This window comes from Xiphophorus maculatus, chromosome 20 (assembly GCF_002775205.1).
Source record: "Xiphophorus maculatus strain JP 163 A chromosome 20, X_maculatus-5.0-male, whole genome shotgun sequence".
Classification (NCBI taxonomy): domain Eukaryota; kingdom Metazoa; phylum Chordata; class Actinopteri; order Cyprinodontiformes; family Poeciliidae; genus Xiphophorus; species Xiphophorus maculatus.
This window is the reverse complement of record NC_036462.1, coordinates 16,164,492-16,229,083: the sequence shown is the minus strand read 5'-3', so window position 1 is coordinate 16,229,083 and position 64,592 is coordinate 16,164,492. Positions and strand designations below refer to the sequence as shown.

At 36.5% G+C, this 64,592-nt stretch overlaps 2 protein-coding genes across 5 annotated transcripts; both read left to right on the top strand.

Annotated features, from left to right (window-relative positions):
• The first annotated feature begins 10,930 nt into the window (after positions 1-10,930).
• LOC102218945 (caM kinase-like vesicle-associated protein) lies at positions 10,931-26,774 on the top strand. 2 transcript variants are annotated; one of them, XM_023325642.1, is made up of 11 exons: positions 10,931-11,162; positions 22,075-22,200; positions 22,305-22,436; positions 22,901-22,975; positions 23,059-23,197; positions 23,352-23,472; positions 23,578-23,653; positions 23,739-23,875; positions 24,011-24,089; positions 24,698-24,785; positions 25,456-26,774. In XM_023325642.1, the coding sequence occupies exons 2-11, from the start codon at positions 22,106-22,108 to the stop codon at positions 25,762-25,764; spliced, it is 1,251 nt and encodes a 416-aa protein (XP_023181410.1). In that variant the 5' UTR covers positions 10,931-11,162; positions 22,075-22,105; the 3' UTR covers positions 25,765-26,774. The 2 variants fall into 2 exon arrangements, with proteins under 2 accessions (XP_023181410.1, XP_005796974.1); XM_005796917.2 differs by having other exon boundaries at positions 10,932-11,162; positions 22,058-22,200.
• A 1,410-nt stretch (positions 26,775-28,184) lies between these two features.
• LOC102221289 (RNA-binding protein 6-like) lies at positions 28,185-44,463 on the top strand. 3 transcript variants are annotated; one of them, XM_023324682.1, is made up of 22 exons: positions 28,185-28,293; positions 28,871-28,924; positions 31,646-33,101; positions 33,193-33,282; positions 33,386-33,455; positions 34,230-34,303; positions 38,860-38,934; positions 39,060-39,333; positions 39,433-39,691; positions 39,854-39,923; positions 40,291-40,372; positions 40,454-40,512; positions 41,073-41,193; positions 41,319-41,416; positions 42,005-42,349; positions 42,440-42,589; positions 42,677-42,742; positions 42,961-43,185; positions 43,273-43,347; positions 43,457-43,554; positions 43,655-43,706; positions 43,791-44,463. In XM_023324682.1, exons 2-22 carry the CDS (start codon positions 28,884-28,886, stop codon positions 43,884-43,886), a joined length of 3,876 nt encoding a protein of 1,291 aa, XP_023180450.1. In that variant the 5' UTR covers positions 28,185-28,293; positions 28,871-28,883; the 3' UTR covers positions 43,887-44,463. The 3 variants fall into 3 exon arrangements, with proteins under 3 accessions (XP_023180450.1, XP_023180451.1, XP_023180449.1); XM_023324683.1 differs by having other exon boundaries at positions 40,288-40,372; positions 43,794-44,463; XM_023324681.1 differs by having other exon boundaries at positions 40,288-40,372.
• Positions 44,464-64,592: the final 20,129 nt, after the last annotated feature.

Below are 64,592 nucleotides of genomic sequence, written 5' to 3'. Positions count from 1 at the left end.
ACAACTCCTCCTTCTACGCACTGATTGGCCAGGTTGAAATTCAACAGGGGAAATCAAGTTCAATGGGGAAATTTCCTGACGGTGCACTGAAGGGAGATGAGAATCGAGCGGAATTGCGTAGGAAGGCAATGAGGCAAAGGTCAGGCTATACATTTACCCCAGTGGCACTAAATTACATTGTTTTAATTATGTTGAGCAGCATGAGCTACTCAATGACAATTGAAAAGATCTTTTTTTTTTTTAACAAAATGTCATCAAAATATGTTATCCAAAACATTGGACTCAAACAATAGTAGCTTGTATAAAGCAAAGTGATAAACAGATATTTCAAAAAAGATTTTTGGACATGATAATATTGGTACAGGAAAATATGCCAGCCAACAATCTAAAGATTCAACAAAAGAATGGCAGTTTTTTCAATGTCGTGATACAGTTTGAGTTTGTTCTCTTTGTTTGTTGCTCTGCCTCACACAGACTACTAAAGATGAGACAGCTGACTCAAAAATGATGTAAGTCTTTCTTACATTTGTGTGTAAAGTCTGTTTCCCGTGTTTAAAGCAGAAGATGAAGAAAAGATGAAGAAAATTAGCACAAAAAGCCTTTACAGTATGTGAAGGCTTTATTTAAGACATAAGTTTTGCACTACAAATTATTATTGGTGTTGAGACTGAATAAATAATATTTGACACATTGCAGATTTATCTGTGTTTGCTTTTTTGTCAGGTTTACTCATATGAAACTGCTGTTTAGCTATGATGTCATGAATAAATTCAAAGAACCTGTCAGAGCCAAAATCAATAGGCTCCTAAACCTAATAACTGGCTGTGCCAATCTTAGCAGTTGTTGCCATCGTGTGGTTGCAAAACATGTCAATTACTTTTTAATATCACTGTGAGGTAATGTTTTATACTTCCTTAATTCATGTGCAATTTTATGCAACCAAGAAATCAGCAGGGTGGTTTATTTAAAAGTGTTTTAGTTATTACAGTGGATCAAAAACTAACACTTTTGGTTAAAGTTAAAAGAAACCCCAACATTTTTGATTTCCCTGGTTGTTGATGATTTATGCCATACATTTTTCATAAAAATAAGATTCAGTGTAATCCAGAACGCTGAGCCAACTTAATATTTTTGCAATTGTGTTAAATCAAACCAGGGCTGGTTGGTCCATATTTCACCATAATAGTAGCAACATAACAATAATTGAGTTACATTTAACACAGCACTTTAGAGAGTAAAAATATGAATAACACTAGGATGATACAGTTTTTGAGTCCTTCCCATATCGGCTCAGCAGGGCCAATAGGCCGGAGTCCACCCTGACGACTCTGATGGCTCAAATTAGCATCCCTTCTTCAATTGTAAATGTGGTCGTTGACCGTCAGGCCAGAAGGTAGGAATGTGAATAGTCCATGTTGGGGGTGGGTATCTATGATACCTGCAGGAGATCAGGTCTCCTGTAGGTAGTGCTCTTCAGTTTAGTTTTGAAGCATACATGAAGTGTTTTTGGAGAGATGTGACCTTTTGCAGCTGATCCATGATGTTGTGCTGCATTATCCAGGTCATTTTGCCAAATGTACATAGAGTTTGCAAAACATAGAATCTGTTTCAAAAAATATGCAAAGGTTTTTCTAAAAGAAATTAGTAATGTTTCTCTTTGAAATAAAGCTAAGAGGGTATAACATGACAGTTTAGAAATAAACTAACCAAATTAATTGTGTTGATCCACCTCAAAAAAATCATGCAAAAAGTGTAAGCAAAAGAAATCTGGGAGACTTTGCACATGCAAATTTGCATGCAGCCTTTTGTGCTGTGGAGGATAAATAGGTGACTGCTTCACCTATTTAGTTCACAAGAACTAATGGCATTTATTTCAGTCATAATCTTGCGGGGGGTGACCAAGGTTCCATCACTATGTGACAGCTGGTCAGCAAACCTGGCAAACATGATTGACATGGCAGCACTGAATGCACATGTGCTTTATCAGGCATGCATTGGGGTGCAGGAGAGACGGGTGGACTTCCTGGTTGAGCTTGCAAAAGAGTTCGGTAACTCTCATGTGAGTGAGAAGAAGGCACACAAGGAGAAACTGCTTCGGCAACAACCTTCCACACCCAGCTCAGGCAAAAGGGCGAAGTGTCAGGTCAACCATCGATGCAGGATGCGTGTCCTGAGGCCGAAACATCATCAGTGACCCCTCACACCCCCACCATGGACTGTTCTCCCTGCTGCCCTCTGGAAAGAGGTTCTGCAGCATCCGGTGCAGGCCCACCTGGTTCCGAAACAGCTTTTTCCTACTTGCCATCAGACTTTTATTTTACTCACAACATTGGAACTTCAAACATTATCCTGAGCCGTATGCAACGAAATTTCGTTCTTTATACACCCTGTGCATTGAAAATGACAACAAAGTCAGTCTAAGTCGAAGTCGAAGTCTATTGTGCAACTGTGAGATGCGTTGAGGCCATTACCAGGGTACTGATAAGGTAATGGCCCTATTTACTGAACAAAAGCACCTGCTAGATAAAATCCTTCAGGCCAGTTGGACTATCGAAGCCGATATAGGTATACGTCAAAGTGGACTAACTCTAGCCATTCTAGTGATAACTTGATAAATGTTTAATCTCCACCAATATGTTTTTAACTTTTTTATGTGAAACTGACCTAACAAAACATGTTCAAAATCTACTTTTCAGTTTAACAACTGATGTAGTGGAATAAACTGCTAGGGGATTTCTTGGGTGTGTAGTTTTAATTAAACTTTGGCTCAGAAACTGTGAGAACAGAGAAGACATGAGAGGGAGTCTTATTATTTTTCACAGACCTAAGCAATAACTAATCAGACATCACTCAAACTTCCAGACAGGGTGAAATAAAAAAAAATATACATATTGCAAAATTCAAAATTAGGCTGGATAGTAATGCTAATTTTAGTTCCTTTAAGCTGTTATTTCAGGCTTGTGCAACCTGCAACAAACTATAGTAACTTTTAGAATACTGAGTGCAGTTCAATATGAGCTGCATCCACTCAATCTGAAAAAAAGACTTTACTACAGGCTGCAGGTACAACAGAAGTCAGAAGATATTTACACAAGACTTATTTTAATTTTACCTACCATTAACACAAATATGTACCGTAAATGCTTGTTTTGAACAGGGTCTGTAACCTGGCTGCTTAAAAAATAAGAAAATACAGTGGCCTAACGGGAGCAATCGTTGATCGGCTCTTCCTCCTGTGTACGAAAGTCATCTTTATTTAAACCATAAGCTATGGTGTTTTGAAAAAGAGAGTTCCTTTTTTTTTTTTCTCTTGGATTTAATCTGTCCAGCCTCATGCAACAAACTGTGTGAAGTGTAATATATCTGCAGCCAGCATGGCCTCCAGCAATTAGGAGGAAGAGTCCTACTGTTTATGAAAGTGGTTTGGAGCTGGTGCAGACCCAAAGGCAGCCCTCATAAACTGTAAATTAGCACAAGGGAACAGAGATAACTTGCCGTTCCACATGAGCAGAGAGACTTCTTTAATTACAAGGGTATGAAACCTTTCTCATGAGTTTATGCATTTATTGCTGTTACTTTGTCCCAAAGGCAGGTCCTAATAATGAATTGCACCAGGCTTAAGTTTGTTACCATCAAGCTTTTCTCTCATTACTGTTCTTAATCTTTGTTTAAAGGTTACAACATTATAATTTACCACTTTGCTTATTCCTCTGCAGCAAGGTCAATGCAGCAGATTGCTGTAGAGTTTTTCTATGACACAGAAATCATCAACGCACCCCAAGATCCAAGCAAGACGACATTTTGGACATCCGGTCTCACTGTGTTGTGGTAGCTATGGTAACCTCAGAGAGCACCAAATGTTCTGCTTCTAGTGTGAGGGTATCATCTGTGACACCACGCCTCCCTTCCTCTAGAAATGCAACAAATACCCCATCTGTCTGCATAATTTTGTCCTAAATTGTTGATTTGGCCAAACTGCAACAACAACAAACACAAGCAAGCATTCTGTGTGTTTTCAGCATATGTAGTGTACGTTTTTCGAAGTTGTTTTATGGGTTTTCTGTGATTTTGATAATTGAAACTATTTTTAAATCATCAATCTACAAACTGTAACACTGTCAACCATGTCCATGTTGTTACTTCACAGTCTCCAAAGTTTCCAATCAGCAGATGAAGTGATGCCATGCCATTCTGTTTAGCATTTTGTAACTCTGCAAGTTTTCTACGGGTTGTCCCAGATTTTCTTTCGCAGAACAAGATATCTGCTAAGTTAATTGTAGATTCTAAAGTGACTTTATAAAGTGAGTGAGAGAGGGTATTGACATCTCTGTGATTAACTAGAAACCTATTTGCTCTAGCCCTTCTCCTCTTCCATGGCCCTGAATTGAAGAAGTACGGTGAAAAAGTTGTTAAGATGGATTGACATGTCCAATACTTGGAGTACCTGAGTTATTTACAAAGATCAATTTAGTCATTTTAAACCATAAAGAGAGAAAGAAAGTCAACCAAACCGAAACATCCCATGCTTGTTTTCATCACTGTTTCACCTTTATGTATCACTGTCTTTGTTTCTGTTTATTACTATAAATAAATAATTCAAAACTACAACTAACTTTCACAGAATCTCTTTGTTGTTGTCTATTTAAAGAGTAATGTGGGCTCAGCTACCAAACAGTGGAATTTTTTAACATCAATCAAATATTTCTGCCACTGAGTGAATCAGCCAAACAATGAATCATCCCACTGCCTTTGAAAATTTATAGTTGTGAAGCAGAAACATTCATATATTTAATTGATTTAAAAATACCAGCCCCATGGAGCCGCATTGGTGTCAAGGGAGAAAATATTTTTTTAGCCCTATCACGTTTTAACATGATAAATACATTGTACAAACATGATAATATGTTGTGTAAACATGATGATTATCCAGTATAGATGTGATAATATATTGATTAAAGGTAAAAATTGTCAAAAAATGTTTAATATTAATGATATACATTTTCTCAACTTTTCAGCGCTACCGTTATATTTTATAGTTTGCTTTTGCTGATCCATCTTCACAGTTAATGTTTGTAGTGTCATGGATTGAGTTTTTCTGAGGTCTAATTTTTATCAGCTCTGTGACCTTGTTAGCTGATCTGCCTGACTGGAGAAGAGGAGCAGCCGGAGAACACATTTGATATGGCATGGCTTGAGGCATGGCGGCGGCTGCTGTGCTGATTGCTGCATGACTGTGAATCGAGCGCGACAACTTCTCCACAGGCTAAACCACTGACCCACCAAGGAAATCCCCAGTAGTCCCGTATGCCAATCCACCCCTGCTGTAAAATCATTGATTATTTCTTTGATATAAACCTTTCAACAAGTGAATGATTTTTTTTTTTATTTTTGTGGAATTTGAAATAAACTAAATGTATTTATTGTTGCACACTTTGGGACTATTTTCTCTGTTACTTACTCAAATGAAATAATTCTGTCTGCTTTCTTTGGAAACTTTTTGCACGACTTAGAAATCACTGTAATCGCTTCCAAGGTCTCCTCTAACGCTGGAGAAGCATGCCTCCAGCCCTTCAAAGAATTTCATTATTAAGCCCTCGACTGTTGGTTTTGGTTTCTATGGCAGCTCAGTTGATATGTAAGTTGACTCATCTTTTACAAGTGTGAGTATAGGATTCTGTAGATAAGCAATTTGGACAGAAAGGATTTCGGAGTCAGCCCTGTCCTGTGGGAGAGAAAAGCGGAAAACAAAGTAAAATGCCAGCTTTGAGAAGAATTAAACTGTTTCTCACCTTTTGTTCTTTAAAGACAAACAGCTTCCCCAAAATGAAGACAATGCACCAATCAACTTAAAAACCTTTGAATTCTCTGTTTTAAATCCCACATAAGAGAAAGTGTCAGAAATGCAGAGGTACAGAATAAAATGCTGAGACTCTGAAGCAGGGTCCATTCACAGTCTTACAAATGTTGGATTAACTCAGTGCAGCCATGGTAACATGAAGATGAGCTGAGCATTGAGTATTTTCTGAGCACAGTGTGCTACTGTCTGCGAGCTTCATGACGCAGATTCCACTCTTGCGTATTCCTCTGCTGTTTGACAAAATAAACAAGCTCATTGTGGACAATTTAAACTAATAAAGATCCCATTAGAGAAATGCAATGCTTTTTGTTCATTAGTATAAAGCGATTAACTGTATTTACCTTTGATAGGAAAATAAATCGTGTCATCAGCAAGAAGTTATTGCACAAAGAGATCTTGTATATTTTGCATGCCTAAAAAGGATACTCTGCCCTGCTTTTAAAAAGTCAGTCATTCATCAGATTGCTCCAATCAGTTTTAGGAACATCGAGGAAGCAAGCAAATTGAAAGTAATTAAAATTAATGTATGAACCTAAAAGTAACAAAAGCACAGAAAAAGGGCTTAGAAAAAAATAATTTTGTAGTCAGACTACAAAACTGATGGTACTTTAATTTCAAAGTGATAGCATTTTAACAAAGCAAAAAGTTTGTAACAATAACCCTCGATGTTCCTTTGAACATACCTCTAAGCTTTATTGGAAAATGACAAGTTCAAGCCTGCTTTTCTCTTCAAATTGCACCAAACGCTGCAATATCTTCATCCTTAAGAGCCAGTTACTATGGCGACAGCGCACCAACATCATAGATGTCAGAGTCAGTTTGGCTGCCGTGCCAAACACATGGGCATATAATTACCTGAGCACAAACATGCAGGTGCTGAGTAAAGGCATCTTTGACAAAATGCAGAGGTGACCTACTTGTTGCAGTCTGTGTCAAACTCTAGCTGGATTATGATCATATTATTCTTATTGAAAATGCACCTCTGACCTAATTCTGATACAGACTCCACTTATCCCTGTCTGTGTTCGAAGAAAAAAAAAATGTTTGTGTGCTGCAGCTGCTACTGTGTTAGTGGGAGGTTTGTTTGTTTTTTGCACACATTTTCAAAATGCTCTAAAATCTTTAAAATGTTCAATCAGTTCAGTCTATAATTCAGACTTAGGACCTCAAATTAAACCACAATGATTGTTACTCACCTGCAGTGACTGACAGGGGTGGACTATTATCTTATAACACTACATATGAAGGTGGCAGTGTTGTAATATAACACATCCAGGTATGCAGAGAGTCAGAAAGAAGAGAGTGGGAGGTTTTGTGGGTTGGTGGGGAGCAGGTTAAAGATCTTCCATTGCTCTCTTTTTCAGCTATCCCAGTGGCCTTTTAGCAGTGTTACTCATTTTAGGAAATAAAACACTCTTGTGTTACATAAAGCAGAGCTGAAGCCTGCCTACTTGTGCACTTCTGCAAAGTTACAATGATCAGCATTTTGTGAGATATCCTTTTTAACTATAAAATTCAAATACAAGTATTATAAAAGACTTATTTTCCAAATTTATACTCCTTCTTACATAAAGTGCCAAAGTATTCCTACCCCTTGCACCCCAACACACATGTTGGCACATTAAACTTCAGTGTTTTTTAAATTGTATTTTATGTGACAGATCAACTGAAAGCACATACAGTAAATGTGATGTCAAAGTAATAAGATTCATAGTCTGGCATAATATAAAGTCTTTTATAGATGGAAAAAATCTGAAAAGTGTACATCATTTGTGTTAATACCATCCATCCATCCATCCATCCATCCATCCATCCATCCATCCATCCATCCATCCATTCATCCATCCATCCATTTTCTTACACCCTTGTCCCTAGTGGGGTCGGGAGGTGCTGGTGCCTATCTCCAGTTAACGTTCCGGGTGAGAGGCGGAGTACTCCCTGGACAGATCGCCACTCTGTCGCAGTGTGTCAATACCTCTAAATAAAATTACAGTGTTAACAATTTCCTTCAGAGGATGATTTAAACTCTGTATACGTAAAGTGAGTTGTTCTGTGAAGGTCTCAGAGTTGTGTTAGAGAACATTAGTGAGCAGGAATACCAAGAAACACACCAGACTGGTCAGGGATGAAACTATTGAGATGTTTAAATCCGGGCAGTGTTGTTGTTGCCTGCCTTTTTGACACCTCCCTCTATTGGGTTACCATATCACCATGACCTCCCTCACCCCACAGCTGTGTGCGCACAGACTTGGCAGATGTTTTTGCGCCTGATTGTTTTTACACAAAATGCCCTTCCTGACACTTATTGTCTCCAGAAAGGAACAAGATTCAAACCAGGAGTTTCTGGGGCAATGGTCACCTGTTGTACCACCCAAGCCCAGCTCAGGCCATCCTATAAAAATTAAAGAGTATGGCAACTGTCAACCTACCAAGATGAAGTCTTGGTGAAGTCATCCAACTGAAGTGATGGACCAGGCAAGAATCAGAGAACCTTCTAAGAGACCCATGGCAAATCTGGAGAAGCTGCAAAGATCCCCAGCTCAGATAGGAGAATCTGCTGGGAGGACAGTTATCATCTGTGCACTTTAATCTTCCTTTGTGAAGAAGTGTTGAGATGAAAGTGAACTTCGAACAATGCCAGAAGAGCAATTGTTTAAAGTTTGCTACAAGTCATGCAGTGGACAAAGTGAACATGTGGAACATCTTCTTTCAAAATGACCCTAAGCATGAAGCCAGAGATGAAACAAACAAAATGGATCACAACATGATCCTTTGTTAGAATGACTCAGTTCATTTCACAGTTAAATCAATTTGTGAATCTGTGGTACACTGATGTTCAGCTGATCAAGTTGTGTATCTGGTTTTGTTTTCTTGTTGAATTTTCTGTTTTATTTTGTGTGCTAATTTCCTCTCTAATTTCAGACAACTTTCTTTCCTGAGATTCCCACCTGTAATCACCCTGTGTCACACTAATGTAATCTGCATGTGTCTCTTTGCCTTCCCTGTATCTTTGTCCCTGGTGTCCAGCCTTGTGCTGTAGCCTTTATCCTGTCTTGGTTTTCCAGTGAATTTGACCAGCTTATATTTTGGGCTTGCTTTTGTTTTGGATCAACCTAAATTTTTGTGTACCAACCATGGACTGTATTGAAGAACTACTGATTTTATGCCACTGTGTTGGATCCTGCATTTGAGTCCTCTCTTCCTGTGTCTTACAACACTCTCCATCCAACCTGATTGAGCTTAAGCTGTGTTGCAAAGAAGAATGGGAAATGATCTAATTTTGATGCGTCTTTTTAGAATTTGATTTCCAAATAACATTGAAAACAATTCTCCGATTTCCTTTCCCATCAGGATATGTGCTATCCTTTATTGCTATTTCCACATATAATCCCAATAAATCAAACTAAGCCTTGATGTGTCATAAATTGAGAAAAAGCTTAACTCATATTCTTTTCCAGAGCACCCATTGGTTTTCCTTAATTTCCCAAGCACACTCGTCATTACTTTGTCTTGTCTCTGTCTACCTAAAAGAATGTATCTGTGGGTTAGGAACTGAATCACTCTTACTACAGTAGAGGATGAATGTAAGAAAATGTTACTTTTAGCAATTGCTTAGACTAAGAGGACTGTCTAAATTATGATTAATTTAGAATTAGTTTGATAAACAGTTTGTAGAGAGATGTTGAATGAATAACATCAAAAAAGTAGATTCTGAAAATGGATTCAAAGATAATTGAACCAGGTTGTGCAAAATTATACAAACATCCGATACTAAGAAAACCTCTGACCTTTGAATCGTTCAAGCATCAAATTGAACAAGCATGGACTCATAAGGATGATACAGTGTAGTGACTAAGCACAACAGACAACTTAGTGAGAACCAATTTTGCACAGAACTGTATATAATAATAAACTAAGTGTGAGGGTGGCAAAAAAAAGAGCATTTTCACCTTGACTTGGACAGTCGCCCCTGGGATTGTGGGCGTTTGACGTTTATGGCTCGTAATGTCCTCACTTATCATGGAACATAATCCAAATATTTTCTTTCCTAGTCATATATATAGTGCTCAAAAGCAAGGTTCTGGTTTATTTTAAAAGACCTTGAAAAAAACCCAAGACTAATTACATGTTATATTTAATGTAATTTATTTTATGTTAGTATTGATTATGTCTCATATCTCATGAAACCCGCAATTCTAGGTTCTGGCAAATTATATAACTACCTTCCAAAAATGTGATGAAAGGATGTTTAATACAGAAATGTTATGCACACAGTATAACACTGCAGAAATGATCAGTTTTAATACATGTAACAATGCTGTGCTTGAACAACCAGCAAAGTTGGTTGTTCAACCAGTAGCTTCTTTGATTAAAAATCAAAGAAGAATCATTGCAAACTGCTTTAGCTGAAGCTCAACCAATACAACAATGGCTTACAGCTGATGATTCATAATAAAACAACCTGGGCTTTCTTAACTCCTTAGCAGAGCCACAGGCTGATTCCCTCCATGACACACTGCAAGGCCAACCTCTCTGTGTCTAAAATCTTTTTTCTTATTACATTCTAAATTTTGCAGACACCAAATTTGTAGTTATTTTTTTATTTTTAATTTGTCTAGCAGTTATTCATATTTATAAGGTTTACAGATATAAAATCTTAAAATATCCAGGTGTAATGAACCATTTTGTGTTTCACTTTTGGAATTTTATTACTGAGACAAAACACAAATTTGGTAAATACCTTGATTACTTGTTTCTCCAAACCATCATAAGAGTCTCTACGACAGAAGCAGACATTAGTTTTGACATTGCTGCTTCATTTTGCTCTCTATGTTTTTCCATGATTTGTTCTGCTTATGGATCAAATGAAGCTACAGTTGAGCACATATACGCTTTCATTTGCAGTTTACAACAAAGTTGTCTTGTGTAAGTTCCAGAGGAGTTACTGTGCGTAAAAGATCTTTATTTGGTCATCACCGAATCTCCACACAAAAATATGATGTTGGAGATTTGATGCAGTGCTGTATCCGCGCAATCAAACATTAAAGCGGTGCAACGTGCGTCGCACACACAACTCCGCCTCCCCCTGCATCATCTCAGCTCCGCTCTCACCATCACACACTCACGTAATACTCCCGTGGTTAAGCTGACTTGTTGGAAATGCTTGAGGATCTTAACATTTGTCCGACTGCACGCCGCCTGTAACATCAGCGAAGATCAAAGAAAAGTAAAAGCGCAACAAGAAAAAAAAGCGTCATCTGAGCAGACGAGGGGCGGTATCGCAGATTGGAACCAGTCATTGAAGGTAAGTGAAAAGATTAGATCTTTTTTTTTTTTGGTAATCTAATCACAAAAAACAAACAAACAAGTAAACAAAAAAGACTGGCTACACTGGAAAGAAGTCAGGCGTAAATGCTAAATATCTGGGAATAATTTATTCAGAAACAGATTTTGATCAAATCTCAGGAGGGTAGCGTACGTGTTTTGTTTATAAAACTTTGGCAATAACACATTTGAGTGGATTTGAGTTGTTTCTTAGAAGATCAGGTCCAGGCAGTCTGAGCAGGTAAACATATGGAGGGGAGAATGTTTGCCAATCTACTTCAGCTGCAGGTTATGTGAATCCATTTTTTCCGATAAAAAAGTATATTTATTATTATTATTATTATTATTATTATTATTATTATTATTATTATTATTATTATTATTATTATTATTATTATTTATACTTGCTTACTCAAGAAACTCCGTCTACAAACTTGATACCAGCAGTTCATGCAGACTTGATGAAAGTGTTGTTAGAGTTCTTACACTTGCAGCACTTCATGAGTTTAACACACTCACAGTCACGCAGTGTCCTTGTCTTCTTGTCATCACTTGTCATCAGTTCACAAGGAAGCAGCTATTCCCACTAATTAAAAAAAACAAAACATTTTTTAACTACCTATTCATGCACTCCTCAAGGAGGCTGATAGAGTGAGTGGACATGTCAGAACAGTTCGAGGAAGAACATAGATGTGAGGATATCAGTGTGTCTTTAATAGAAAAAAGTGGAAGTATGATGCGATACGATGCTACATTAATGGATCATTTTCAATCCTAAGCTGAGCCATACAGTAAATGATATGGTTCAGAGATAATCTTTTGAGTGAGATTCAAGAGTCAGTTATTCTTGTTGTTCTGGGCCCAAAGAAGAGTTTGAATTGAGGTCCATTCCAGTTTAATCAAATCCTATTCTCTATTCTTAGCTCTCATCGTATTTTTAAGGTTGTGGTTGGGAATGAAGCTGACTTTCAATACAATCACAAAGGTGCATATTTTCTCATTTAAGATACTTTTAATGGGACAATAAACACCAGGATATCAGATTTGAAATGTTGTGATCTATTAAGTTGCATCCTTGTTAATTACTGTTAGTGAAAAGGAGCAACCATTTCACAAACAATTTCTTCTTGATTTAGACATTTTAACATTAATTTAATGCTCACTTCAAGAATGTTTGACCATTTATATGCATAATATCTCTGTTCTTTGTGACAACTATACAGTATATAATTTTTTTAGACTAGAAACACAATGTTTAAAAATCTAAATACAATTTAAATACATCAAAGTCAATATATTTCTTAATAAGTCACACATGTTGACAAATGTGTAATGAAGTGACCCATTTCTCCACAAGGCATTTTAAATGAAATACCAAAAGATAGTTGGTGGTGGTGCTGAGTAGCAGGACTGATAAATCAACACATATCAGTCTGCATCACTAATATCAATATGAAACATCTATTATATCAACAGCTGTAAATAAATTGAGTCTATGGGGTTACTTCTTTGAATATATTTTGTCTAGCACTTGTGTTTAGTGCTAAAGCATTTTAATACTTACATCATACTAAGCTTGGTTGTACTTTACATCCGAAGGGAGTCGCTCTGTTCAACTATTGCCGCATATTTGCTCTGCAGGAGAGATTGCTGCTAAGTTAATAATTCGATGCAGTCAGCTGGGTTTTCTTAGATAGTTAACGCTTTTCCAATTGGTTCTATAAACTGAATGTGGCAGGATTTATTATTATTATTATTATTATTATTATTATTATTATTATTATTATTATTATTATTATTATTATTATTATTATTATTATTATTATTATTATTATGTCAGAATTAGGAAGTGTGCATCTGTATTTGAGTCTCTGTATATAAATGAACTGATTGGATTTTGTATTTTTGAATATGAATTAGATCTCCGATTACTAAAGTGCATTGAAGAGGCACTTTGTAAACAGACTGTGTTGAATAAAAGGGGTCACAAAGGACAAGTGTAACACATTTGTAATTTTTTTTGAGTAGGTTAGTTTTCAAATGGTCTGAAATATGTAGTGCGTTTCTAGCCATAACGACAAGAAAAGCACTAGTTATGTAACAGTAACACCTCATTCATGCAGTCACACACAAACTTTCATAAACCAATACACAGGTTAGTAGGCAACTTGAGATTCATTGCCTTGCACAGGGGCACATCATCATGTGACAGGAGGAAGCTGGAATTGGAAGCTCAGTTTTTAGATTGGAAGTCAACTACTTTTCCTATTGTAAATAAAACATAACATTTTTAGATTCAGTCTGAAAATTCAAGGGCTCCTTGGCCCCCTGCTGTCTTGGGGAGGATTGAAGTAGTGACTTAATTCATTTACGCCTCTGCAGACTCTAGTTAGTTGTGATTCATGTGTTTAAAACGTAAACAAATTAGAGTCATAAGAGTTTTCAAATACTGAAAGAAACGCTACACCTGGAGTCGAGGAAGACTATGTGTCCTCCAGATAAGTAAGATGAACATTAGTAGAAGGTTGCTCTTAAGACTGACTCAGGTTAACTGATTATGCTTTTTCTTACACACACTTTTTCTCACCACATCAATGTCAATCACTTACTACTGTAGAAACTTTTATTATGATGGCTACCAGCAGGCAATGTTAAATCAACATCCTTACTAACAAAACTATTTAGAAGTACTCAACATAAACTACTACAGTAGTTTAGTATAGTAGTAGTAGGATAGTCTGAATAGATGGTTGCTGCATGCAAAATACTAATATCATAAACCATGTTACATACTTAGAAATGACTAATGACAGTTTTGAACAGATACTGTTTTGACTCTAGTGGCCTTTATTTGACTGGAAAGTGGGTTGTGAGAGAAGAGGTAGACATTTGGCAAAGGTCAACAGGCCGGGACTCGAACCTGTGACAGCCTGGTAGAGGATTAAAGTCTCTGTATATGGGTAGCAGAGACCTCTGTGGGCACCGCCATCCCCAAAGATACTTTTCTAACTTTCTGCTGCAGTTGGTTGTGCTGCAGTGCTAAAGCCAGCTCATGTGTATACAGAAATTACAAGTGTGGAAATTTAGTTCCTGTTATGTCAAGAATATTTCCATCCACCCCTTTCACAGTTTTACAGCAAGCAACATTTTGTTTGCTTCTCTCCTTATGTTAGGTTAATTTAGCCCTTCAAATGCCACACACATGGCTATATTTTCTTACTGGAGTATGTTTACTCTGTTCTTCTAAACTGATAATGGCTTATTAAGAGAAACTGAAAGGTTCATCATTGAAGAGAGTGATTATAGACACGATTATAACACAGCTGTGACCTTTGGTATGTTATTTGCTTTGCACTAAACTGAAACCTGTGTTTTGTTGGACTTTACTGATTTTTTACTTATGGGGGACAAATGAAAGAAAAGGCAAACATTTTTGCCTATCAGTTTAACGTGGTAATAATCTGCAATATTATGAGCTTGGCTCATATCCTGTCAATTTTTAGACTCTAGTCTGAATTCCAGCTCTGTACGAGTCACATAAAGTGTCAGGAGTGTTGGCCAGTGACGGCAGTGAGAACACACAGAGCTGTTCTGCACAGACAGTACCTTGGTGCATACTGTAGCACTTGGAAACCATGGCAACAAAACAACATCAGAAGAAACTGGTCAGATGAGCCAGTGATGCTTGAGAAAGAGATGAATGGTGGAGTCAATGCAGAGCAAATCAAAAACAGGCTCAAAGGGAGGCTGATTCATGCTGATCAAAATTTTCTCTACAAATCTGGCTTTTTTGACGTAAAAAAAGCAAGTGTCATTCATTTGTCCTTGTTAATTTTTTGACATAATGTTCTTAGAAACGATGGCTTGGGTGTTGGAAGTTGTCACATTCTGGCAAGAAGGTCTTTATGTGTGGAGAATGCATGTGACCTCCTACAGGGTTCTTAAAATCCCAAACATGTACAGCTTTGGTTTGCACCGTCATTTCTCTTGACTATTTTACAGTGGACTAAAGTTCTCAACCTTATTATCCGTTGTAAAATCAGAGACTCAGATAGGTACACTTCTTTTTTGCATACAGGCATGCATCACTAATGAGTCATTTAAATAAAGCATTAGCGGCCATAAGAATTGGCTAAAAAATCATCACCACCATCTGCCCCCATGTCACCACGCAGTTTCCTTTGAAGAGCCTCAGTTGATGCCACAATCTGCAGCTCTGGCCTGCTGCCACTGTCTCGTGTGGCTTCGACTAACAATCCAAACCCAAAATAGCGGCATAAAAAACAAACAGCATATTTTTAGAAGTTAAAGTTGCATGAAGTACAGTTTTTACTTCTCAGCCACTTTCTAATGAAAAACAAAGATAAACAGTTTCTAAATAAAGTCGGCAGTAAGACATTAAACTGACATTAATTACATTTTTCTTTCCTATTATGAAAGAAAACACTGTCTATCAAACTTTCCCTATACCTAATTTTTCCAAACTACTCTTTTTTAAATATGCAAAGAAAATATATTTAAAAATAAATTCTAAATTCATTGATTGGAGGTGGGGGTCCTAGTTTATCCTTCAGCAAGAATACACCTCCACTGTGGCAATGTGAACTAATACAATTGCTAAGAACACAATTCATACATCAAATAAATTGAAAAGATGAGGCAATACAGCAATTGAATTTGGACAAAACAATTTTCAAACAAATCTACTCCAATCACAATATGAACTGGGAAAATTAGCATGCATTATCACACTTTAATCTCAGGATGTTGATATGACTCACATAAGTAGGTCAAACATGTAATTCAATGTCTGTTTCTCTGTTTGGAGTGTCTACTTATTGTGTGCATGGATTTTTTTTTCTATAAATTTTATTGCAGTAAGAGCTTGAATGAATGCAAACCTGGCTTGGACAAAGAAGTCTATCAACAAAAGATGGATGGATGGATGGATGGATGGATGGATGGATGGATGGATGGATGGATGGATGGATGGATGGATGGATGGATGGATGGATGGATGGATGGATGGATGGATGGATGGATGGATGGATGGATGGATGGATATACCTGAAATTATTTTTATAACCAAATTCTCTTAAAGATGCTTACTTATCACTGTTTAAAGAACAATCATCCCAATGATCTACATATATAAACAAAGTGACGATATTATCACTGTTTCTAAATGTAAGCCATGTACATATCTAGAGTCATTAGATAAATAATAAGCCATATAGATAAGTTGTGAATTTTCCAACAGCCCAACTTTAACTTTGTGGCTGTCAAACTGACACAAATTTCTCAATATTTGAAATATTGAGAGCTCACATTTTTTTAGAGTTAAGATTGACCAAACGAAAGAAAAAGTACATTTAAAAAATGCAAGAAATTTAATGAAAATTAAAAAAATACAGTAAAATAGAAGATGAATAATAAAAACAAGGCGATTGTTTGGAAATTTACTTCATCATGTGATTCACAGAACAGGGGAAACAAGGCAGTGAATTAGATTAAAAATGGTTTTAGTCATTGACCTAAAAATACAGCACAAAGAAGGGGGCTGGGAATTCACTGGCAGTCTCAGAGAAGTCTAAAACAATCTGAATGCAGTCTGATTTTATTGGTTCAAAAATAAAATGATTATAAACTCTTTTTTTGTAAAGTACAGACATACAGTATCTTCATGTATTTAAGATGATATTGCTTAAGGATCATGGCCTTGATATTTCTTTTCCCTAAATCACTCCTGTAAGGTAATATCTCGTCAGCAGACACTGAGGCTATTTCCTTTTTAAGGTTTTATTTTATAGATTTTTATCACTTATACTAACACTTATACTTTTATACTAACAACAACAAAAGCAACATTCCGCATGTAATATCAACCCAACCACTCACAACCTCACCGGACTCAACTAACAACAAAGAACACATCCTTTAAACGAGTTTGATTATATATGTCTTCACACAGATATGTAAGCGAATGTTGATGATCCATCTTATGTGGAACTGGATTTTTGGAGGCTGTTCTTGTAGTTTGAAAAGCTGCAACATGTTTAAAGAACAGAATGCTGCGTCTCCACTCTGCTACAGATGGACTTCAGTCTGTCCATTAGAAAGGAAGTTTCTTCTGGATCTTCCCAGTTTCATCTTTAAATTTTTTTTTCATTATTTGTGGCAACAAAGGAAGAAAAAAAAAGAATGAAAGACTACATGTTGATCACACAACAGTGTTCTAAGGATGATCACACTTTACACAAGCAGAAACAAATAAAAAATGAAGGGGCATACAAATGAAAACATTTTTTGTACAGTAGCACAAAAACAATACATACATGGCCTTATACCATTGTGAGACCATAAGATGAATTTTTTTCATCCCAATTTCAATTATAGTTAAATTTGTTTCTCAAATTCTGTAATCCACAGGGGCTACTGCAATGGCTGCATCATTAAAAAGAAACTTTAAAAAAAAGGATGTTCTGTTTTACCTACTGAATTCTTAAAACTTTAAAGTGAAACTATACAATCTATAAATCTAAGAGCAACTCTACTGTTTTCATTAACTCCAATTAGTGTTCACATTTGAGCTATCTCAACAATGAGCAGTATTAATTTGAAGCAGCATTGACGCTCCCATTAAAGAAGACTTTATCACTCAGATCTCTGAAAAGCTAAAGATAAAATAACTCTGATTCAGCAGCAGTCGGCTTCTTTGTGTCCTTTTATGTAGAACAGCCTTTAATCTCCAAAATTGCATTTATGAGAAAAAAGACAAAATGTTCAGAAAATCCTGCCTGACTTTTCTGTGCCGTGTGGTGTTTGCTGTGCAGTGCTACTGACTGAGTCAAGCTTCCGGGAAAAGGTGTGAGGAGCTGTGATTCAGTGAGCGTCTGATGATTGCAATAAATGGTCTCACAGCAGCGCTTTAATTCTGCTTGCTGTTTGGACTATTGTTTGTCTCTGAGGCAGTTTTTGGATGATGTGGAGAGGTAAAAGACGGAGGCAGTTCAAATTTTCCAAAAAGGCCCATTAGACATGATATGAAAGTTGTTTTCTAAGACTCTGGCTGAACTTTGTTCTGTTTCTTAGGTATTTTATGTACTAGAAAAAAAAAGTTTATATTTTTGCATATATTGTGTTTCAGATGTGGCTCTCCTTCAGTAAGTAGTTAGTATTTCTGAAAGCAAGACAGTATAGTTAATAAAATTTGGTGGATAAAAAGATGTGATCTATCTGTCATAAATTTCTTAAACCTCTGTTTCAGCTGCAGTCTGATACAGAACTCTGAGTTCCCTCCTTTAGGACAAAACGGGCCATACTGAAGTGTCTTGCATTTTGAATGAGAAGATTGAAGAATAAATATGTTAGAGGTAGAGCTCTGCAATGAGAAATGGCCTCTTTGTATTAGTACTTCTCAGTCCTCTGCTATTTGTGCATACTTCTGGAATAAAACTAGCCTTGAGCGAACACTATTGTCTGGGATGGATTTGAGAATGTAAAACTAATGGAATAGAAGAGACAAAATCCCTTGGGCTACTCTAACTGGACCCCTAACTGTGCATAAACATGATTTAAATAAGTGTTTTTACTTTTTATTACATATAGTAACCAGAGTGCAGCACTGGAGACATAAACTGTTTGATTTAAACTTCACAGTTGCTAGCTAATATTCCAAAAATAATTACCCAGACTTTACTTTCACGACACTTACAAAGGTTTACTGTCTACAAAAGTATGGCAATAAAGCTAGGCACTTTTAAATTATTTAGGTAATATTTATGAGTCCTTCAAAGTTATATGAATTGTACAAACAGATATCAGAACAGGGGACAATGATACTCTGTTATGAAGTCAGCAATAAATAAATGAAAAGATGTGATAATTTATGTATATTTGTATAGACTCTATGGAATAATTCTAGAATTTGATAAATTCATAACTTCAAGTGAAACTTTTTAACTTACAATAAATCCCTCAAAGGATGCTTCAGTTCACTGCCTTTCAAAATCTGAAGCATGACTCACTAAACAAAACACTGTACAGATATAATCATACTAACCAGATGTTTTTTCTAAAAACATCTTGTCTCTTTGATTACTTCATGACATTTGCTAATGTAGCTTTTGTGGCTTAAGAGAAATAACCAAAATAGTTTTAATTTGCCTCCAAGAACTGTTAATTCTAAAGCTAATGTCTGCTTCATCAAATTAAAGATCCAAAAGTTAATTATCAGAATGAGACTTTAAAGCTTAGTTTCTAGTTTAAATTATTTTTATTTCAAAATCTTAAGTAATAACCACATGCTAAAATAGTAGAAGTATATACTCTGTGTTCTAGATGAAGCAAGACGTGTTGATTTTTCGGTTATCGATTAAGTGACATTTTGGATTTTTTTTCGCCACTAGTTGCAAAATAAATATTGTATGTGAAAACAGTAACTACAAAATTTACTTTCAATTAAAGAAAAGTTTTGCCCTTTGCCCTAAGGTGAAATTTATTTAAAGATTAATAGAAGGACGGGCTCTCTTTTAAGATGTGCTTCCAGTTTTGTATTTTCAGGTCACGTTCATGTTCTAGTTTCTTTGTTTAAAGCTTCTGGACACAATAGCCGTGAGAAATAGTCTTGTCTTGACTGAGGCTGCAGACAGTCAGAATCTTTGTACTCCCACTCTTCTGCACAAGCTTCCACTTATATTTGTAAGACCTGCCAAAAAATAAGCCATTTTTCCATACAAGTCATCCATGTGAGCAGTAATGTTTATTTAGTAGTTCTGAAACTTTGTAGCATTTCTGGATTGCAGCTACAACAACATCAGTCACTCTGGAGTAAAAGTCATGATTTCATTTTAAATTGGATTTAACTATAAAAGTGAGATGATAAAACCTTAACAACTAAACACATGGTTTCATTAGTGTTTGTTTAAAAGCAACATTTTCAGTTTTCAGACTTTTTTAGCTCATATTGACCATCAATTATTGTGAATTTAATAAATTTGAAATGAATGTCCACTTACTCTCTTTTGGTAAAGGTATTGTTTGCAAAATGTCCAAAAGTATCTAAATAATTTTGCATGAAGGTATCAGTCAAGAAAATGGTACACAAATTCCTACTGCATTACATGTGCATCATATCACACTGTAGAACTTAGACAGGCCTTCACATTAATCTCTGCAGCTACTTCAGCGTTGCTGTTACCACTGTGCAGCTCTTCAATTACCAATTACTGCCTTGTCTTTTTGTCGATTTTGGACAAATGTTTTAGCAGTGTCAATGTCATTCCATATTTTGTCCAAATATTTATTCATTTTCATGTGATTACAATGTCCTCTTCATTTTCAGATCTGTGCACGAGAGAGGTTTCAGCTGTGATCTTTGAAAACTCTTGAAATGTGAAAATATGAGATATCACTGAGAAACATGATGTGTTTTGTTTACTGTATTTTAAGGAAATAATTCCTTCTTCAAGCAAGTTGCTTTGATAGTAACAAAGCAGTTGTTATTCTAGTGAGGCCATTTTGCATCATATTAATTGTCTCTGACAAGTGAATCTATCTATTATAGACTGTGATCGGGTCCTGAGCTCTGATTTGGTAATTTGTTATAGATTTTTAGGCAATAGTGGAGGAAGAAAAAAATATTAAACAAATATTTAAGAATTTAAAATTTAGTTTAGTATTTTTCCTCAAATGCTTTACTTCTTAGAACGTTTTATCTAGAAATAGCATACACATTTATGCTGTTTTTGTATATGAAGATTGCTATGAAAGATATATGTAGTTAAGCCCTAAATAATTCTGCCCCTGGTGGATTTAGGTCCAAGGCTCTCTTTGGATTTTACCAATATGTTTGTTCTGACTGTAAACATGTTGGAGAGGCCTAGAGGTCCGACATAAACAGATTGATGATCTATACAGGAAGATAATGGCAAGAAGATCTTCTGCCATCAAAGACTAAGAGCTTGTCCTCAAAGGTGAATTGTCAAAGTGAAAGCATATAAAAGGATCAGATACTATGAGAAATCGTTTTTGCTTTAATTCTAAGAAAGCTTTTTGAAATGATTATCAATGAACCATAATTTTCTAAATACCTTTTTTTTTTCAAACTTGATATCCTTTCACATTTTGTTATGTTTTGAGATATGCCTCTCTTATTCTCTATCAGAAAAAACCTGTTAGATGAAGGAAAATTATTTTAAATCTAAAACTGCCAGTGGTATGAATAATTTAAATCATACCTAATATGAATAAATACAAGAAACACTTTTGCTTAGATTAGTTTTATACACTTCTCAGATATTAAATAATTTTGTTGTAACACCTTGCTACATAACTGTACATCTCCCAGGGCTGGAAGTATAATAGTATTTTGCATAAATCTTTCATAAATATATATTTTTAAAAACATACAATAGGAAAAAGTTGCACTTTTATTTCATTTTTAGTATATTTGTTATAAAGGAGATGAATGAATGTTGTGGCAGCTCCTGCTGCAGTACGGCATCAACTCGCCGCAGAACCTGAGAGAAACAAGCTGAAGCTCACTGCAGAAAGCTACATCTTTGAAATAAGTTATTGCTATGTTTTGTAGCCCCAGTTGTAATGTGGAATTATTACCTTTGCATGCCCAATTATGCTCACCTGCAGTATTCTCAGATACAAAACTGTAAAAGAAAAACAATTAAAACCGCAAACAATTCCCTACATAGACCTGCTAATTTAGAGAGATTTGTTTTGTCTGAAGTGCATCATTCTGCATTCATTTCTTGCTTTGTTTTCATATAGCCGTTAACACATTATCACAGTAGATTACTGCAGACCTGTCTCTGAAGAGGTTTGTTGAAATTAAACTTTATTTTCCACTGAAATCTTGAGGTGTTGCGCTGTGGCAGGACTCTCGTTGGCTGAAGGGCACAAGCTGCCATGCCGTTTGGTTGTCTCACACTCGGAGAGAAGAAGGATTATAACAGTCCCACGGAGGTGACTGACAAATATGACCTCGGACAAGTTGTTAAGTCGTGAGTACATGTTTTTTGGGTTGTAAATTCTCACATATTTGTTGTCCTGTGGTGATTTAATTCAAAATTCGCCAAATTGTTGCACTCTTGTCTTTATTTTACAGGGAGGAGTTTTGTGAGATATTTCGAGCAAAGGACAGGAATACCTTGAAAATGTATACATGTAAAAAGTTTAACAAAAAGGATGGAAGGAAAGTGAGGAAAGCTGCAAAGAATGAGATAATGATCTTGAAGATGTAAGTGCGCATTAACTCAGAGCTTATCCAATCTAACCTCATCTAAAGCATATGCATCGAGACACATGCCATCACAAATATGCTGTAGAAGACAGACAATGGACAAAAGTCCAAACATAATTCACTAAATATCTAATTTTATATTCTGTTGGTCAATTTACATATTTCCTTTTTACTGTATTCACAAATCAGACCTAAATTCATTGCAAAACTTTAAATGTCAACTGTTAAATAGATTTATTTATATCACTACAGCTGAATAAAGAACAATAAATAAGATCTAGCATCTGGAAATCAGTTCTGACATGTATACAGCTGTACTAGATGACAGCTGGTTATTCTCTGATTTCCAGCAGTCCTTGTATTTAACTAGCTACCTTAACAGTAAATTGTAGCTTGTCTTGTTGTTGTCTTCTTACATCAATCAGTGAACTCTACTCCTAACTCTATTCTTTTATTTAAAGGGTAAAACATCACAACATCCTCCAGCTGGTTGATGCATTTGAAACTAAGAAAGAGTACTTCATTTTTCTGGAGCTGTGAGTTCTTTGTGGGGGCCTTTCATTATTAAACAACACGATGCAATTCAAAGCTTTTTAACACAGACCTGTCATCTCATCAGCGCTACAGGAAGGGAGGTCTTTGATTGGATTTTGGATCAAGGCTACTATTCAGAAAGGGACACTAGCAATGTAATGAGGCAGGTTCTGGAGGCCGTTGCTTACCTGCACTCTCTGAAGATTGTCCACAGAAACCTGAAGGTAGGTCTACTACTGACACCTAGTGAAAATAAAGAAGCATTTCACCTCCCAGCAGATGAAAAGTTCTCTGAGTAGGATGAACGTCATAACAACCAACACAGATTAATGAACTACAATGAATCCTTTGTTGCTTGGTTATCCTCTATTAATGCAGCTGGAGAATCTGGTGTACTATAATCGTTTGAAGCACTCCAAAATTGTTATCAGCGACTTTCAGCTGGCAAAACTGGAAAATGGACTAATTAAAGACCCGTGTGGGACTCCAGAATATCTTGGTGAGTGGCATGTCATCTGATCTGAATTTATAGCAGTAATTTAAATAAAACAAATCATGATTTTTTAAAAATACGTATGAGACATTACCTTTGCTTCAACTGCAGCACCTGAAGTGGTTGGAAGACAGAGATACGGTCGGCCAGTGGACTGCTGGGCCATCGGCGTCATCATGTACATACTGTAAGTGCTAAATTATGTACTTTTAAGTGCGTTAAATTCATTATCTGATTTCCTTCTAAAAGTTATGTTATGCATTTCTTCAAAGTTTATCAGGGAACCCTCCTTTCTATGACGATTCTGATGAAGAAGACCCAGATAGCCGTGACAAGAACCTCTTTCTAAAGATTTTGTCTGGGGACTATGAATTTGATTCTCCCTACTGGGATGACATTTCTGATTCTGGTAATATAAAGTCATAGTCTAAGTTATTTCAATCTCTGCATTAATAGTATCACAGACAAAATATCAAAAGACTGAATTTTAGTGATACAAAATCCATTAGAACCCTTATTTTCTTGTGTTTTTTGTGTTTTACAGCCAAAACCTTGGTAGCATCTTTGATGGATGTCGACCAAGACCAGCGATTGACTGCACAGGAAGCTATTGCCCATGAATGGTAAAAAAGGAAATAAGTCAAATACACCTACTTTCGTAAACAAAAAAAAGTGAAGCATTCAGAGAAAAATATCCAGCTTTGTACTCATGTAGAAGATGTAAATGATTTAAGGTCTAAATTGGGGTCCAAGAGATCTAAATGGTGGTCACACCTCATGTCATCACATAAAAATATGATACATCTGTTGAGGTGCAGACAAAAATGCCATGGCCCTTTTTAACTGGCTGATGCACAATACAACAATTCTCATTTGAAACGGTCTGTCTGCCTTGATTGATTGAAATGGATTACATTTCCCTTCCCAATGGAATCCCTGCTGGTTTAATACAAGGTGTCCTCTGTGTCCTTTGACCAACTCCAGATGTGATTCTTCCACTGATGCCCCCTGGTGCTGGTTTGTAATGTTGCAACTCTTTGGAAATAAAAAATGTTGGCATAGAAATCATTGTTCCTAAAGTGCAGATCATTCTGTTTTGAAGATGCTTACCAGGTGCTTGACTTTTCTGTATGTGAATTTCTGCAAGTCCCAGCTATGACAATTTGAATTATGAAGCTTTTCTAAGTACTGCCAGTGCTGAAAATAATTGTCCTTTTGTTTACTATTTTAGGATTTCTGGAAATGCGGCCTCTGACAAGAACATCAAAGATGGAGTTTGTGCCCAAATCGAGAAGAACTTTGCCAAAGCAAAGTGGAAGGTAGAATCACTCACATACATAATAAATATTCACATTGGACAACATTTCTTTCTCTTTTCATGCACATTTGTTTTTAGAGACAGATACTTATTTAGGACATCAATGTGAGAACATTTTCTAATAAAGAACCGCAGATTTAATGGAGTATCCTATTTTTTGTTAATGCAGCTTCTGAGTTTGGTTGTCTATTGATAGAATGATCCTTGTAAAGCTTTTGAATTAAAATGGTGCTTTAAGATTGGGTTCTTTCTAGTTTCTTCTCTAACTCAGCAAACTGGATAAAAGCTTTTGACACAATGTTTGATTAATATAACCCAACTTTTTCACAGCAGCATAAGTCTAGCATTTGTGTAAAAACAAAACTTCTTGAGTTTTAGTGTAAAAACTACAAGCAACAAGAAGAAGATGCAATTAACTACAACAAGGCCTCTGACACAAATATGAGAATATGCCTTTTAAATTGTCTAATATCTCACCCACAGTGTTTAGGTTAGCCTTGATTTATATATTGGAGTTATTTAATGTTGCACCTCCCACATGCATTTGCACAATTGTCATATTTGAGAATTACTTAATGAAAAACACATATGCATTACACACTTGAATGAAATTTTGTAAGTTTTTGGATAAGTTTTTTTTCACATTTTATGGTGAAATATTTGTCTCACAGAAAGCTGTACGGGTAACTACCCTGATGAAACGGCTTCGAGGGCCTGATCAGACTGACTCGGGGGCTGCAGGAGCTGCAGCAGGGGCAGCAGCCGACGCCAACACACCCGGAGGTGGTCCTGCTCCTCCAGCTGGCGGCGGCCTCAGCATGGCTGCCACCCTTAAAGCTGCTCTTAAAGAAAAGGCCTCAGACACACAGACTGCAACCAACCCTGCACAATCCTTGCAGCCTGGAGCGCAGCAGGAGGAGCAGCAGTCACGGTGCAATGGTGAGGCTCCGCAAATGGTACCACAGAGAAAAGGAGACTAAGCCAGTTGATACATTCAGGGGACCCATGATAAGATGTGGGCCTACAAGCACATGTAAAACTAAAACATCTGGCATCATGAGTATGTGTCTGTGCTGTCCGACAATCACAGTTCACAAATTTTTCATCTTTTGCCTTTTGTACTGGTTGATTATTAGTGTTCTCTACCTTCCTTTTTCCTTTTGTTATTTTGTGTGTAGGTCTCTTAAAATGATTGTTGCAAAGTAGCTCTTTTATTGTTTCCCCTCCTTTGAGAACTGTATAATATATTCAGGTAATTCATTGTTCATTGTGTAATTAAGTGAATTTCAGAGGCTCATTGTACAGTATATACATGTATTTGTCACAAAAATTGCTACTTTTTAGCTTTAGAACTTACTAGCCTGAGTTTATATCTTGCGACTTAAAATTATAAGTTGAAATATTTGGTAATTTGATCACAATTAATTTGATTACAATTGTTTTCAAAGTAAGCAAATAACACTTTACTTTTTAAGCATATTTGGGTGAAATCATATTTGGGAACAAATCAGACAAGGTGACCATCCTTAGATGTGCATTATCCAAACTGTAGGATAAGTCGATATATGAAAATAACATTTAAAACTGTAACATATAGATAATAATAAACATGATAAGTATTTTTTAAATGAAAGACTATATAGCTGAAAAGGCAAATTTGACTACTAGATATCTACAATTTAGTGCAGTATATCAAACAACTTAAAATTTTAAGGCAGCAAGAATGCACATTTTTTAGTTGAAGTGCCTTATCATTTGTTGCAGTCATGTTTCTAGACTTGATTTAAAATGCTTTTTAAATAACTAAAATATTCCAAATGTTTCATTAACTTCTGTTTTGGGCCTTGTATTTTGTCCTCTTTCATGGCTTGATTTAATACAAACAAAAATCAAACAAAAAATATTTAGAATGTTCTGTGTACTGTGATGTTTTCGCTGTTGCTGTGTTGTAATCTGTAATTACTAAATAAAGATTTTATTGTAAAGCCAACATGCCATAAATGGTTGAGTATGCATGTTATTTGTGTATTACATTTCACTGAATATGTTTATGCCAACCAACATTAGGACCGTAATATCAACAGTGCCTAATACCCGAGAAAGAAATAGAAAAAGATCTTTCATACATATTTATGAAAAATGAAGCATTTGTTTAGAAGTGCTGGAGTTAGTCCACGTAGACAACACTCCTATGCAGTCTAGAGATAGTCCAAATAACCTGAAGGATTGTAAGTACCCTTAAGTACCCTGGTAATGGCCTCAACGCATCTCACAGTTGCACAATTGTTCCTTAGACTTAGACTTCGACTTCGACTTAGACTGGATAATGCAGCACAACATCAGCTGCAAAAGGTCACATCTCTCCAAAAACACTTCATGTATGCTTCAAAACTAGACTGAAGAGCATTACCTACCAGCATTACCAGCATTACCAGCAGGAGATCTGATCTCCTGCTGGTATCATAGATACCCACCCCCAACATGGACTATTCACACTCCTACCTTCTGGCCTGATGGTCAACGACCACATTTACAATTGAAGAATGGATGCTAATTTGAGCCATCAAGAGTCGTTGGTTCTTTTGGCACTGTTTCAGTAAGTCTGGGGAGAAATCGAAAACCTAGTACTTCTAGTGTTTTAAACAAGATTGAAACATAGTTATAGATGGAAATAGCCACTGCAAAAGCTTTTTCGGCTAGGTTAAAAACATCTGGTCTGGAAACTTGAGTGTACAAGATTGGAAGAGAAGTCTAAAAACTGTGATCCATTAAAAAACTGCATTTTGTCAGGAGTTTGCTCTTAGAAAGTTTAAAAAATATACAGAATTTACCAGATGTACAAATTAAACTGTTCAGTAGAGTTTAAGGTATTGAATAATGTAAAAAAGAAAAGAAAAGAAAAAAGGGACAGCTATGTTGGAGATTTGGCATGATCTGTCATCTGAGTAAAAGCAGTCATACTTAGAATCACATAGAGTGTCAAATTTGATCATTAAAATCATTTATAAAAGACTTGGACTTTTGAACAAACTAATTGATGATTTCTATGCATGAGGCACTGGCATAAAACAGAGTTTTATTGTTTAAACTACTCATATCCGTTTTATTTTTGGAATTATGCGACATCTGTTATGCACCAGGATTTGAATAGCAACACCAGAGAGAGAAAAAAGTGAAGCGGAAGTGAAGAAATTGCAATGTTTGAGTTTAGCTGAGCATTTACACTAAAGCTAAAATCAGATACTTGAACTTATTGAGATTAATCAAATCTGAATATTTTCCAGATAGTTAATTGTGAATAAATAAGTCGTTGCAAAGCAAAAATGAAAAACATTGTTTTCTCTTACACCCTCCTGCCCAGTAGGTGACGCTATTAAGAGGATTAGCTGGCAACCATTAATTCACAACGTAGAAGAAGCATCATCGTTTCCATTTTTGTTTTAGTTCTTTCAACGAGAAACTCGTTGAAAATATTTCTAATTAAAAACTAAGCCCTAAGAACAGCCAAGGTGGGTTTTCTAGATGAAATATTTTTAGCAATGTTTAAGTCTAATCCCTGTGGTAGAGACTGTTTAGGTTAAGATTAAACGCAGATTAAACGCTCAACTCTCTGTTGAGCGTTAGCTTGTCATGAGAGCTCAAAGCGTCACCGGATGACTTGTTTCTTTCTTTGAATTCACGTCAAAATCAGGTTTTTTGTGTTAAGTCGCATCCGTGTTAATTAGTGCAATTCCTCTGAATCCTAATGCAGTGCTGTAATTTCTGACTTTTCTGCTTGTGTTTTTACGGAGATGTAATGGGCCTTGTTGTGGAAGCTACAGTTAGCCGGCCACCATTATTAACAGTCACTCCCCCAGTCATTTCTGTCACTTAGCTGACGTTGTTGCAGCCATCTTCAAAGAATCTACGTCGTGCCATTAAATAACAGTGCTGCTAAAATAAAATAAGTTGCACTTATAAAGTCAGTTGTTTAAAGAGCAACCGGGTTTATGATTATTTATTGGGGGTGCTATTTTACTGGACACAGTGTTGCGCCCTCCTGTATAGCTCGAACGATCCTGATATTTATTTTTTTTCTAAATATAGAATAATTGTAAACATGTGGGATGGATCGGGACCTCGGGGAAGACCACCCTTCCGGTAAGGAAACATCTTTGGTACTTAATGACACATTTATAGCAACCTTATGTTATTAGTAAGAAATATGCACTTGCTCGGTTTGTACTGCATTTCTGTTTTGATGTAGTGTCTAGAAACAACAGTCAGTTGTAAGGTCCTGTTCTTACATTGCATTTTGTTTAAGTATAGCTGGCACTTTTTAACACGACTGTTCAAAACTAGGGCACCATGATAAGCAGGAAATGTTGATATTAATTGAATATTACAAGGACAAAAAAATGGTTGTCATGAATCCACTTTTCCTTCCTCTCAATGTTCTCATCTGTCCTTAGAATAATTCAGACTTGCTCTGTAATCATTTTACCATCTCGGGCTCTACTATTTGTATCAGATTGGAATAACAATCCAAAAGGCAATTGACGTTTTAATTGGATATACCGTAATGCACAAGTTTATGATGCTGTGTGGCTGATTTCTAATCTTGTTTTAGTAAAGTTTTGCCCTAATTAAACAGATATTAGTCTATTGTGATTTTGTTTTTAAAAACTATATTATAATTGGGTAAAAGAAGAGGATACATTTTTTAACTTGGTTTCCCAGCAGTGAGCACTCATTAGTTCATCGCAGAAGAGGCAGTGCTGTAAAACAGGATAATACTTTTTTAAAATCTACAATGATTTGAAATTTAATTTAATCTACATCAGTAATTAACATGGCTAGTGCAAGCAGCATGAGTAAAAACAGCAGGCTTCCTGTGTGTACTCCATGGAGAATGTGTATTCGTTCCAAAACATATAGTTGGCCAAAAGGCTGCCAACATTTCCAAATCCAGGATGTTCCATAAAGGAGACTAAAAGCTCAAAAGGATAAAAGCAGATTAACATTGATGTAGTAAGTTGAGCCTGTTTCTTATGTTCTCAAAGTATCACTCTCACTCCGTTTTTCATGAACAACAAATGTCATGGAAAATACTGTTTCCTTTCCAGTGGCCTCTGACTTCCCTTTAAACAAAGAGTGTTGCTTAGAGTGTTATCAATGGTAGAGGTTGCAAATGGTGCATTCACTGATTAGCACAGTTTTAGATTGTTTTATTTTAACAGCCATTCACCAGTCAGTGCTAATATGTAAGGCAAAACAGGGATTGTGGTCTAGTAGCCAGTATTACTTTGAAACAGTCAACAGGGTTGTGGAGGGGGTGTGCTGTCCAGCATTTTTACATGTGTCACTGGTGCAACAACCCAGAATCCAGTGGCTGAATTAGCTCCTCAATCTGCAGACAAGTCCTGTTAATGACCTAATTATTTAATTCAGGTGTCTTGAAGCAGAGACACATCTGAAAGTTGCAGGACACCAATCCTTGACACCTGTGTTTAAAGTGATCAATGCATTTAATACATTTTTTTTATTGTTCCCTTAGCGTGGACAAGCTGCATCTCATTAATTAAGTTACTGTTCACTGGGTTTCCACTCTGCATTCATTTTTAACTTGCTGTAGCCTCCCACCTGTAAAACCCAAACGTCTTACCAGTTGCTATCACCTGTTTCTATTCAACTTTGTTGCACACATCACCTGATCCCTGAATGAATGAACATCAACACTCAACACTTTGCTTTGTCTGGCAATGATGGAGCAATTGGTGTCAACAGCAGTGCAGTTGGCTTTCTCATTTACCTCCTTACTGCTCAACTTTTTGTCATGTTTTCTTCTGAATACTTTTGTGGATAGATCTTTATTTTATATTACCCAACAGCTGCTGCAGCTGTTCTTGATTTTGAGCATGCTGTTTCTAAAGTGCATTATTCTAAACTGAGACACATGCAGGTAATGACTGTGCTGCTCTGCTTTTGTAAGCGAGTTGTCCGAATAGTATCTCTGCACAGTTTGCTTTCAGACCGTAAAACACTCTTGATAATTTGCTTAGAATCAGTCTAATGTAGTTTGAGCCAATCTCTCCTCGTTTCAGCTCTAGTCCGATTGATATAGATGAATATAAGGTCTGAACAGGTCCTTGAGTTGATAACTAACTTTAATGTCTTAGACTAAGCTGAAATCTTTATTTTTTCCTGCTTTTGCTTGTTTTCTATAACTCTTCAAAGGTCTTTTATCCACCCCTGATTTCAACATAGATTGTTTACAAGGAGCCAGACTTTCTCCTTAAATTAGTTCCACAAGTTTCTGAATATTTGTTGAAATATATATAAATTTAAATATAAAAAATATACATTTTTATAAAATATAAATTTTTCTTCTATTTCCAACACACTCACTGTGTACTTCAGCATTTTCATCCCTGCACAGGCTGAACATCTTATTGCCATGCACAATGTGCATTCATGACTCTTGGAATGTATTAGCTAACAATTATGCATCCAAACATTTATTCTCAGAATATATTTACAATATATTGTGTCCTTTATCAAGGGTTGTGATCTGTCTTATTGTGTAAGAATGGACTTGCTGAAACAGGGATTTTTCTGATAATAGTCAGATGTATATTCAACAAGTATTTTTATTCTACCACTGTATGAAAATCCTTAACTACACCAAAAAATAAACTGATATGAATTAAGCACATATGTAAAAACACTGTTTGTTTACAGTGACAAAATACCAATGCTGAGATTTAAAATTGGATAACAAATTGGCAAATAAAGAAACCAAAACCAAAAAAATCAAGTTGACCCTAAGCAATTGTCTGTTTTGAATTAATCAACACACTAATAGAATTATTTACCTTTCAGTGGTGATCACCGTGGAGAGATGTTTTGGGGTCGAGATCGTCCAATGCCTGATTATAGAGATGGCATGAACATGGGCCATAGGGGCCCTAGACTGCTTGATTTTCCACCTATGGACCAGCGAAGGATGGATGGTTTTCCCATGAGAGGTCATGATATGGCTCCAGGTGATATGCGAGGAAGAGGTCCAAACAGAGATTTCTTCATGCCCAGGAATGATCAAGACTTCCATCCTAGGAGGCATGTTGAAATTTCCATTAGAGACCAAATTGTTGAAAACCCTGGTTTTCGTGGGCCAGGCAGGGATTTAGGAGGGAGGGGTATGCCTCCATGGGAACCAGACAACAGATTTTCAAACATGAGGGACAGAGAAATATTCCATAATGACATGAACCGCTTTGACAGGCCTGATATTGATGGAAGAAGAGGCTTTCCCATGGATCGAATGGAACGAGATGATGGATTTAGGGACATGCCTGACAGGCACCCAGGGGGTATTGGTGATGCTGATCGCTATGAGATGGACTTACCGCCACATGAAAGGAGACTCATGGATAAAGATGGAAGAGAAGGGCCACCATTCAACCCAAGAGGTAAATTTGAATCTGATATGGACTTCAGGAATCGGCCTGGACCAGCTGTCGACTTCAGAGATAGGGACCGTTCTCCTTTAAGATTTGGTCCAGGTGAGTTCCCTCCAGCTGAACGGGAAAGATTAGACATGGCCCCAGATGTTCTTGGTCGGAGGCCAGAGTTTAAGGGTCCAGGAGACACTGTTGGATGTAGAGATTACCCCGATGCAAGCGGTAGCCCCCTAATGGATTATCGAAGTGGCGAGGAGATGACTCTCGCAGAAGAATGGAAGAGCCGTCAAAAGGACAAGAATCCTTTTTTGGGGAAAGATTTGAAAGGTGGACCTGATACTAGTTTCCCTGTTGGTCTCGGCAGCAATGTGAATGTGAGGGACCCACCACCGTTTCACAAGCGGGACCACTTTCCTTCTATAGACCCCCCAATACCTGGCAAGAAGGGTCCACAGGATCATCTGATGCCAGAAACAAACCCTCTAACAAGTCGTTGCAGTAGAAACGATAAAGAATGGTCCAGAGAAAGGGATCCGAAGTATATCCAGAATAAAATGAGTCATGATGAAAGGGTCCCATACCTTGAAGAACAAAATAAACCTTCACGTGAGATTAAGGAGCCAAGTGATTCTTTTAGAAAGATTAAAGACGGCCCACCTGAACAAATACCTTTTAGGGAAAAATTAGGGGAGGAAGAGGATTACCAAAGTAACAGCACAATTCAAGCAAAAGATCAGGACTACAGGGACATAGATTACAGAACAGCATCAAGAAGGGTGTTTGATTACAAACACGAAGAACTTCCTCCCACAGAAAAATTTGTAAAGGACCCTAATCCAATTACACCTTCAAAATTCACAGATTCTGGTTCCCAGGTATGTGTTTTTTTTCTGACTATTTATTGTGAAGACATTGTTTTTGTAATTTTCATGTTCTGGTTTATATCCAATAACCATTCTCTGAAAGGATCGAGATTACAGGAATGCATCAGTGAAGGACAAAGTTTCGAATATTATATCCATAAGTGGTATTCCAAAGACTGACTCAGTGGATCAGGTAATTTTAAAAGAAGTACAACTTTCAGTTAACATTATAAATTTGGGCAATTGTAATTGCACAGGCTGAGTGCTGTTATCAACTAGGACTCTCCTTCTTTCAGATTCTTGGAGCCTTTGCAGTCCGTGATGGCGTACCGATGCAGGGGATAAAAATCCAAAATGTTGTGCCAGGTAAGAATTGAGGTTCTTCTCTTGTAATTTGTTTGGGGCAGTCGATCGCTAATATGTCCCTCGATATTTCGCTGAAACAAAATGTGAAACTTCGCCTTTTTTTTTTGTTCTTGTTTGCTTTTGTTGTTGGTGGTGTCTGTGAACTCGCTCAGTGAAAATACGTTTCGGGGGAATTCTGTTCTGCCAACCTTTGTTATCCGAGGATGACTCATTTGGGGATTAAGAGAGGGTTTCCTAACTGGCAACCTTTGGAGTGATATTAAGTGTTTCACAGAAGATCTGGGATAGAAGGATTGTCCATTATCGAAAAACATATCTTGCTGAACGAAAAATGAAAACTGTCTCGGTATCGCACGGTTCATGTTACGTATGTAAAACAGAAAAAGTGCTGTAGAGTAAAACTTCATTTATATTTGCACCACAAATGTCTACATCATTCCAAGTCTTTTATTAAAGGAGATGCCCTAAGTTCATATTTCCATCTTGATGTTTCCAAACGCCATTGAACTATCTTTGGTTCACGCCATGCAAACATTTACAGTCATTTGTTTGGGAATCTTGAACCCAATGACTTGTCTTGGTTATCTAAGCTGTAGTAAATGGCCTAGTAACCAGAAAAAATAAATCAAACAAAAGTTGTCTCAAAAAGGTATGTGTTTCAGTTAATCTGTGAAAATGCACTCTCAGTGATCTCGATGTTTTCACGAATGCTTATTTTTCTATTTCTGACCTTGACTAACAAAAACCCATCTGTATTTCAAATGCTGTCCCCAGGTTACAGCTACGATATGGCCTATGTGGAGTTTTTAAACCTCGAGGATGCAGTCCACTTCATGGAGTCCAACAAGGTGGCCCATCCTCGTCACTCTGAGACGGCTGTCTCTCCCATCTGGATTACAAGGGGTTGAGAGGGCACTCAGTAGCTGGGGTGTTGGGAAGGGGCTTTAATCCAAAATGTTGATCCTAAATATCTTGCTGTCATCATTATATATCCACAAAATCATGTTACTGAAGTTGTTATTCAGTAATTTCAGAAAAAACCTGGCTTGACAGAGCTAACTTCTCGTATTTAGCTGCACACTAGCTAACAAGCATTTCGTCATGAAACAGAAAATAGTCCCAATTCATTCCACCTGAGACTTCAACATTCATCTAGTGTTTTAAGTAATACTTACATTAATTTTTAATAATAGTTTTTCAGTTCTAGCACTATTTTTTAAAACCTAAATAACAAAAGTAAGAGGTATTTGCTGTGTAAAGTATTTGTTTGAGACGCAAACTCATCACTCACATGTTTTAAGCAGTGCTCAGAGGCAGCATTTTTCTTTTGAACATCAGTCCTTATAATGCTTCGTCGTGCCTTTATTGTAGGATAATGTTGGAAAATCCAGCCATCTTATTGAACAATACTTCATCTGCAAATATAGAGTGAACATTTCTAATTTTAGGATTTAATGGATGTTTAAACATTTTCTTTTTTCCTCAGTTTAGCCATATGGTGCAAGTTATCAGCATGACGGTAACAACCTAGCCTGGTAAAAACCCTTGTTCTGCGCTTTGGTTCGTACAGAGGGTCTGTACCCTTGGCTATTGAGAAACAATTTCTTCCTGGAGGCATGAACACTGTTGAAGTTTTAAATTTTACGCAATCGCTAAGGTTTGCCCGCGATGTATAAAATGTGCCAGTTCAACGCTCTGAATCTTACTGAAAATTGCCTGTGCTTTAAGCAAACATCCCCCACTGTTCAGAGGGAACAAGGCGGCTTTTAATCTTAATTCAATATTTGGAAGTGTGGCCAAGACGGACTGAACGGTTTCGTTTACATCCTCCGCTGCCATTGGTAAAGTCACAAGCAAGCTGCAATTCGAAGTCAGTGCAGAAAAAAAACTTCATTGTTTGCAACTTCGCCATCTGTTCACTGATTGGCCTGGTTGAAATTCAACCAGAGAAATCAAGCTCGACGGGAGAAAGACCAGAAATGGCACTGAAGGAAGATGAGAATTGTGCACAATTGTGTAAAACGGTAATGGGCGGGCTAGCAACAGCCCATTTCAGACATGTTCCTCTTTTTTATCTTTTTTTAAATTTTTTATTTGTGACTTTGTTTTGGCTCTATAGAGTGTTGAAAGTAATGCTAAATGTTCATCTGATAGAAACCCTGACAGATTGATGTTTGAAGCAGGAGATTGGGTTGTAAGCAATGAACTACTTGAATGCCGTTGTCATTTTACTGATTCTGCGATGTTGGTTTCATGTGTCCAAGTGCACTCTAATGTGAAACTGAGTTCCCTTTGTTTTGTGTGAATAATCCAAACTAAGAACTAAGGCAGATTCTGGGAACATTTTGTTTTCTTAAACAAGGTTGAATGGCAACCAACTAAGAGAAAGTTGTTCTATAATCTTTTTTAAGTAAATATCAGCAATTTATCATTTTTTTAGCAGCTCTATGTTTTGTTGCTTTAGTTGACTAGTTAGTAAGCTTGCGAAGAGTTTGTGAAAGCTAAGGCTTAAAATTCTTAAGTGGCATTTGAAGTCTTAAATCTTCTAAATTCATTGGCCAAGAAGTTCAATGCGTCCTCTGTTATGTTTAACTTTAGTTTGGTTTTAATTTTCCCCAGATTTTGTATGTAATTTTAGTTTTGCTGGTTATGTCAAACTCTTTGAGAACTCTTAAGTGGCTATGTTTGGTTTTCAGTTGACTGGGATGAATTTAAATAACTTTTTTCCGTAGCGGTTTTCATGTGGTTGACTGGTACGGTGCAGGTGTGCGCTTTTCTAAATGCAGATGCTCTGACTTTCCATCTTTTCTGAGCTTTTGGATTGTTTGAAACTGCGCTCAAGGTTTTTAGCATAGCGAGTCTGTTTTTGTCCTTGTTTAGATTGCTTCAGCACTTTGTCATTTTGTGTTTTTGTCCAATTTATCTTGATGCTCAGCAGATGAGCCAGAATTTCTGTCTTAAGATTCAAGCGTTTTGTACCTCTTATCTATAATAGATTTGATTGCCTTTTATTCTAATTATTCTTGTGATTATTGTTTTTTTATTATTTCTACGCAACTTCTGCGTGGCATTATTAAAGCCACTTGGTGGACTGACTTGTATTGATGGTTGCAGCTGGCTTCTATTTTCGGGTTTTTCACGTGGATTGAGTAGACCTTTAATTGCTTGAACTGAACTGTTCTTGGATCATATCTTCAATGCATGACCTAAACGTGTTCTGCATACCTTGTGATTATTTGTGTCTACGCAAAATTAAAGGTTGAGCTTGAGCAACTGGTGTTATTTGCCTCTAGGTGTAATCAGAAATTTGTAAGTTCAATGATGGGAATGCGATCGAGCTACAATTTCTCATATGACAACAGCACACAAATTCAGATCGCAAGAGGAACAACTCAACCGGAGGAATCTTGGTTTAATCTGAAAAAATGCATTCATCAGCAGAATCTGCTCCAGAAAGCTTCTTGAGAATGGAAGACATTGAATGAATTTGGATGGCCAGCATGAAGATTATGACCGTGTTCGCTCTGTGTTACTTGGTATATCACTTATTTCATACATGTGCTCGTGTTGGTGCTGCTGGGTAAGCTCTGCCCTCTTTGGTTCCAGTGGCTTCTATCTACTTGCTCTGAAAGCTGTTCTGTGTTCTTCCCAAACCAACTTGAATGGGATAAATCAAAATGTGACTCTTAGAAAGGAGTTGTGGTTGCGTCATTATCAGAGAACTATGGGACCACAGACGCAGCATCCTCACTATCATCAGTTAGCTATTTTTAAGTGTAAATTGTAACTTTTTTGGTAGTTCTTGAGGAAACTTTTAAGCTATAGATTTATTTTTGAGGCAGTAAGGTCAGATGGAAGGAGATGTTGATGAAGACATTGTTCGTTTTTTGGAGAATCTGCTGTGAGAGTGACTCTCGGGTGAAGTTGTGTTTGTATGTGCCATCCAAATGCAAACTTAGTTTTTGGTGTTAAAAACTATTTTCCAATGTGTTTTTTAAAGCTCCTTAATATCTAGTAACGATTAGAAATAATAAACTTAAAAGAAAATTGGAACCCCCTTTATGGACTATTTCACATCAAAGGTTTCCCCCAGAAAACTTGCTAAGCCCGGTGGTTGGGTGCTAGGGCAGTCATTCATCCAGCGGCCCACTGTGTTTTTGAGTTAAGAAATATTTAAAGTTGACAGGAAATTTGAAAATATCACTTGATAATTGTGTTATTGAAAGATTAATATCTGAACACTGACTATAAAATCTTAAAAATGCAAACATAAAAAAAAAACTTAAATAAGCAATGCTTAGCCTGGTGGGGGCACAAGTAAAGCCTGGTGGCCCGCCAGGCTTATGATGCACAGAGGGAAACCCTGACATCTGTCTCACTTTGTCCTGGCTACAATTGTTCTGGAGCATCTTTAGCCCAGCACTGTGTTAGCCATGCTCTGGATCTTCTTTTGGTTATGATGTTGATGATGTTAATATCAGCTGGTGCAGTCTAGCTTAATGTACCATTTTTTCCCCAAAAAGAAATAAGAAATGTCAATTTAAAGAAAGGTTATATTAAGATTTGTAGTCTTCTTATGTTATAAATTTCAGACTTTGAACTATAACTGTAAAACTCAGAAAGCTTATTATTAGATCAAGCAGACAGAGGACAGAGTTTGCCAATTTTCCCTTGATCTGCCCTGATCAGTGATAAGAAAGTCGAACACCAAAAAGTGTTTTTATTCTTTTCTGTAGGCAGTTGTGAACTGGCCAAAACTAAGAACTTGTTCCTATTGGCAAACATTTCAACCAATATGATGTTACTTAAAATCAAATACAGGTTAGGCATTTCTTCTACTATCAGTTGAGTTTAACCTGCTAGTTCTACCAAAAGGCTTTACAACACATCTTCTTTGATACTATCGTCCGTAGGAAAAAAAAAGTCGGATTCGTCAAATCTTTGATGTCGTCCCGAAAAAGCCAGATCATTGCATCTCGACTTGTTAACTTATGGTCCAAATAAAGTTGCATCTGCGTTAGGCTCTGCACATTTTTTGAGGCCTATCCAAGGATATTTCTTTCAACTTTAGAAATGGTGAGAAGCTTTTACTGTGGTCAGACATGGTATGAATCGCAAAACTGTTTGACCCATGGGTAGAGTAGGAGACGCGTAAATGATGAATAAAATCAACAAACGCCAGAGTCCGAAATGCTACCTTCTTTGAAGATACCCTACTCTGGAAGATAAATGGCTAGTGTGCGGCAAGGCGACGGTACCGGGCTCCACACCAATAACTGCTGAGCCGTTTTACTCTCTGCATTATACGGGACGGATAAAACCTCCCATAGTGCATGCTGGATGTCATCATAGCTGGGTCACTGATGTGGTGGACTTCTAACTGCATTGCCTGTTTGTTTTCCAGGGATCTATAAAGGTTGGCACTAGAACATCTGCTATGGAGTACGTCCAGCCAAATGAGTGTGAAAGAGTTCTTCTTGTGAGTATGATTACAAAATTATTAATTTTCGTCATTATGTAAGAAGGCAGTACTTGGCTGTTTGCCCATTGAGAAATATTTTAATATCTTTTTACCTTTTTGTCTTTGTCTATTTTTTCTAACAGGAACCAGATCACAGAGGACCTCCAACCCTGGACTCACATTTACCCCCATCAGACAAGCCTTTAGACAATCTGAGGACCAACCAAAACACCAAAGGTCCTGTAGAGGAGCTAACTCCGTTTCAGCGTAACACTGACCTGACCCCAGAGGCGTGGCAGCAGCAGGTCGACCAGCAGCACCAACAAGAACAACCTGAGCTTCCAGGAGAGTCGTCACATAACCGCAACCCTCTTCACATGTCAGACCACCTCAAGTCTGTATTCAAAGACAGCAAAAGTATGTTGACCTAAACTTGTTCCATATCTCTTTCTGTTTTTTGTTGTTTTTTTAAGGACTATTAACTCAAGGTTTTTTAATTTTGTTTGCTTTTTATAGCGATGATAATCAAGAATGTGAAACCCACCACCACAGTAGAGACCATCCTAAAAGCTTTGGATCCATTTGCGTATCTGGATGAGAGAAACGTTCGTTTAGTGAAGGGAAAGCCCCCTGGAACAAAGTGCTTCTGCTTTGTCGACATGGACTCCCACGAGCAAGTAAGGCGTTTGGTGGAGCTTATCACCAAACCCAGACCGCTGTGTATCGATGGAGTCAGAGTCCATGCTGAAATCGCAAGACCTCTCAAGAACCAGAAGTGAGTCTCCATGAGTGAAGTCTTCCCTTTTCACCCATCTTCTGTTGAAAATCTATTTCTTCTGCTTGATTCCTTTTATTAATTTTTGTTTTAATTTGATTGATTGTATTTAATCAATAATTTTTTTATTGAATTGACTTGGAATTTTTTTTTCTGCTTTAGTTTGAAACGAGATTATGATGCACCAAACCTTTCAATGGCTGGGCATCCATCTGAAGACACCATGACAGGAGTAAGTTTTATGTAGAGACAAGATCATATAAAACAGCTTTACTTTATAAGCTTTACTTTTCCAGCTGCTTTTAACTCTGTCAGTTTTACTGTGAACTGAGGCATAACCTGCGAGTGCTATAGAAAGTTAAATAAGAATATTTAAACAGTGGTCGAACAGATTAAAGTGCACAATAAGAGCAGATAAGCACATTAGCAGGGGCAGCATTCAGAGTTTTAAATACCTTGTTTTCATTTTTACCATATTAAGCAACAACTGAAACTTGTTCAGACTGTTTCAGCTTTGTGTGATATCTATATGTAACATTTGAATTTTGTTGGAAAAACTGACTAGCCAAATCTGACAGACTGGTGTTTTATTACAGCAGCCGTTCCCACCACCTCCACAGTACTTGCATCCTCTACTGCTTCCTATGGTTGGCGTTCCTGCAACAGATGTTGCAATGCAAGGTGACTATTCAGATACTTCTTGGGGTTTTTTGTAACGAAATTTTGTACTGAAATACCTAAACATGTTATTTTTACTACTAGGAGATTTAATGAATATCAACATGAATCCTGCTACTTCGTCAGACCCCAGCCTTAGTCTGGTAGGTTTCATACTATTAACAGATGGATTACAGTAAATGCGATTATCATTTAGTTTTATTTCAGTACTCCAATTCAAATATCCCAAATTTTGTACATAACATAATTAAAAATGACTTTTAATGCAGACATGTTACGTCACGGCCTCCATAACCATGGATGATAATCACAGTTGTTGAGCTTCCAGTGGGACGTTTCTATAGTCACTGATGATTTGGCAAGCCATGCTATCAACTGGTCTTAGTTTAATGTCTGTTATCTGGTCCAGTATTTATTAACAGGTGGATTTTATATTTTGGCAAGATTTTGCATGTGTCTCCACTGCAAACACCACCAATACTAACTCTAATGGCCATGGTGTCACGTTGGTTCTCTGGTGTTATGTAAAAATTGTAATTGTCTACGAAACTGAATCTTGCAGTCATTAGATGTACACCATGCACATCAAAATGAAAGAAATGTATTCAAGGTTCACTTTTTTATTATTCTACTGAAGTAAAAATCTAACGTGAGACTCTGCTTGGTTTTCTAAAATTTGAACACTGAACATTTTTTTATGCAGGGAATGGACTATAATAAAACTGCTACTGCAGCCCCAGCACTCCAAACTGGTGGACTTCATGTTCCCACAGATTCAGCTGAAATGCAGCCCCCACCAGAAGGATCACAGACTTACATTTATGGTGAGAAAGCATGGATTTAGAGAACTATTGGAAGTTGGTAATATTCATAAAAATATAAAACCCACTTTAGATTATAAATCAGCTATTAAATTCTGAAGACGTGTAAAATTTCAAACTTTCTCCAGGTTCTGAAACTCCAGACACGTCCAGTTACTTGTATGATTCAACATCAGGCTTCTACTACGATCCGGAGACGACACTGTACTACGATCCAAACTCAAGGGTGAGAATCCAGAACATAAATGTGCAGTTCTGTCTTTAGCGCCACTGAGGTCAAGAGCCAAACCAGCTTACATTGTCAGGAATATGCAGTACTTTAAATAAACCATGGAAAAGTGTGATTGATACATTTCTAATTGCTGCGAAGCTAATGAAGCTTCTAATTGAAAACATCCCATTGTTTACTCTGCAGTGAGGTTTTGCAATGTTGTCGTCTGTCTTTAGTGGCATCTAAAATCTTTTCTTGATGCAGTCGGTCCACCAGAGCTGAAAACAGAGAAAGCCAGATCTTGTTCATTGTGGGCATTACTCAGGTTTTCTCTTTCTTACAAAACATTCTCACAAAAACATTTTGCTTCATCAATGCTTGTCAAGAAATCAATTTTACATTTTTTATTAATAAGTTACCTTGTATACGTTCACAGCATGTGTTGTAATTAAAAATAAATATGTAAACCTGATTTTCCTTTCACAAATTCGCAGGTTTTGTGAATTTTAGATTTTGAAAAAAAATTTCTTTTTTTTTACGCATTGCTTTTTTGGGGGGATATTTTGCTAAATAATTCCCTAATTTTCTATATTTTCTGTTTAGTATTTCTACAACGCTCAAACCCAGGAGTACCTGTATTGGGATGGAACATCAAAAACCTACATCCCAGTTCCAGGAGGGAGTTCTGCGGGTTCCCACCCAGCTCCCACCATGACTGCAGAAGATCAAGCCATTCTCTCCAACCCGGCTGCAGATGCCCCATTAGAGATGAAGAAACCTTCAGCACCTCCCCAGGCTTCTGCTGCCCCTGTTGCTGGTTCTGCAGATGGCTCTGATGGATCCGTCCAATCTCTCTCTGTCGTTCCCGAGAGAAAGGAAGATGAGGACTCTCCGAGAAAAGACAAGGACGGCAAAGACGAGAAACCGAGAAGTCTCGCTGCTGTTAAGGTGGCGTTCCCTGTAATGTAATCACATATCATGGTGGATTTTGCGTAACAGATAGGTGAGGAATAACTCTTCTGTTGTTGCTGTTTGCAGATAATGAAAGATATGGAGCGCTGGGCAAAGATCCAGAATCGTCAGAAAGATACGGTGCGTTCTCCATCTCCTGTCCTGAAGTCTGGAGTTGACGATGAGAAGAGGCAGTCGAAGTCAGCGGATGCTGCTTTTGCTATTTTTGAGAGGAAGGTTGGCACCTGATCCTCATCTTTTCATAATTTTTGTTGTTCTACAGGTGTAGCTACAACTTTTGTTAATATTCTTTTGTTTCTGTAGATCACAGGTGCTGATGATCTTTTTAAAAAGCCTCTTGCTCCTGTCAAGAAAGATGAAAAATCTAAAGTAAGTCGTTCTCTCCTAAACATCTGCATCCTCATAAATTACATTATAGCTGAAATTTCAATTTAAGTAATTCAATTCAAAATTGAAACTCATACAGAATAATTAGCGTTACATATTTCAAGCAGTTAAGAAATGGTGTATTCCTCTGTGAGAAATTAATATACAGTACAACACGGCTTGTGACTATTGCTCCTTATTAAATTTTGGTTTGGTTTTAGCGTCCAATGGGCTCGTTGGGCCTGCTGGCATCAGACTACGGAGCTGGAAGCGATGAAGAGGTGGAAGAAGACAAGGAGGAGGCAATTAAAAGCACTCCAAAGAGCCAGCCGGAGGAGAAGGACAGACTTACAGACTGGAAGAAAATGGCATGTCTGCTGTGCAGGAGACAGTTCCCCAACAAAGACGCTCTAATCCGCCACCAGCAGCTCTCTGATCTCCATAAAGTACTAATTCATATTCTATACATAAAAAGTCGTGGCATCTAATCAGATCCTGTTTAGTTTCTAACACTCAGTCTGTTCCTTATACAGCAAAACATGGAGATTCACCTCAAGATCAAGAGGTCGAAAAAGGAGCTGGAAGCTTTGGAAAACCAGGAGAAGCAGGTCAGTATTTGTCAAGTAAGGGGTTTTTGCAACTGAAGCAGTCATGTAATTAGTTCATACTTTTTAAATGATAGTGAATGTTATTAAATGTGCTGTTTATTCTCCACAGCTAAGCACCAGAGAATCTTCCAGATCGCCAGAACAGAAAAGACGGAAACAGCATCACCAACAGCAGCAACAACATGGCAACTGGGCTGGAAGCTCAAGGTAGACTGAAGTTGAAATTGCTGAGTGTAATAAAAAAAAAAGGGAAATAAACTAGATAATTCATTATTTTTTAATTTTGTCTTGTATTTTTCATCTTCAGGGACACAAACAAAGCTAGTGAGAGGCCAGGTTTAGGCGCTGAACCTGTCCAAGTAAGTGTTTTGTCTTCTTTGTTTAATAAATCTTGTAGGAATCATCTAGTAAATTGTGTTTTTTTTTATTTTTCATTTTTCTAGCAGAAAAGAAAAACCCAGTCCCCATCCTGGGACCACAACACCTACAAGCAGGCAGTACGCAAAGCCATGTTTGCACGGTTTAAGGAACTTGAGTGATCTCTTCTGAATAAACATTCATTTTAAAATGTGAACTGCTTGATGACGACCTCATCTGCTTGAGAAGTTGTGTAGACTCTATGAGCATGTGTTTACTATGGGACATCATTTCTCAGTTTGTGATGTGAAACGCTGAGATAAATAAACAAAAGACTCAACAAAACTGATCTAAATGATTAAAAAGTTTTCCCCTGCAATGGATTTTGTACAGAAAAATACATGTTGATTTTTGTGGCATGTATATTTGAGAAGCCTGCTTTTTTATACTTTCACACTAGCCACAGATTAATTTTAAAGCTGATTTATTTTTTATTTGGTAAAATTGCTATATGTGCTCATGTAAAGTAAACTGTAAAGATCAGTGTCTCTTGGTGTACGTTTGTAAAGTTATTAGCTTACCACTAGGTGGCACAATATCATTCTTCCTTGTTTTGATCATTCATGGAATGCAGCGGTTCAGATTGTCCCAAAAAATGGATGTTTTCCTTTGAAGAAAAATACTTCTGAACCATGTGTTTTAATCAGGATTTTGTCTCCTGAACATTTTTTTCGGTAAATAAACTTGAATATCCCACCAGTGACGTTTTATTTGTTACATATAGTTTTACTGTTCAGCGATGGATGTTTTTATAACAATCAGCCTTCCTTCTGACATTTCATTAAAAAAAAATGAGTCCACATTCTTTAGAAGAACAGCTTTTGTTCTGTGTGTGTCTGTGGATTTGATTTCAGTGCTGGCAGTACATCTGAGCGTAATATGGACACAAAACTTCAGCTGTGATAGATGTTGGATTTTGCTGATATTCCTGCTTGTATAAATTAAATTTCAGATGACTAAAGCAATGTTTCTTTTCCAGTGAATTGCAACACAGGGAGCCTGTTACTGAAGACAAGGCAGCAAAACTACATTTTCAGGCTTTACAAAAACCTACAGTAATTTTATATGGATTTTTTTGTTGTTGGAAAACTAACTCACTTCTTTGTGGTTCTGCTTAGTTATGAAATGATGTCAAAAATATACATTTGTATCACAAAAACTGCTGAACCAAAAGATAAGAGTTTGCACAGTTTCAAAACTAAATCAATCTGGATCTGCACTGGGATAAATGACACAACTTTTCTTCTCTTTTATTGATTTTTACATTCTGCTTGCTTCAAATATCCAAATGCAAGTGAAAACTTTCAGATTGGAATTTTGCCATAGAGTTGTGGAATAATCTTTTTTTTCCCTGAATTTAAGAATCTTCTCAAAACATTTAATTGCTGAAGCCTTTTGCCTATCCTGAGAGACTGTCTTAATGAGTCTTTTTTATCTTTTGTGTTTAACTTGTCTATTTATTTGTCATTATTTTGTACCATTTGTCCTATGCTGTCAGCAACACCAAGTTACCCAAAGCTATCTCCCTGGAGCTGCAGTCTTCAGCTGAGCTTCCACCTCACAGAGCACTCCTCCCCTGAGCCTTCCTCATTCAACTCCTCCAGACTAGCGGCAGCAGCAATTAGCACACACCTGGTTGTGTGTCTGCTGGGCTGATTGTATGAACTATTTATCAGTCCACAATGGTTGTAAATGGCTAATAGAGGACATTGTTGTGATGACATGCTGAAGTGTCAGAAAGAGCAGAAGCTTCTTAAAGAGACATAGGCCAATTTTAAGGCATGAAATTGTAAATACTGTTTAAGTTATTTTTGATATATCAAGTACTTTTTATAGCACATAAAGGTAACAGTTTCTTAATTGTGCTATAAAATGGCACTAGGTGCCTGGAAAACACACAATAGTGCCCCCTGCGCTCCGTAAAGAAAAATTGAAAACAAATGCTTCAGTCTTGTACTACTTTACATCTATAAAGTAAGAGAGTAATAAAATATACTATAGTTTGATGGGTACTGTTACAAAATCTGAAACATTTGAAAGAAACATTTTCCTTCAAACATTTTCCTTCTCTTACTCAAACTATTACTCTGCAATAGTTTTTCACAAGGTGTTAAAGATCATATGTTGGTGTCACATTATAAAGGCTAAGCTCATCACAGTCCAGCTGTATGCATATTTATGTATAGGTTCTAAATTACATTTCCATAATCAGTGTATGCAAGGCAAGAGCCATGATCACAGATCTTGTGAAAAATCCCCGTCTTACCTCCAGAGTTCATTAATGGGTGAGCTTTCGAGCTAAGGTATATTTTTTGTCTTATTTGTTTTGGAGGGATGAAAAAAACATCACTGTCTCCTGTCTATTTACACTGTAGCATAATACTGAGAAGTTTTTTCCAAAGAGAAATCATGCAAGCTGTTGTGTATATAGCTTTTTTTTGTGGTCACTGTTGGTCTATTTGTCCTTGGAAAGAAGGATTGCTTGGATGTCTATGTTGATATCAAAACATAGATCACATGCAAAGGTTTCAAAATTGCTTCCACATTTGCAGCCATTTTCCACTGATTGGTCGACATCACCACAACGTTCTTTTATTTTTTGCTCTATGTCACTGCAATCTAGGGCATTAATCAAATGAAAGCTTTTGCACTGCAACAGATTTGATGATCCAGCGTCAAAGCATTTGCTTGTATATGAAAGATTTGCACGACTGTTGACAGTAGTTCAGCGTACTTGACTGGCACTATGCGGGATTCTGTAGGGCATGAAGTTCTGCAATTTAAACAAAATTGTCAGCACATAGTCCCAAAGTCTTCCCCAGTGCTGAGGCTATTTTGCCATCCAAATATGAGATGCATTAAAAAGACTGGGAGGAACCTGGGATTTATTATAAAATAAAATCACTGGGGAGGAATTATCTAACATTTCTTTTTCTCTGCTCAAGCAAAAGAATATTCCAAGAGAAGAGTTCTTCCAATTTTCAATTAATTTATTTTTTGTGTGTGGATTGGTTTCCATTTATCCCTGCTTAGCTCTACCAAACAACCTAAAAGAAAGAAAGAAAGAAAAAAAGAAAACATCCCAAGCTCCTGGTCACTGATGTCATTATCCTATCCTAATGGTCTATGAAAATAGAATTGATGTTCAATTAGTCTGGGGAGATGAGAGGACAAACTAAAAGCAGAAACTTTCATGTTTCTATTCCCTCGTCTGCATGAGGGAGAGGACAGGATCGCTCTGCGAATGGACAGTGGGGCCAATTATCGCAGCTTGACGTCCTTTAGCAGCTGGCAGGTGAAGTCAGTGCAAGACTCTGGCAGTAAAGTAGAAGAAGAGCCAGTCAGCAGGTGTTTTAGAAGTTCAGATGTGTGTTGTGGGTGAGAAGGGAAAAGAAAAAAAAATTGAGGTCTGCAAATTCCAAAAGATAAGCAGAATTTTTAAATCTCCATATTTACTGCCACAAAAAATAGATTTTCATTTAATTTTTCTCTTAAAGAATTTACGGTGCCTTTCAAAAGAACATCTGTCACATTTTATTAGATTTTAGGACCTAGAACAAACCCAAAAAAGTTCCGATTTGGCGACTTGAAGGAAAAGAAGACGTAGTTTAACATTAAACTATAGCACCTGTTTTAAGGCCTACACATCTGTAACTGACCTGTAGAATCAAATGTTTAAAAATTCTTATTTGAAAAGGCATTCAAAGTAAATTTAGACTGGGAGGATCTGTGATAACATCCACAATCTCATTTTGTCACAGATTCATGATTTGACTTTTGGTCAGTGTTTTGCCGTACGTAGCATTTTGTCTTCATCTTCAGACGAGCTTGGTCTCATCTGACCACAGCATCTTCTTTTACATTTTTCTCATGTCCTAATCTTCGTAACAAATGGTTCTCCACAACAATTTTCTTCTTGCTACTCTTTGATAAAGGTCAAAAGTTTAGAGTAAGTGACCAACAGATTATCCCACATAAGCTGAGGATTGCTGCTGCTCTTCCAGACTTACTACGGGCCTCTTGAGTGCTTTTCTGAATAAAAATGTTCTTGCCCGGTCAGTTTTGGTGACATGTTCCTTACTCTTTCCATTTTAGAATGATAGATTAAACAGTGGTCCGTGCAATGTTCAAAGTTTAGGATTGTGTTTCACATCCTAGCTGTGCTTTAAACATCTCCACAGGTTTATCCCTGACCTATCTGCTGTGTCTCTTGATTTTTATGATGCTTTTTGTTGACTAATGTTCCCAAACAAACCTCTGGGGCCTTTACAGAACAGCTGGATTTATGCTTAGATTAAATTACATGGAGCTGGCAAGGCAGCAAGTTTATTGCCCTGGATTTTGGAAGCGGATATAAAAGAGAAAAGCTAACAGAACACAAATTAACAGAGTAATCTTTAGTTGTCCATTGTAAAAACTTTAGAAATATCATTTATTTTTATTTCACAAAAATAGTAATGTTTGTGGTTGTAACCAGATAAAATGTGGAAAAAAAATAAGAGGAATGAATGCATTTTTAAGGCCATTCAAATCCACACACTATAAACAAAAAAGTTTAAAATATGGTTACATGGAGGATGTTTGTGTGGTTTCTTCAATTTTTTCTTTGTCCATCATGACCGACCATCAAAAGCATATCCCGGTATAAAGTGACTCCCTTAAGGAGTCGCATGTGTTTGTGGTTACCCAAAGCAAACAAAGAGACTCTGAAATCACATGATCTGTGCAAAATCGTGCTTGTCTGAGCTACTTTTACCATCTGGTTTTTCCTTTCCAGTGTAAGCCCAAAGTGAATGTGTGTTATTGATTACTAATCTTTAATATCTACTCTGAAATGGACTCAAAATAATTTGGAACACACATCATAGCACTGGGTGCACTACTTCAGCCAAACCCTGTCTCTGAGAACAGTACAGACAGCTTTGAAACACTTTGATAATCATTCCATGGTGTTGCATTTCAGCTTCGACACAGAAACAACAGGTGTGCTGAAAACAATTCAATATAATGTTCATTCAGTTGGAAGATTCCTCTTTTGTTTTAACAAAAGGCAACTTTTCAGAAATACTCTAATTGACTGATTCGCAGCCATCCTGTGTCACTCAAAACCTCTTTGTCATATTCCTGACAGAGCTGTCCTGGTCTGTGCTTCAACACTCCTTGTGAACAGTCAGATTTTTAAGCAAGTCTGAGCTATTGTGATTCAAAACCCTTTAGTGTGACAGTCTGTTTTATTCTGCAGCATTTCAGTTTTTGTGAATACACCCAGTATTGCCTTATAAATAGTTCTCATTCACCGAATTGAAACAGTTTCACTGAAAGTAAGAAGGTCAGGGCTGGCAGCATCATGATGTGTGAGACTTTTTTCTGCAGAAGGAACTGAAGGACTTCACAAAATAGATGACAAAAGGACATTACATGGAAATAAATACACCCTTAAAACTTGGGTTTACCAAATGGAGAATGACCTAAAGCATGTCACCAAATTTCTTTTAAGGGCAACAAAGTCAGCGTTTTGTGGTGGCCATTAAAAAATGGCAGATGATACTTAGAGAATGACAGGTGCTGTCTAAGATGGCTTACAATTTAGTAAGTGCAAATAGTCGAGGGATTTCACAAGTTTGGCGCATATATTTAAGTCTCTTTACCTCATTACCAGGGGTAAAGACAATTATGTCTTTCTCAACCATCTCTACAGATTAAACTTTAGATTCTTGTGCCACAAATTGTACTTTTCATCTTGCTGACTCTCTACTATACATACACAAAGACATGCAAGTATTTAGCCTAAATGCATTGTGGGTGGGGAACAGGAGGATTGCTTTTTTTATGAAAGCTCAACATGCATAATTAGGTGAAAGCTACTTTGCCCGAAGGCAACAAAATATTCCCCCCTCAACAAAAGCAATAAAATAATAAGTAATAATCTAATTGTATGTTCAAGTCTAGGTCACAAAATTAGATTTAAGTGCTGGAATGAACAGGGATTCCTTTTGTCTCAGGTACTATCACAAGTGCAGACAATCACTGTTAATCGCATAACAATGTTTCATGTGAGAAATTATTTTTTTCCAGTCAGAAAAAAAATATGCCCAGATGAAAAGTGAAAGAACACATCCTATTTTTGAATAGTATCTTGATTTAACAAAATACAATACGTTTTGTGTGTGTGTTCAGAATGTATTTACAATTTCATTCAGATTTTTGTCCTAACAAAGCCTGAAGGAAAAATGAAAATATTGTCAGAACCATCCCTGTTCATACAAGGATGAGTGAAATGGCCCTCAAGGTGAGTATTTTCTGTCTATTTGTTGGGTTAATAAGGGGTCATCAGACTCAAGCACACATATATTAGATTTTCCGCTCTGTATTATTAATGACTCAATACATTTTTAATGTATTATAAAAAATTGGGGGCGGAGCAAACGGGTGAGGTCGGCACAGACATAGGGAAGTAAACGATGTCTGAAGTCATGGCAGGGGAAATGTAAATCCAGGGTTGGAAATACCTGACAAGAATGTTACTGATAATTTAGAGCAAATTAAACAGCTGAACGACCGCTGAAAAGACCAGTGACCAAGCAAGGACAAGCAGGTATAGAGAAGGGACGGATGGATGTTTCACTGTCATAAACATATTTATTCAAACACATGGCCATTGCAGCCTTTTTGGTTTTATTCTATTTTCAAGCATAACTACATGATCAATAAAATGTGTCAAATGAAAATTTATGCTCCTTCATACACTTATAACAGGTTTGGTGCACAGATTAAATGTAATTTCAACATTGCACACTCCAACACCAACATTGGATAACCACCTTTAAAGATTCAGTCATTTCACAATAAGTAAGTAATCCTTACTTGAATTGTTTTGTGGTTTCAGAACCACAATCTGCAAAATAAAGTATTATTTTAGCTTAGTCTAATGTCAGGATGAAGGCCTTTCGCATATGTCTTGATAAGAGTGGCATTTCTGAAAAATATCAGACTCTCAGCATTTTTTTTTCTTTCAGAAATTGGTTATTAGAGTTTTAAATTGCTACTAGTCCAAGTTTCTTTAGAAATAAGAGGTGCAGCAACAAGAATGTGATTTAAACACGAACGAGAAGATAAGATTTGGTTTCCTCCGTATTAATTTTACTTCTGTCTTTTCTATCATTGCCATTGCTAATAGAATTTTTAGATAATATTTCTACTTACAAACAAAATGCTGCATATGTGTTGTTACAACAGTTCAGTTACATATTCCAGTTCTTATTCTAGTTGCCTGAATCAAGACAGAGAAAAAGCTTATTGTTGGGTTCCATAAACCTCTGAACTTGGACGTTATATCTGGCATTGACCTCACACCCAATTTGCCTGTGTTCCAGTTAAGAGTCAGAACATTATGGGGTCTGTGTTATAAGTAAAAATCAACCATATTGGATTTTGAGGTGAGTGTAGGTCAAAGTTGTAAGACTTGGCCCAAAACCTTCTCTTTCACACAAGGAAAAAAATCATAACTCAAGCTCAGTGGGCTTCATCCTGAATTTAAAACTGAAAGTAGACCCACACTCCTTCACCTCTTCTGGCAAGATCAACATGTGAGAAAAGATTCAGCACCTTAATGTCTGATATAAACTCATCCATTTAACTTTCTGGTACCCCTGTTTTCTCCTCTTTCTGAAACTCCCAAGTAAAACTGCTCCAACCAGTTCAGAGAAACTCATAAGTGAAAATGATCATCTCCTGCTGCTGTACCATTATTTCTCAGGGTATCACAGACGCTTTATATGTCGAGAATGCTTCGGAACAGCTGGAACTCCTATCCCAGCTAGCATCCCCTGATGACAAAAACTGGCTGTTTTTCGGCCTCCTTACAGACTTCTTACCTGTGTTTTTGGTTAAATATGCACTGAATCAGAAGGTGCTGAAAGCTGCTTGCAACACCAACGTTTTACTCAGGAACAGAACCCCTCCTTGGTCTCTTTGGTTCTACCTCTGTAGGAGGAGGTCAGGGACACACGTTTGGCTTTAGCAACACTAGGTTCCATGAATTTTTCTTCAAGGGATAAACCTATCAGCACTGAGCTAGAAAACAGATGTAGACATGGCATTGTTTGTGTCTGTCACTCAACCAGCATTACATCTTGATCTATGGAGAGCTGGCTTTAGGACGTTTTTCTTAATGTTCAGTGCATTTTTTTCTACATCAACATTGTTGGAACACAATCACTTGCAATTTCTTGAGGGAAAACTTTCTTCACAAATTATTCCTGGTTCTGGAGGCCCAAATCGGTAAAGTTTACAGCCACATCACAAACGTCAGCTTTGAGGGATTATGGCGATCTGTAAAGTTGCACGTGCTCTTACACAAATGAGAATGGATAGGGCAGACGGGAATCATGCAATGCTACAATCCGAGCTCAGGGATTCTCATTCCCTCTACTTTCTACTTGTGGCTTTGCGCTGTTTGCAATATGGTTTGAGAACAAGAGCAGGTCTGTGTCAGTGGCACAGTTTACTGCTCCATTTGAAACCAGAGGGAAATTTATTTTGACATTAATGAACTACACTAGAAAGTTAATTGAATGAGAGGCAATTTCTGTGACAAACTCATACTGCACAGACCTTTTTCATGTCTGTTTAACTTCATATGTGTTTATATGAAGTGTCTGCTCATGAATTATGTTTCTCTTAAAATGCTTCCAAAGTCCATTAGATACATTTAATTAAACAGCTTTATTTTTAATATGAGGCTGCCAGTAGCCCTAATATTATGCATGCAATGCCTCACATATCTAGTAATAAAAGAAAGGACCTCCCCACCCTCCCAGGAGACAGCACTTAACAACAACAGAGCCATTTGGGGCCAACGCTCCCTGAATACAGTGTGTCTTAATGTAAGCCTTTTAAACGTCAAGTGCTGCATGCATCAGCATATTAGAGCAGACGCCCTGTAAAAATCATATGATAACCCAGTAATTTTACTGAATAAAACCACATTTTCTTTTTTCTGTCAAGTAAATCTGCACTTATTCAGGTGAGAAAATGTTTAACTTGGAAGTAAAGATACTGTGAATTTCTTTCCTTTTGTTTTTGCATTCTGGAGTGAAAGAAAATGATATTATAATCAAATTAATACTTTACTGCTACATCACTGAGACGGCTAAAATGACTACACTGACAAGAAAAATATGATTTTAATTTACACTCAAAGGTGTAGAGGGGGATGATGCTAGACAAAATGTTCTCTTTTTTCTTAGCTTTGTTATAAGCCAACAACAGTGAAAGTGGGGTTTTAAAAGAAATTATCTTCTTAAAAGTAGCAAACTTACTGACAGCATTAACTGCAGTATTAGTAAATACTGTAAAAACATATTCAGAATCAGAAGTACTCTGTTCACTTTTCTGTTGATGTAAAAGACATTCTGTGTCCACAGGATTCTCAGACTATTAATTTAAAACCTGTCATAGTCATGTTGTGCTATTACTTAATCATACCTTTGACCTATGAACTCAGTCTATCAGCTGCTACCAAAATGTCTGGATTACCTCCGACAGCCCACAGTTTATTGTCCCTCTCTGAGTATTACTCTTCTCCCTGACAAGCGGTGACCACTCGCAAAGATCATGACGTTGTGTCTGCAGTGAAGGACGGAGGAGATCCATCGTTAGTGCTGCTTGTCCTTTATGCAACTTCTGCAGCTGTTCTTGAGTAAATCATTTCTGACGAAGCCTCAATGTGGACAGTGTATGGAGATATTAATATTTTGTGCAGACTTACCTTTGATATGTTGCTCTTACACCTGACATTTTCCTACTATGTACAAAAGATATTTCAGTTCTTCTACTCGATTTGACCTATCAGTGAGCATCAGTGGCAGCATTATAGATTTCTGTAGTTTTCCTAGCTTTTAGATACATATACATCAGAAAGAAAACACATAATTGCTTTTATTTTATTTATAAAATACATAAATGAAATAGATTCATGATTTTTTTCTTTAAAAAGGACATCTTTTAACTTCTCCACATGAGTTCCACTCCTTGGCTTATTTTCAAGATCTTGTTTAGGGACCGAATTCTCCTGAAACCTTAGAAGGTGTTTGATCTGCTGCTCTGCATTCGGCCTGCAGCATTAATATGTCCTTGGCATATCACATGGTGCAACAATGGCATGCTATCACTCCGGCCTTGACTTCTATTTGAACATTATTTGCCAGGCAGCACAAGAGGAGACCTGCTCCAGCCGAAAATGCTTGTCTGAAATTACACAGCAATTTATGTGTCATCTGTAATCGTTCTGCATCCCCACTGTGTCTTGTGACAGCCAATAATTATCAGAGCTTTATTTTCTCTCTCTTTCTCTTTACTCCTCTGCTTTAGAAATCTACCTGGATGCTCTCTGTGTTCGGTCACAATACACGCTTTGATGCTGGAGCCAGTTTGGATAAAAGTGAGTAATATTATACTTTAATGGATGTGGATGTGATTTCATAACGTCATCCTTAAAAAAAAAAGAGAGTGTAACACACATGGGGAAAAATGTTCTGTGATAAATGTACTCTATTGTACAGCTGGGTCCATAAATTATCCTCCTAAACTGAGTTTCAGCTAGCTTCCATGTCATAACAGAAGAACATTTATGAACAACTTGTACTTAGAATTTTCAAGCTCTTAAAATAAATGCTTTTGATGCTTAGGAACACTGCAGGTGTTGGAGGACTCATAAATTCACAAAACCTACAAAGCTGACACTGCATATGACTATGTCTTAGTCATAGCCTGAGATGCATATAAAAACCCTGCACAATCAACTTACTCTGCCATTTTTATATGGGCTTAATTATTGGTTTTCCATTGTAATTATTCATATTGCTTAGTTTCTATCTTTACTGCTCGACCTCTAGTTTTAACTATTTTGTTATTTTTACATCTGCTGCTGTTCTATTTATTTTGATCAAAGTGTATATTTTCATAAGTTTTACTTCAGATCAGAGGTCTCAGAAAAGTCCATTGATTCAGACGTTCACTGTTACTGAATAATGACGCATAAAACAGGAGAAACTTCATCTGAATTGAACTAAACTGTCTTAACTAAACTGAAATTAAATTAACTGATATAAAATAAAATGTATTAGATTTAATTTAATATAGCTAAAATAATTGAGTTTTACTCAACCGAATTAATGGAAATACACTAAATTAAGTGATTGAACTGGATTGGATGAAAGTTAATTCAGGTAAAGTGAATTAATCTAAATGGAATCAAATGTAATGAAGCCGAACTGATTTAAATCTATTTAAACTTAACTGAACTAGACTATTTTGAGGTAATCTGAACTGAACTAAAGTGAGAATAAGTATATTGAACTGAAACAGATTGGCCAGGATTGAACCAAACTTATTAGCAATAAACAAAGCAGAATTTAAATTTATTGAACCAAATAAAAATAAGTAGACTTCAATTGAACTGAATTAAACTGTACTAAACTGAAGTTAAGTAAAATCAGCTGAATAAAAAATAACTAATTGAATTAAACACAAGATTTAAACTAAACTTAATATAACTGAACTGAACTCTGTATAACTGAACTGAATCAGATTTAATCGAACTGAAGTGAATTGATTTAAAATATAAAGAAAAATGCTTTTGCTTTAAAGCATATTTGACTGCAAAAATATAAAAAAATTAGCTTGGTATGTTCATAAAAAGGTTTTGCATGAACTCCAAAGGGTTCAAGAACAGCAGCTGATTTAATTTAAGAATACCTTTCCAGGTATTTTTTGGTAATTTGTGGGCAGTTAACTGGTTAAATATTGTATTTTATGGTCTAATAATTTTCTTCTGAGAGTGTTAGTCTAATTCAGATGATCTTCATGAGATGTAAGGGTGAATTTATTTTATTCAAATTCTAATAAACTCTTCCTGTTTAGACATGCTATACGAAGGCTTTTTTCTTCTTTTATTCCTGAGATTTTGTGTATTTTGTCCATCATTTATGATCTCCTAAGCATATCTCCATCCAAGTCTTGAGTACGAGAAATAATAAATGTTATAAGATAATTATCATGTCTTCCAAAACTCCAGATAGCATTAATCAAAGTTTTAATACCCTTTAATGTCTTGATACTCAGAGAGCACACTGAAAAAGCTCCAGAATAAATTAACTTCATTCATGAATGCATGCATGCAAATACATGCTAATTATCTAAGATACTATGTTCTATATGTAAAAAATCCCCACTGAAATTAATGTTAACCAACACTAAATGTGTATGAGAACTATCTGACTTTTGCATGGCTAAAAAAAAAAAAAAAGAATGCACTGAACAATTCTCAGTGAACAGATTTTACAAGGACTTTTTTGACAGGGTGCTGCTCCAATAAAAACTTTGCAGTGTGGTCTGTGGTTCATGCTGAGTAAGGTTTTTGTTTGGGGAAGTAGTGCAATTTTGCGGTGCATTTAGAGCCACGGAAGAAATTGCACTTACCTCCACAATGTTTTGTTGGGAACTAGTTTCCCCAACATGGTGAGATATAATTAAAATACATGTTTATAAAGCAAAGTTTTCATCACCCATGGGACAGCATATAATTGTATTTTTCTATAATTTGATTGGCCGAGCTGCCAAGGTTTGCTAACACAATGCAATGTTTCCACAATCTGTTCCACTATTTTGACAGGAAGCCTATGAGAACTACACTAATTATAGTTGGATTAAAATAACACTTAAGGAAGAATTGGATCTGCTCAATCATGTAAAATATATATTTTTTTTTGCCATAGAACCAGTATCTTTAATCAGATTTTTTAAGATAAACAATTTTATCACAGAATATATTAACTTTGCTGGTTAAAATTTTGATGGTCAGACATACAAAGAATAAGAAATTAATAATTTAATGTTCTGACTTAGAACAAAGTTTTTAAATATATTTTTAATATTATAAAGGCATTCTTTTGAATTGAACTGAATTTATATAATATCTCACCTAGAAAGAAAAGTAGTTAAGAGAAAGTTAATGCCTCACATTTGAAGTTTGTAATAGGAAAGTATTGAGAAACTGAAGCATCCAACATGTTTCTTTTGAAACTGTTGCAACAAGCTGGAAACATGCAGAATCTGGCTTTTGAACATATTCTCACCACAACATAATCATTGGGAGTATTTTTCTTAATAGACACTGAAAAATGCAGAAACGCACAGTAAACTACTTAGAGATAAGCAGTGGGCTCTGCTCAAACTTTGATTTGTATCGTTAGAAAAATCAAACATGACGGTTTAATTGAGCAGCCAGAAGAGTCCATGCATCTTATGTAGCTTTTAGTCAATATTTACCTCATTTGGATTTTATCAGGTCTTCCTCCAGCAGAGATTAGGGCATGAAACTGCTGCATAAAAGGTGCTATACACTAAGTTTGTCCATATGACAGTTTATATTAAAGTGAGAAATGCAGTTTGCTACATTATTATCAAATCTAAATATTAAATTATAAGAGTTGTTCTGAAGTGCAGCTCTTTTTATACATATTTTTCAACATTCACAATCCCTATCTTTGCTTTTCGTTGAAAAGTAAACAGAGAGAGCATTTCTACAAACAAGGGTTTAATGTTTTCAGTTGTTTATTTCTTTAATTTACTTCCTAGTATTTGTTGCCTCCTTTATGTTGCATTTTTTTTCTGTTTCTGACAGTGCTCAAATGGTATTTTGTATTATAAAACATACACACAGATGTATAGAAATGATTCATAAACAGAACATTTCCAGACTAACAAAGTTAAGCTGTGTTATTGCCGCTGCTAAGTGATGTTCCTGTACGGTTCCAGATCTTAGACTTTATTGGAGAAAAGTTGGAAGCTGGAAATCTCTTTATCACTTCATGCAGACTGGAGGCAGTTTTTTTTTCTTTTTTTTCAAAACAAACCCAGAGCTTCCTGTAAAATTTAACAAAGTATTCTCCTCCCGGCGGGACTCTAGCCTGTCACTCGGCTCTTTTCAATGTGTTCCTGGTTAAAGCATTGACAGTATAATTGACACAAATCTTGCACCCACTTCCTCACAGTCATAACAGACCCCAGGGCAGATCAGGACACAGCAGAATGTTTTAAAGGTTAGCTCTGCTAATGAAGCCAGGCTGGCCAGCAGGACCTCTAGTATCTCTCTTTTTTTTTTTTTGGCAATGTGCCACTCTGCAGGAGCTGAGAAGGTTCACAATCTCAGCAGGTAGCTCTGTCAACGGGCCCAGGAAAAATCATTGTTAAAGCAAAATGTCTCCTTCAATTACCACTCCTACAAAGTGAAGATGTGAATACAAACAGCTTGTACAGATTGCAGTTTTCTGGCTAAACCCAGTTACCCATCTTTTAAAAAGCCTGACCTGCCAATTTTGATTTTGGCCGATACCAATTTTTTTGTCTATAATGTCGCTAAATATAGCAAGAAAGTCACTGAGTTGGCAACAGTGGGGTGAATATTGATAACTGTAAACATTCAGACATAACCTGGTGGATCGGTCTGTCAGTCAGAACTTCTTCTGGTTCTGTAGACCAGAAGAGGACAGAGGTTGATTTTTAAACCTTTGCTGACAAAAATAAGATCAGTGGATAAGATGGGCTTCACATGTAAGTATCGGCTGATTAAGTATTGGAAATCGGCGCCCAGAAATCCACTGGCCGATAACTGTATCCTATATTATGTATGCATAGGATATAATGTAAACAGCACTATCAGAGATGCATTAAGTTTATAACAGGTGAGCGAATGGTCTAATATTCTAACTGTTGATTGTAGCCAGTCCACATTGTTAGCAGAAATAGAGGGCTCCAAAACCTTTGTGTTTCTTAAGATGTGTGCGTTCTCAAGTGGATGAGATCAGTGAGTCACGTAATACCCAACATCAGCTAATTCAACCTCTCTTTACTTATACATTTTTGCTATATACTGTATTACAATACTTAAATACACCTTAGACCTGATTGGGTCATCTTTTTTTTTTTTTTTTTTTTTTTTAAATCATGTTTATTACTCTCCTACAAACAGAAAATATTGTTTTGACGCTCCTTCTATCCATTTCTTTAGGTGACTTATGTCTGTATAGCTTGTTGGACATTTAATGGAGATTTTCAAAAGACAGTACTGTTTTTAAGCAATGCAATTGAAAAACGTTTATCATTGTGTTGTCATTTCAAATATCCTGAACATCTGAATGAATTCAAGAACCATTTTTCATCAGTCTTTGGCAAGTGAGGGCATTCGTGTCACTTAATGTGCTTTTATGTACTACAAAAAAATAACAGAATGTGAAGGATGCATGAACCAGAGTCAAGGGTCATGGAAAGAATGGTTTTGCTTTCCAAACTGGCCTCACTACGGTCCAGGTAATGTGGTGCGACTGGAAGGTTATTATGATGAGGTGCTACAGGATGGGCTTTATTACTGACTCAGCAGCAACTTCAGGAGCTAATTGGCTACAGAATGAGTAAGTTTGAAGTTGATGTATGATTTGTATTAATGCTATGATTATCATGATTCTTACATAAGTACAAACATATCCTTGATATAACTGTAATGTCATCAACACTTGTCCATCATTTACAAAATACCAGCGGGTGGATTGTGATGAGGTGTCTGTCTTGAAGCTTTGATATGCTGGAGCTTTCCATCTGATTGGATTCCCTGTTGGTCCTTTTCCTGTTATGGTTTCCCCAGATACAACACACTTTTTGTTCTAAACGTTGACTGGTGTGTGTGCACATCTGGAAGTATAATTCATCGCTCCTACATTCAGTCTGCATAAAACACCTCTCTCACAGGAAAACACTTCCAGTGTTGCCCAAAAGGCTGATTAGTGCCATCTCTTTGGGACACTAAAGAGATGAGTGACTGTTGGGAATTAAAAATAAAGAAGAGAATAACAGAGACTGAGACAATGAATTAAAACTACCAGCAGAATGTTTTTGGTGTGATCAGAGGTCATAATCTGTCTTTTTCCATAAATCAAGTGGCCCATACAAGGATACAATTACGGTATCATAATTTTATGCAATTAAATTAAATTATACTAGAGATTTCACTATTTTATTATTATCTTAGCTACGGTATGGTCATAATAGCTATTAAAATATATGGTTCTGGATCAATTCCCTCTTTCACCATTTTGTACCTATGTATTACAATTTCATCCTTTTCCTATTTGTTACAAATCATTTCATATTCATGTCATCAAGACATATCAGTGTAAGCAATGTTACTAATAGCATTGTAGTTTGATTTCTGGACTCGGCCTATTTGCTACATGCTTTTCCCTTCTATCTTTTCCCACAGAATATCTCAGGGACATATGAAAAACATATTTTAAGTTTTAATACAGTTATTAATTCAATCACAACAACAATAAAAACATTTGAAATAAACATTGAATGTCCTACTTATTTGTGCAATTCAGAGCACACAGTTCTGTGTTTATCTGGTAAAAGTACTAATCAAGAGATGAAAACCAGGTTTTCATCATTGATTATTTTATTAGTTTTTTTTTTTTTATCTCTGGTGAAACACATTTACTTTACAACGGAACAGTCAACTTTAGATGTTGAAAAATCATTCACTTTTTATTAACCAATTTATAAAATTTTGTCAAGACATTTCTGACCCACTTTGACATGTTGAGACTTAAATGATGGGATGCGGGATTGATCCATAACCAATCAGTTCGCTCAGTATGCCAAACAATCACAATACTTTCGCTGACATGTCCAGTCTTCTATATGAAACAATTAGATTAGAATCTGTCTTTGATATAACCTGCTGTAGTTTATCCCTTAAAAAACATCACAATGCTTTTAAAACCATGAAAAATGAAAGGATTAAAAGACTTTCAAAGGGTTTAACCTTTGTTCTGGCCTCTGATATAGAAGATTGGGGTTGAAATGGAATCTAATCCAGTGTGAAATAGGCCTTGGGGCCAATCCATTGGACCTATCCAATGGGAAAACCAATCTCTGATGTCATGACCAAGACAGCACTTGCTCAAGTGACTGTTGACAATTCCTAAAACTGTTGTACCTTCATTATTTTTGTTAAAGTTTCAATAACTTCTAAATGTAAATCAGAACAACAACCCCGATACTCATAAATAATGGAACTGTTTGAATGGAGCCTCCATAGGCTGTAAGCCCAAAGTGAGCTCCCAAAGAGACCTCACAGAGAATGAGCTCAGGGAGGTTAAAACGCCTGTCAACAGCATAAACAACATCCTGAAAGACGAGAGAGAGGCAGAGCGAGAGGAGGGGCCTGGCTCCTGTTTTAATCCTGCTTTTTTTCCTCCTCATTCGCACAAACTATTGTAATGTGATTTATACAGTTTGAGGATTGTTTAAAATCCTCAAACTTATAGCAAAGACATCTTTGCATGCATATTCTGGTATGTCTTTTTTTTCTACACAGTACCCAGCAGAGGTATTCATACTTATTTTTTTTGTCACTTTACAGTCATGAACCTTAATATGTTTTATTAGTATTTTGTATGAAATTGTATGAAAGACCCACAAAAACACTGCATAATGTTTAAGTGTAAAGAAAATTGTGGCATCAAAAAACATTGCATAAATAAAAACAATTAAACTCCACAGACTGTGAGGTCAAAGCGGAATTGGTTTTAATGTCACTGTACATGTGCATAATGACAAACACAAATTAATTTATTAATTCAAGTGAGGTTTACATGTGTATTAATCTCCACCTTGAACTTGTAGAATCTCCTTACTTGGACCAAGTACAGATAAAAAGGTTTTAGGAGTAGGTCTCAACCCATTTTGCACATCTGAAAGATTTCGCTCATTTGTGATTGTTTTGTTTTTTTAGCTTTATTCATCTTCCTATCACATTCAGACAAGCTTCACTGTCCCTGCAGAAGAAAAGTATCTCAATAGCATGATGTTGCCTCCACCATGTTTCTCGGGGGGAAGGTGCATTCAAGATTATGTGCGGTGTTAGTTTTCCATTCCATTTAGTAATTTCCAAATTCAGTTTTGGTGTCACATATCAAGAGCACATTCTTCCACATATGTGTGGTGTCCTCTACATGGCTTATGGCAAATTGTTAGCAGAACTTCTATGGGGTTTCTTTAAACATGGTCTTTTTTTCATGCCATTTCTGTAGTTTCTGAGTGATAACTGTAGACTCCACCACCTAAGCTGTGAATCTCTGCACCTCCTCCAGAGTTTCACAAATTCTGTTTGCCATTATATTGTAATGTTTTAATAAAGGTTCTAAATAGTGTCATGCGTCGTTTAAAACTTGAGATATTGTTCTTTAGCATTATTCTGCTTTAATATTTCTCACAGCCTAATACCTGATCTGTCTGTCATGTTTTTTGATTTTTATGATGCTGCCTGTTCACTATTATTTTCTAACAGTGCTTTGGGGCATTAGAGCAAAAGGGGCAAAATGTTTTTGCAAAGCACATGTTTGAAATATATATTTTTTTGTCAAATATAATATGTATACCAAATACATTTTTAAATTCCTGTTTACAATGCTGCTCTATTTTGTGTTGGTCACAAGCATAAAATCCTTCCAAAATATACTAAGGTTGGTAGATGTAATGTGATTAAATAAAAATTAGCTGGGGCCAGAATTATGAGTTAATTTCAAATAATGATTTGAACATGCATTTATTTTTTTTTACATAAATTTATAATCTGGAACCTTTGTATTGTGTTCCGGTTTGCCCATAAATCTGATGCACAACAGCAATAGCCGACAGAACTACTTATGTTGGTCCGGAATAAATATCTTTGTCTGTTTGTTCAATAATTTGGTAGCAAAATTACTTTTTGAACTTAAAATATTGCTTATTTTGTCACTGTATAGTTTTTGATTAAAATGTGAGTAATTGCGATTTATTAATTCCAGACCCTTCAATTAACTTGATTAAAAATTTGAATCGAGTGTCACCCCAAAACATAGCACATATGGTCTGAATAATTGTGCAGCACACTGTAATTTTCTCAAACATGTATTAAACATGCTATCCTTTTTAAAGTACAGACTTGTTGAATAGTAGAAAGCACAAAGTTCTTACCGTCAAGTACATTTATTTCAAGACTTCCTTGTATTAAACTCACATGCCAATTTGTTTCACATCTGGATTGAATCCCAGACAAAGTTACTAGTTGTTCTATATCTATGTGATCTCGCCTCCTTGGCCCGTCTCTTCCAACCAACATTGCCCTGTCAGCCACATGCATTACCCTGATCCTCACAGAGGAATGTGATATTGATCGCTGAATCCCTGTGCTATGTGATGAATTTATGGCAGGCTGTAGAAGCTGCCAAGTCATCAGGTTTCTGTTGTTGGAGTGGTAGAAAACTCATACCCTCCTCAATAATGATGAATAATTGATGCTAGAAGCACTCATTACTTCATTCAGGCCTCGCCCTGTCAACCTTGACTTGTTTACTGGCAGCTTTTTATGGGTTTTGTTAAATCATCTGCTTATTTGAAGCAGTAGTAGTTTCTTCATAACTTTAGTCACTATTCAAAGGATTCCCTTGTCATTTTAAAAATGTAAGATGTCCATGAAAAAATGCTTTAGGTATATATTTTTTATATCTATGGGGATGCTACTTATTTGACAGTAATTTTGTAGTCAGCAAAAGTTATACATGTCAACCGAGTAACTTTTAACATTTAAATTCCATATGAAAGTTGGGTTCCTAACTTTGACAGTGTGAGATTATGCAACTGAAGTATGATGTCTACGTAAAATTTTATAAACCTTGTTTTTAAACAGAAAATTAGATATTGTAAAAGCAACATCTTTGTTAGAGCGTTACATTTAGCTACAATGTAACATTATGAAAGACTTTTTGAGAATTACAAGTTGCTTCAAAGTGAAACTACTAATCGGAGCTGACTAGAACATCTCTCCTGTTTGTTTGTTGCTAGATCTAATCTAGCAACAAGCACCTTTCTTTCCAAGTAAAGCTATCAAGATTCACATCCACACTTACAGCCACAGATAAATGTTTTTTTTTCTAAAACCCATATCGCCGAAATCAAAACTAACGTTGTTATTGGACCAAATTGTTGGTATGCCTTTGTTAATGACCAAAAAGCACACAGTGGTCACTGAAATAACTTGAAACTGACAAAAGTAATAATGAATAAAAATTTATTGAAACTTAACTATTAAAATTACACATTGCTTTTGAATTGTGGCTCAGCAGAATCAATAATAAAAAAAAACCTCATCAAATAGCCCTGGACATAAATGATGACACTGATTTTTTTTCATTTATGGTAATGGCATAATAATCTAAGTGGATGCAAATAAGAATTTGAAGAAAGTAATGGAAAAAATCACAAAGTAAATATAGTGATGAAAAGGCTATGTCACATACTTATTATTGCAGAATAATTTTTGCAATCCAAACTGAAGAATGGAAATGATTAGTAGGATTTAATGCCAGATAATGAGGAAAAACAGGATACAGGTTTTTAACAGATATTATGGAGTGCATAATATCTGATGCCAACTACAGATTGGTATGGAATGCAGATAGACATCTGTCTGTGACACAGTAAGCTCAGAGAAGGATCCTCCCTTGCCACAAACGGAAGCTCCTGGACTCTACATCATTTCCCTTTATCTGTGGTAGACTTTCCCCTGGGGGACCCTCATTAACAGTGCAGTGATGACTGAGTCTGGCTATGAGCTGTCTGATGGAGACGCAGTGAAGGCCTCATAGAGGGTGAACCCATGGGCAAGAGAGACAGTAGTGGACTTGAAAGAGCAGGGAACACAGTGGGTGCAGAGATCCTCTCCAGCGGCC

Bases quoted from the DNA above. Each gene is read 5' to 3' on its own strand.
- LOC102218945 (XM_023325642.1), top strand. From the start codon at position 22,106: ATGCCGTTTGGTTGTCTCACACTCGGAGAGAAGAAGGATTATAACAGT. The intron at 23,876-24,010 runs GTAATATAAAGT...TGTGTTTTACAG, and splicing joins GGATGACATTTCTGATTCTG to CCAAAACCTTGGTAGCATCT. The intron at 24,786-25,455 runs GTAGAATCACTC...TTTGTCTCACAG, and splicing joins TTGCCAAAGCAAAGTGGAAG to AAAGCTGTACGGGTAACTAC.
- LOC102221289 (XM_023324681.1), top strand. From the start codon at position 28,884: ATGTGGGATGGATCGGGACCTCGGGGAAGACCACCCTTCCG. The intron at 33,283-33,385 runs GTAATTTTAAAA...TCCTTCTTTCAG, and splicing joins AGACTGACTCAGTGGATCAG to ATTCTTGGAGCCTTTGCAGT. The intron at 42,350-42,439 runs GTGGCGTTCCCT...TGCTGTTTGCAG, and splicing joins GAAGTCTCGCTGCTGTTAAG to ATAATGAAAGATATGGAGCG.